At 40.1% G+C, this 66,528-nt stretch overlaps 5 protein-coding genes across 15 annotated transcripts in view; 2 read left to right on the top strand and 3 right to left on the bottom strand.

Moving 5' to 3' along the window:
- Nucleotides 1-3,712, top strand: part of Rap1gap2 (RAP1 GTPase activating protein 2) — a 222,343-nt gene extending 218,631 nt beyond the window's left edge. For all 11 annotated transcript variants that reach the window (XM_048792832.1, XM_048792815.1, XM_048792854.1 and 8 more), the window contains one exon: nt 1-3,712. This exon is cut by the window's left edge and continues 759 nt beyond it. The gene's annotated coding sequence lies outside the window, so the exon portion shown is untranslated.
- Nucleotides 3,713-26,622: 22,910 nt separating this feature from the next.
- Nucleotides 26,623-27,561, bottom strand: LOC107155172 (olfactory receptor 1D2). Its single transcript, XM_015500960.1, has one exon. It carries the CDS (start codon nt 27,559-27,561, stop codon nt 26,623-26,625), a length of 939 nt encoding a protein of 312 aa, XP_015356446.1.
- Nucleotides 27,562-38,266: 10,705 nt separating this feature from the next.
- Nucleotides 38,267-38,812, top strand: Tmsb4x (thymosin beta 4 X-linked). The gene has a single exon (XM_048792797.1). The coding sequence runs from the start codon at nt 38,293-38,295 to the stop codon at nt 38,413-38,415; it is 123 nt and encodes a 40-aa protein (XP_048648754.1). The 5' UTR covers nt 38,267-38,292; the 3' UTR covers nt 38,416-38,812.
- Nucleotides 38,813-40,060: 1,248 nt separating this feature from the next.
- LOC107155129 (28S ribosomal protein S35, mitochondrial-like) lies at nt 40,061-41,302 on the bottom strand (the record flags this gene model as incomplete). Its single annotated transcript, XM_015500923.2, is given in 2 exon segments — nt 40,061-40,942; nt 40,945-41,302. Coding segments are annotated over 2 exon segments (945 nt in total), but the record flags the coding sequence as incomplete, so codon positions are not given.
- A 2,216-nt stretch (nt 41,303-43,518) lies between these two features.
- LOC107155170 (olfactory receptor 1A1) lies at nt 43,519-45,023 on the bottom strand. Its single transcript, XM_015500959.2, has one exon. The coding sequence runs from the start codon at nt 45,021-45,023 to the stop codon at nt 44,094-44,096; it is 930 nt and encodes a 309-aa protein (XP_015356445.1). The 3' UTR covers nt 43,519-44,093.
- Between the last annotated feature and the right edge of the window lie 21,505 nt (nt 45,024-66,528).

Below are 66,528 nucleotides of genomic sequence, written 5' to 3'. Positions count from 1 at the left end.
CCCCCCCCCCACCTATCCCACCAAAAAAACCCTCCATTGGTCCCTGATCTCTGGAACTCCAAACATATACCTGCTTTTGTGCAAAACATTTCTGATCTAGTCCCAGGGAAAGGTCCAGGGATGCTGTCATCCGTGTTGCTAGGGGCTTGGGCTTGTGGAAGCACAGAGACTGAGCTGGGTATGTCTGAGACCTGGGCTGCACACTTCCTTGATTGTAGCTGAAACTTTTTCCCCACTAATTTTATGCAGATTCCTGACTATCCTTGATGTGGGAGAAGCACCAGAAAATCTTGCCCCTTTGAGCAGACATTTTGTTTCCCTAGGAACAGCTGGGAAGCCAGGAATGAGAAGGAGTTCTGAGAGAGGGAACAGGCCAATGCTGGGCATTTGAGGAAAACTACAGGGCCTGAGGGCTCAGCCAGCCTCCACTGGGTCCCAGTCTCCACTGGTTGTGGAAGACATAGTTATTTCAGTCCCCCTATGAGTGAGAGGGGAAGAGGTGAGCTGGGGGGTATGACGTGGCAGATTCTGGTCAGGCCAATGTGTGGGGGTTGAACTTAAGTGTGGGAAAGGAATGCAGTGTCCCTCAGACCCTGCATGTCCTTGGCATCTGTGGAGTGTCTAGTGCAGCCTTGGGAGCTGCTTCCATTTACTGTGCCCTCTGGGCATGTCTGGGGCTCCATCCCCCAAGCCTCTTACCCTTTCCAATCAGAGCCACTTTCTCTGGGATGAGCCAGCTGTCCTGAGGGAAAGCCCCCTGGCCTCTCACCTATCTTAGTCTGCAGGGTGTTTTTGCTGCTGGGTTTAGGGTGAGGCACCCTCCAAGTCAAATACAGTCTGAACAGCAGACCCTGGGTGGTGCTGCAGCTTGAAGCGCACAGGGCCTCTGGCATAGGTGGTACAGTGCTACTGGGGTGTTGCTGGCTGGGCTCCCCATTTTAATGAGCAGATGACAAGATTTATAATCAAGTGCTTTATCTATACAAGGATCTGGACCCAATCCCAAGTCAAAGCATAGAAATGCAACACATTTTTTTGGACTGATATTTCCTCCTTACTTTTGCCATTAGCATAAAATTTTGATCTTTCATTTCCCACTCTCGTGTTGGATCCTGTCTGCAGACTGGGAGTGACTGCACCCCTTACCCTGTGTGGGACATGTGCTTACATAAAGTACTAGTCTGGTAAGATTTATTCTAGTTAGAAGGTCAACAAAAGATCTTTTTAGCTGAAAGTCAGTGTAGCGGCACCCACTGCTGGAACGAGGCCTGCAGGTCTGGCGGCTTTCTGTTGGCTGGGTTTCTGAAGGAGTTTGAAAGGTCGAACTGCATTTCTTTGAAAATGATTACAGGCTTCTGGCTCACCTCTCTGGGTAGCTAGTATTTACAGTTGGTTGTGCCATGTTATATTGCATTCTGGGGGTCCTTTGAGGTTTCCAGATTGTCCCCATGCTGTCCTGTATGGGAATGTCATACCTCCCTGTCTCTACTGCTCTAACTGCTCCTTCTGCAGCTACTATGTGCCTGTTGGGCTTTGCCCCTGGCTCTGGGCCGGTGGGCAGGATGGCTGGGTGTGTTCAGAAAAACAGACACAGGTTTGCTCCTGAAGAAGTACAGACATGGGAGGTGGTCTTCACCCTCGGCTTGCTGTTGGGGTACTCTGGGTAGGATCTGAGCTGCCACCTTCCTCTAGATCATGCCTCTCCATCTTTAGAAAGTCCATTTATTGGCTTCCAGAGTGTGCATTATCTACCTACCTGAGGTCCTAGTGGAGACAAGGAAGAAGTGGATGGGAATGTGGCCCAGTCTCCCCTCACTCTCCTGGACCATGGGCAGCAGCTCAGGTTCTTGGAAGGCTGTCCCCCACCTTACCCCACATTCTGATCCAAAATGACTGTCCTTTTATTGCTACACTCAGTCTTGGGGCTCAGAGACTTGCTGAAGCCCCCTAAGCCCTTATGACTGAATTTGTGTAGATGGTGCTTATGTTGGTATTTGGGGCATTTCCACTATGACCTTCATGAGAGGTTCTTCCGGTCACATCTCTGTCTCTGGGGACCACCTGACTCACAGAAGAAACTACGCTTTGCAGGTGCTGTTGGGCACCCAGATGTCTCTAGCTCCACTGATGCTTGAAAACAGCTGCAGAAAAACTTGAGATAGAAGGTCTTAGGTGGAGTTTCTGCCTATGCTAATGAATGTCAAATGATGTTTCTTAGAAAATATGTGGTTCAGTTTTTTGGGGCATAGTCTTGAAGCCCAAGCCTTCTGCCTTCTTTTACCATCTCATTCAACCATGTCATGACCCACATGTGAAACCTTAGCCCCAGTGAACCCATAGCCAGCTAGTGGCAAAGCTGAGACTAGAACTCACAGCCCAGGGTTCTGTCCTCTGCACCAGCTGTGTGACTGATAGAGAAAGTGACTGGACCTTCCAGGTTTGGGGGAAGCCATGTTGGGAGGTGCAGCACCTGGTGGGTCCTTGGTCTCTGCTATTTTCTGTCAGGAGGGCTCTTCTCTTGGATTGGTCAGTGAGGACCCCGGGATTTGATTTGAGCAAAGAGAATGGAGAGGAAAAGGGATTCCAGGGAACTGCTCCTCAGTGACCTCTGGTCTTCAGCTCCAGTCTATAAGGTGGCGGAGGCCAGGGCACAGATGCAGTTCACCACCCCCAGCTTCCTTGCTGCAAATTAAGACAGAAGGTGGTAAAAGAAAACTCTCTCATTTTTCTCTGATTCTTAAAGGAAAGTGATTAATAGGAACCTAGGTTCAATTGATCAGCCGGGACATGGCCTATTTCACTTTCCTTACCTTGACCCTAGAAGGTGCCAACTCAAACACTACCTTTTTCATTTGTTTCTTAGTCTATAGATTCAGCTGTGTTGTGGGGAATGGTGGGGGATTCAAGTAGATCTTACAGTTCCAGGGGCTGGAAGGGACCAGGCCAGTCATCCATGTTCAGGACCCTCTGGCTCCTCCCCCACTCCAGCTATTACTTATCAAAGTCAAGGGCAGGACAATGAAGTTTGCCAAGGCTGCCCCTGCAGCTTGGTGGGGGCCTGTGGGGGCATTCCTCTACCCAGTTCCAGTATCTGTTTTACCATCAGCCCCTCGTCCACCCCTATTCCCACCCCTCTCCTTTCAGCTGGGCCATGTACCCCTTTGTGAGGAAGAAGATACCCCCACTTAGGGCCACAGGCAGCGGAGTCCTGCCTACTGAGAGGCTGTTGGGACAGAGGCTCTGTCCTGTGCCTTATCAGCCCTGGGGAGAGGATGTTTGGCTGGAAGACTGGAATTTAATTGCCATCATCTTTGATTTTGTGATATTTCTGCTTGGAGGGGTGAAACCCCCCTTCCCACTCTTTAGCATGTGTGCCAACTCTCCCCTGTCATGGGTGTTACCCTTCGACACTCCAGCTCAGGGAGTGCTGATGTCCTCATGTGAAGAGATTCCTGTGTGATAGAACCTAAGAAATGTAGCTTGGAAGTGACCCCTGTGACGATGACGTTTCTTTCTTTCCTCTTAGTGAGGAGGTGATTTGTAGACCCTGACTGCCTATGTAATGTAAATAGTGTACATTTAATTTATTGCTATGGTAGCATATTGTATTTGTTAATGTATAAAACAAATTCTAAAAGGTTGACAAATGTATATTTTGTTGCTTAAATGTGTCTTTGCAGAAATTGACAATAAATAACATATTTTGTGTCCATCAGTGTTCCAACTTCTTTTGCGGGTGGCCCCAGGCCTGGGTATCACCTTTCAGTTCACTGGAGGTTGCATATTAGCTGGCCTATGGATCTGTTAACTTTGGCTTGAAAAGCATTGAAATTTTTTAAAAAATGTTTCAAAACTAATCACAACTTTCAAAAATATACCTAGAAATTTCACATAAAAATCTCAATTTTCGGGCTGGGGATGTGGCTCAAGCGGTAGCGCGCTCGCCTGGCGTGCATGCGGCCCGGGTTCGATCCTCAGCACCACATACAAACAATGATGTTGTGTCTGCCGAAAACTAAAAAAAAAAAAATAAATAAATAAATAAACATTAAAAATTAAAAAAAAAAAGAAAAAAAAAATCTCAATTTTCTGTTTCTCTTAAAAAATCAGATGCTGAATCTACTTCTCAGGTGTGAATTCATCAGAGCTCACTGGAGTCTGTCTTTTTTTGGGTGGGACCTGATTACACCACAGTTTTCACCATTCTTTATTGTCCACCTCTGGACCATTTTACTCTTTCCCATTATTTGTTTGCATCTATAGGTATGAGTTTAGACCCTGATATTCACTGATTTATCTCTATCCTGCAATTTTCTTCCTTTTCCCCACTTTCTCAAATTACTGATTCACTTATTTAAGGATTCTTTCATAACTAAAAAACCTCTGTTCCTGTTCTTCTTTGACCCTCAAATGGTCACACCCCTCTTTTTAAAAAAATGTTTTTAGTTCTGAGTGAACACAGTACGTTTATTTTACTTTTATGTGTGCTGAGGATCAAACCCAGTGCCTCACACATGCCAGGCGAGCACTCTATCACTGAGTCACAGCCCCAGCCCTGGCCATACTCTTTTATGCACTCTGCTTTACACTGTTTGGGTCTAGATATAGAAGTAATACCTGTAAATAATTTTTTTTCTTAAGAAGATTGAAGACAAGGAACAAATCTTTGAATATCTGACAGGGATTCATTTTGTGATCCTGGGCAAATTACTTCCCATGATTTGCATTTTCTTTTATGTATATTCAGAAATCTAACCCATGTGTAAAGCATAAAGATAAAGATGAGTTCATAATTGGAGAAGAGCTTTGAAAAAAATGGCAAGTATTATTTAATCACCAGAAGTTCAATAATAATGATGATAACCATGGTACCAGATGACATTTATTGCTAGCTGACCATGTGGTAATTGTTTTACATATGTAGTCAGTTTTGTTATGACATTCTAGTTCCTAAAAATAACACTGCGTGAAATCATGCAACCACAGGACTAATGGGAAAAGTGGGGGTAGGTGCATAATACTCAAAAACTTTATCAGTGACACATAAACATAAAAGGTTATGTTTATACCATACTTAATAAAAATGGTAATAATTTTGTACATGTTAATGGTTAGGAAATACATAAATATTATAATACATAAGGCATTTGAGCTTGAAAAAGGCCTGAAGTTTGCTTGTGGAGGTGGGTGTTAGAAGGGTTGTCACTTATGAATTATTATGAAGACGTAGAGGGGATTTTTTTCTGAAATTGGATGGGTGATGATAACACCAGATATGGATGGGTGTGGCTGTAGCACACACGGTATGTAGAGGTAGGTGATAGATGTTTGAGGTGCATGTATGTTTTGTGTGTGCCTGTAAAGTTCAGTTTAACTGGGTCCAGTTTTCTACTTTCACATTATTTCTCATGGATGAATTGTGAAATCAAAAGTACAATTTGCATTACACTCAAGTCATTCCCTATTATATCAATTGTGTTGGTGTATTTATTTATTTATTGTGGTACTGGAGATTAAACCCAAGTGCACTTTACCACTGAACCATGTCTCCAGCCCTTTGTATTTTGAGTCAGGGACTTACTAAGTTGACCAGGCTGGCCTTGAACTTGAGATCCTCCTGCCTCAGCCTCCTGAATAGTTGGGATTACAGGTGTGCATCATCACAGTCAGGGAAACCCCTTCTTAAAACAAGTGTCATAACACAACTGACTCTATTCTCATTTAGTTATCCAAACAACCCATGAACATGTGTTATTATTTCCATTTAACGTAAGGGTTCAGAAGCAATTCAGTTTGAAACCCAAATCTAGTAGGCTGATGTCAACATGAAGGTAAGTTCTAGACTGTTGGGGGTTCTGAATGCAAACAAATGCTCCAGATAGAGTGCATACCAGTTTTCTCTGGTTTCCCTGCCCAGTTGGCAGTCCCTGTCCTGGAACCCATGTCTGTACCCTTCTGGGCTGGGGCCATCCCACTCATGTTAAGCAGCACATCCTCTGAGCCTGTGGTGTAAGGCTTCTTATTTCTCAGCATTTTAGATTCCTGCTGTTCTGTCACCATTGCTGCAAGTGAAGCCTCATCTTTCACACAAACACCCCAGGTCTGTCTGTACCTCATGGTTTGGCTGCTTCCTGGGTTCAGCCTTTCTTTCCAGAAGCTGAGATGTCACTTATGGCTGAAGGCTTGTAGAGATTGAACACTTCTTGTCTGTGTGAAAAAGTGAGGTAGGGGCATGGATGCCATTCAGCTGGGCCAACGACTGTCCCTCCAAACTTTCAGACCCTGCTAGTGCTCTGAAAGCTCACCTGTTAGTCCAGGTATCTGTCTTTAGATGTTCTCTCACCAGGTGGGCACTCCTCCAGGTTGAGGGCTCAGTCTTAGGACTCTAAAAAATCTGTTCATTGACCTCAGGGTCCAACAGCTTACAGCAGTCATTGGTGTGTGTTGGGGGATTATTCTGCCTCCTGCACAGGGGAAGGCTTTGCTGAGGAGTATGGTCAGGCTGTGCTCAGGTTTCCCCCAAGTCTTATTTTTTGAGTGCCTATTGTGTCCTAAGATGCTACTGACCAGCTGTGAGCTGATCAGCCTTTCTCTGCCCTCTGGGCTTCTGAGTCCAATAATGACATCACAGTCTATTTCTGTAATGTTGCACTATCAGTTATTAAAACAATCCAATTTCATTCACGCCCAGTCTTGTTTGTTTTAAACATCACATTCAATTCAGAGCTGTCCCCACCAATCTTTGGGGTAGGCTGGCCTGGTAGGACCAGTCTTTTGCTTTGGGACTCCCTTGTTGACTGAAGTTTACTCAGGCTCCTGAGTCTCTTTTTGGCTCAGTCTTACCCTTAAGCCCAGTTTTAGCTAAGAGTCCTGCTAAACCAGTTTGAGAATTCCCTAGCCTAGATATCCAAACCAGGTACTCACCCTTCACTCTTGATACCTAACCAAGTTCCTCTTGGTAATTTTATACTTTAGAAAGTCACCCTGAAAATTGGTTATAAATCCACACTTGTCCCTGTTATGTTCAAGGTTGGGTTCAATCTCTCACCTCTATCTCAAAGGTTTGGAATAAAGTCTTCCTTGCCTGTTTAACTCTGGTGCAATTTTTCTTTGTTAAGTGGTTGGTCTGCCCTCCCATCAACATCCCCTGACTCTTCCACACTTCCACACTAGAGAGGAGGAGGGCAAAAGAGACCTCTCGTTTTGGGACTGTCCCTGGAAAGACACAGGGTAGTCTGCGGTACTCTGAGAAGCAGACACCAAGACCGGAGTGACACATTTCTCAAGACCCTTGAGAAAGTGAGGAAGGAGCTGGAGAAGGTGGAAAGCTGTCTCCTGGGAGGCAGGTCTGACCTTGAGTGAAGGAGAAATAAAGGAATGGAAGGTTGGACTGAAGTGTCTGAGTTCTAAGATGAATTCAGCAAGGTCACTGGGGAGTCCTCTAGCCAGAGTTCTTCACCTGAGGATTCCTGAATGATTCTAGGAGGAGACTAAAATTACTACCCCTGCCACGCTCAGCCATTGGGTGGGAGCAGCAGGAAGCCTGGCTTTGGTGGAGTTCCAGTCCAAACCCAAGACCCCAGAACTGGCAGGCTGATGCTATAAGTCCTGGCTGAGTCTGAAGCCCTGAGAACCAGGAGTGCTGTTTGAGGGCAAGAGAAGATGGGTTGTCTCTGCAGCTTGAGCAGAGACAGCAAACTGCCCTCCTCAAGACACTTTATGTTCTTTTCAGACCCTCAACAGATTGCTGATGCCCACTTGTATTGGTGAAGGTGATTATTACTCAGTTTACTGATTCAAATGCCGCCTCTCCTGGAGCACCCTCATAGACACACTCAGAAATAATGCTTTCCCAGCTCTTTGGACACTCCTTAACCATCACACAAGTCAGACGCAGCTCCTCTTCATAGAGCCAGTCCTCCCTTTGTGTTGCCTGGGGAATGAGGGGGGAGTGTTGGTTTCATTGCTGGTCCTGATCCAGTGGTGCCTCTCTGCACATCTGCTGGGGCTCTGTGGCTGGTTCCAGAGACTCTGATGGTTCTCTGAATTTAGAATGTGAATTTGATGGGTCATTGTTATGGTTCTACATCTCACCTCAATAATTTAATGGTTCACCTTGACATGCCCTGTTTATGGGAACCACAGTTAAGTTCCAGAGAGAAAATCCAAGACAGTGATAGAACCTAAGAGCAATGATCAGAGAAGGGGACTTTCAGTCTCCATTTCTCCAGGTAGAGATGATGCCTCCTGGGAGTCAGGGTCTGGAGAAATTTGTAGAAGTTGTCTTTAATTTTAGACCAGACCCATGGCTGAGTCATTCTCAGAACTGATACTGTACTTTGCATGAACATCATGTAGGGAAGCCTTCTTCTCTAGAAGTTCAGCTTCAGGGTACATAAAAATCACCCAGAAATTTTGTTAAAAATGCAGATTTCAGGGACTGCTCTAGAGTTTACAATTCAACTGATCTGGATGGGGCTCAAGAATCTGTATTTTAAACAAGCACATGGGGGATTCTGCTGCAGTCTTTCACTGAAACCCAGGTCGCAGTCTCTATATAAGTATCTTCTATGACCATAGCATCAGGTCCAGTGAGAGAGGGGTGGGGCTCAGTGAGGGTGCTAGAGGTAGAGAGATGCCCATCCCCTCACCAAAGGGGATCACCATTATCACAACCATGGGAAAATATCTGTCCCAGAAAGACACAGGATCTTATAGGAAAATGAAAGGGAATCAGTAGAGGGGAGAGAATAGAGAAGTATACATAAAACATGAAGCTTGAAAGGAATAGTTTGAGATGAAAATGGATGATATGGGCATGAATAACAGGGGCATCCTATAATAAGGATGACATCCAGAGAAAAGATGAGCATCTCTCAGGAAACAGAAGGAATCTGGTGAGAAGGAAAACCAGACACTGAAAGAATCAAAAATTAAATTAAAATTAAAATATAGCTAGAGCATATTTCTTCAAACCAAAGCAAATTATATGAGACTGCAGAAATCTACCACCAACCTAGGAAAAAAAAAAGCTGTTGGAAGGAGCTGATGCTCACACCCATGGGTGAAGTGTTCCTTATCGCTAATGATGTTAAAGGCAGAATCAACTAGTAACTCCAGTAGAAAGACTAAAGACCGAGTTGAAAAATTGGCTCCCTCCAGTGGAATAATAACACCAAACCGCCCATTTGAAAAAAACTAATAAAAACAAACTGCTCTATAATCACCTCCACACGAACACATACAAATGAGTGATTAAACAGACACAAGTGAGCTCATCTTAGGAAAGGCACAGGTGCTTTATAAGAAAGATGGTCTAGAAAATTTGCTCCAATGATTGAACTGAGGGAATTTTTACTGAGTCCCCCTGCAAGACATTGCATTAGGAAAAAAAAAATTAAGACTATCAAAGGAGTCTTTATGACTTTGTTCTAGAATACTGATTACTAGGTTTTATGAGAACTTATTGCTAATAAGGAATCTGAAGAAACATTCCAGGGAAAATGGACAGTGGGGGTCCAGGTGAAATCCACCTATGCCACTTGAAGTGTAACAGTGTAATATGATGGAAAATATTTTTAACTTTTTCAACTGTAGTATTTTACACTAAGGAAAAAGAGTTTATAAAACCTGGAAAGGTCAAAACTCTTGCAGATACAAACAGCAATAACCTATTACAAGGACTCAGCAATGAAACGATTATTATCTAAGATTTTTAACTCAAGAACTTTGTTATTGCCAGCCAGTACTGAGTGGGATGGTTTTGTTGCAGGGCTTGAAACCAGATCAAACTAGTTTAAGCCAAAAACGGGGTATTTATTAAAAAGATACAAGGGTGTCTTTTAGAGTCAAAGAACACGCAAAGAACAGCAAAAGCTCTCTTGTCCGTTACTCTGTGTGTCTTTTTTGTTTATTTTTGGTAGTACTAGGTAGTACTAGGGATTGAACCCAGGGCCTTGCACATACTAGGTAAGTGCTCTACCAAAAATACCACATCTCAGCCTTCCTTTCTTATCTCTTGCCTCTGCTTTCAATGTTTCTCTGTGCATATCTCTTTCTTTTCTTTCTGTTGGGTTGCTGATCTTTTCTTTATAGAGTCGTGATGGCTTTTTGTTTAGCTTTATTCTCTTCCCTAAATTTTCCCATCACTGCCTAGAATGTGAAAATCTAGGCTCTTTAAATGTGTTCCCTTAGCCAGGCAGCAGGATGTTAAGCTTTGTCAGTAGATGGTGCAAGAGAAGCCCTGCAGGAGGGAAAGACTTGCTTCTCTGGTTCTTTTGTGCTTGCTTGGCAAGCTCTTTGTGTTCCCTTGGCAGGCTCCTGCAGTGCATGCTGCACCTCAAGGTCTGGCTCCTGCCTCTTGGGCACCTTCAGCACCAGGTTCTGACAGCACACTCAGCTCCTCCAGCATACAGTGCCTGCTGCTCTCAGAAGCTGGCAGCACCAAAGGGCCAGTGGTTTCTCCTGCCAACAGCCCTTTCTTGACCCCAACCTCTCAGTACCCAGGTGGCCTTACAGTGGAGTGCCTCCAGTGAGACATCTACCTGTGAACAGAGGATGGGTTTCCCGTAAGTTCCACTGATGTGGTGCCATAATGACTTTCCCATCCAGTGGACTGAGGCCCATCAGGGATGGATCTTAGTCCTGGGTCGGGCACAGCTCTTCCGTGGTACTCTATCACAGCCCTATGGTTAGTGGCTACTTCTTATTTCAGTCATTCCTCTATTCTTGAGCATTCTCTTCACTTATTAGTAGCCAATCCCTTGTGTTATGGTTTGGGTGTGAGTTGTTCCCTAAAAGCTCAAGTGTGAGACAATATAAGAAGGTTTAGAGAATAAATGGTTGGATTATTAGAGCCTTAGCCCAATCAGTGAATTAATCCCCTGATGGGGTTAACTGAGTGGTAACTGAAGGTGGGCAGAGTGTGGCTGGAGGAGGTGGGCATTGGGGACATGCCTTTGGGATACGTATTTTGAATCTGGCGAGTGGAGTCTCTTTCTGCTTCTTGATCATCATGTGAGCAACTTCCCTCTATCACACTTTCCCCCTTTGATGACCTCCCTCACCTTGAGCCCTGAGGAATGGAGTTGCCTATAGACTGAGACCTCTGAAACCCTGAGCCCTCAAATAAACTGTTCCTCCCCTAAAATTGTTTTCCCCCTACTACAGAATACTGCTCCTTAAACATAAAAGCAGCATATGGGAAACTGATTTATGCTCATAACCTAAGTTTAATGAACATGGGCCATTAATGGTGCTAAAGTAATACTGATAGTATAGCCTTCTACTGATTACTGTTTTTCCAAATGACTTTCTTTGTCTATTCAGTACTGGAGATTGAGCCCAGGGACACTCTACCACTGAACTATATTCCCAGCCCCTCACCCTTTTATTTACATTTTAAAAAATTTGGAGACAAGGTCTTGCTAAGTTGCTCAGGCTAGCCTTGAACTTGTGATTCTCCTGCCTCACATGGAGTCACTGGGATTACAGGCATGCAACACTGTGCCCAGCTGCCCCGTTATCTTCAATAGTTGCATGGATGTATGAGAGGTTATTTAACCAGTTTCATCCAGTCTTTTGTAATGGCAAACAGTACTACAAAGAACTTTCCCCTCCATAATGTCTTTGTTCACATAGGCAAGTATATCCATAAGGTAAATGCCTAGAAGGGGTATTACTATGACAGAGGACACGTGTCCTTTGAATATTTTCAGGTTTTTGCTAACTTGTCCTTCAAACTATATAATTTTATATAAACTTAAGAACAGCTTTTCTAATTCCCTAAAGCCTTTTTTTTTAAAATAGAATTTTTAGGAGGGTCACATTAAAGTTTTAATTTAAGGAGACTGGACATTTTTACGATATTGAAGCTTCCTGTCCACACATAAGATATAATTTTGTATTTTTTGAAGTTAAAAAAATACTCCAGTCTCCTATAGATGAAAATGGTTTCTTAGTAGATTTATTCCTAGGCTTGTTTGTTTTTTCCTGATGTTATACATGAGATCCTTTTTACCCTGGTTGTTATTTGCTACCTGGTTCTTTGTATACAAAAATGTATTAATTTTAGTATGTTGATTTTGCACTTACCCAAATCATTCTATTCCCTTACTGCTACTAATAATTTTCATTTGACTCTATGCTTCAAATAATACAATCATATCATCTTCATATATTTAAAAAAATTACGGGCCTTCCTCCACTGAATGGGATCTTTTCCTCCAAAATCTTTTAAGTCATTGATGCTAGCACATACAAGAGCTATAGCCTTCTTTCCTTTTCTTTATGTATACTCTCATACATTTCACATATAAATATTTTTTCCCCAGATAACTTACTGAATTCTCTAGGTTTTAATGCTTCTTGATTTCTAAGTATAAATAATTTCACTTGCAATGGTATTTTGTCCCTCCGCCCTTCCACCGAATTCCCCCATTTTAACAGCTTCCACCCCCTTTAAGGTCTTGTATCCTGCCCATGCTTTCCAAAATATTAATTTTACCCGTGAGCACAGAGGTAAGTTATTGGTTCTTATCTTGACTTGAATAGGAATGATTCTCGCCTATCACACAGTGCAAGATTCGCCATGGTTTGGAGTCTTTACTAAATTATTTTAATTCTGAAAAGTTAATTTTGGTTTTTAAAATCAGTCATCCATGTTGCACTTTATCAAATGACTGATCGTCTAAAGACTGATAGACCAAAGTATTGTTCTCGAACGTACTCCTAGAATTAAGCTCCTATTATTTTATTTAGAATCTTTTAATCCAATGTTTTTACAGAGGCGAGCTCCGAGCAGGGCGGGAGCCTTTCACGCGAAAGAATGACTTAATTTTAAGGAAGGGTGGCAGTTCAGGGCTTTCTCTCCCCAGTGGGCGGGAGGAGAGGGTTGACAGGGTCCTGATTCCCTCTGAAACTGGGGAGCGCTACCGAGGTTAGAACAGCGGGATTTTAGTTTTGCTTCTAAGACGCTCTTGATTCGGATCCATCGCCACTGGGTGGCGCGCGCCACCTGCGGAAGCGCAGGACCAGGGCCAGCGGCGGAGCTGAAGGGTAATTAGAGCGCAGACCTTTTCCAGCTTTTCATTAGCTGGTTCTTCAGCAGGCCCGCCCTTCCCATCTCCTCGTTGGCTATCGGTCCAGGGTGGGTGTACGTCTTTGGCCCGCCCCCCGCCCACCAACGTGCATAGGGTCCGGCAGTAGACCCAGGTCTGCCTTCACCAGCCGCTGGGTTTCTCCGCAGCTGTTTAGTCGGCTTTTGTGGTCCAGGTCCGCTGGGACATAGCTGAAACTGGGCCGGGCAGGAGTCAGCACACTCTTCTGTGGATCACATAGGAAAAAGGGTCGCGAAAGGATCCTTCTTGGGTGCTGTGCAGTGGACCAGGCTTGAGGCTGGGGTAGAGTTCTGCATGGGGCCAGGGAAAACCACTGTGGGCAGCCCCTACATTTCTGTCCCAGACTGGGCGGGCTGGAGTCAGCCCCAGCCAGGACCTTCTAGGGCCTCTTAAGTGCTCACTGTTGGAGACCCAACCCCACGTAATATCAAACATGGATGAACTGGAGAACATCAAGCCTAGCCAAATAAGCAATTCAGAAAGACAGGATCTTCTCTCATGTGGAAGATAGAAAAGTGCAGCAGCGGGGGCGGGGATTGGATCTCCTGATAATAGAAGGGACAACTTAGAGTACAGGATGAGGACTAGGGGAAGGGTAAGGAAAGCTACCAGGAAATGAAATAGACCAAACTCTGCTATTCGTACTACTATTATGTATCGTTATGTTAAACAATAGAATGTTTTTAAAAAATCAAGCACATTAAATGGCAGCTACACTCCAGAGTAAACATTATTGTTTGATGACTCGCTAGAAGACCTGAGTTGGTATTGACAAACTGCCTTACTAGTTTTTGTACACACGGAAATTCTCAGTGACATGCGGCCTGTCTGTGGAAACACGAAGATGACCTTTAGGGACGGTTCTCCCTTCAAGAACAAACTTTTCATTCATTGTAGGGAGTGTGATCTGCAGATCGCCCAGGGTTGGCTTTAGCTTCAGAAAGTCTCCTTTCCCAAGGTCATAGCTTTTCCAGGGTAGCCCATATCTGCTGACTGCGCAGGCTCTCTCTCATCCAGTGAGGAGGTCTACAGAACAGGTAGAGGAGAATGTGGCTGCAGAGTCGCTAATCAAGACCCCTGGAGACCAAGCAGGAAGCAGGTCTGATTTTATTGTGCAGTTTCTCTCTCTCTTTCCATATATATATATATATAAATACATTTTAGTTGTTTAAAGGATCTCTATTTATATATGGTGCTGAGAATCAAACCCAGTGTCTCACACATGCAAGGCAAGCGCTCTGCCACTGAGCTCCAGCTCTAACCATGTATATATATTTAGGCAGTAGCTAAGCCCATTACAGGCAGCCACCAATGCAATTTCTGGCCAACTGTTCCTGCAGCAACCAATTGAGGAGAGGCCATGGAGCAAGCGCAGAGACTGCAACACATGGCCTCACGCCCAGGGGTATGCTTATAGGGTAAGCAGTTTGCCGCTCATGCTTGGGGCGGGGGGAATAGTTTGCCACTCCCATGCCCTTAAAATATGCCATCTATGCAGTACTCCATGCACTTGTCCCCACATCTCCCATCTCTGACTATGCTGCAAGGACTTCAGCCAGCATTGCTGTTTTTTGTTTGGTGGCCTTTACATGGTTACATAAAGTGTCTCATAACACAAGAAAAAATTATCACTATTATAAACAGCAGGGCCAGGATAATAGCATTATGAGGATTAGTTAATTTGGTTTCAGGTTTTTCCAGTGTTCAGTTAATCCCTGGAAGAAAGAAGAGGTTACCAAGATAAACACCTTAGTCTCATTGATTTTGACACTTGCCTTAGTAAGGTTATGCATAGTCATAACATAGTAAGAAGCATCCCAAGTGCCCTTAATACACTGAGAAAAATTGGAGAAGTGTAAGGTTACATTTTCAGATAACAGCATATTGGGTGACACAAATACTATGAAATTCAGGCTCACAAAGTGAGCCTTTGCAACATAAACAGAATATCTAGTTGTTCCTGGTGGAGGTCTAATTCTTGCTGAATGACTAAAATAGAGGCTCAGGACAGTTTATTTAAATCATTTTGACTAGCAAAGCCTTCTGCCATGGCAACTTGTTCAGAGTCTGAGCAGTCTGGATACTCTGAGTGAGTGAGCAGCGGCAGTGGCTGTGATGGTGATGGTGGCTACGAGGGCAATAACTCTAGCGATGATGAAGCTAATTGCATGCTTTGTCCAGTGTAGGATCTCATTCGGAAGATTCTTCATCTCCATGTCCCATGGACTCCTCTACTCTCTGGACAGGTTCATTGGAAGCCAGATTTCCGGGGGCACTCTGAGGATAAATATATGTTTAGCTTTTATAGCAGGGGTTAAACAATTTGTGAGCCAGCAGGATATATTGACTGCACAAGGTATCTCTGTATGAGTGATATTTATGCCATCAGTATCATTGATGATTAGCATGGCAAAGGGTGGCATAACACAAGCTTGTGCATAGTAGGAATGGGTATAATTTGGCACAAAGGCAAATCCCTGGTCAGGGTCTGGACTCAATATAGACCCATTCATCCAGCTGGCTGCTGCCCATTTGATGGGTCTAGCAGCTAGCAATATTGGTGTGATATCCATCATGCCATACTGATTTCCTGCATAATGGTTGGTAACAGCTTGTCCCGTGTAGCAGGTACTGCAGTAGCCTATGTGGTTTTGGGGCACATCAGTTACATTCCAGGGAGCTGTATCTGCCCAGGGGCATAAATATTGTTCTTCCCTGGAGAAATTCCTCTTATCAAGGAGATAAGATATGGCAGTGACACATTGATTCATGGGATGCTATCATTATCTGAGGGGGGCTTTCCAAAATGCATTGTTGGGCATGTAGGCAGCAAGGATTTTTTGCATTTGCCATGGAGGAATCTATGGCTATAGGTAGCATTAACTATAACTCTAAGGTCAGTGAGAGATAGCCCAACATATGACTTATTTATAGTTATCTACAATAGTTTCATTGGCAAGAGCAAACAGAGGGGACTGCCTGGATTATAGGTCTCATTATCTACTATACAGAAACAAATGGGCAGAGTAGGTATGGAAATGTTGGTATTCCAGAGTATCCTTCTGGATGGAGAATTCAGGATCAACAAGGCTAGAATTATTGGGAAAGAGCTTAGGTAAAGCCCCTTCTCAGTTAGCAACAGCCAGAAGGGGTGGTCTAATGACCAAAGTTCAGTTTACCTGATGGGAGGCTTCACTGTTAGCAGTGAGTGCCACACACAATAGGACCATCATCATAGGCCCAGGGATGGGATTGCCACAAGGCGAAGGGGCCAATATGGTGGCTTGTTCAACAAGACCTTTAAGTTCACCCCAGGTTACTTTACGTGACCATTTTGGCCACCAAAGATATTAGTATTGTTGAGTCCTTTGTGGGTTTTTTCCTCCAGAGTCAGTTCCTTCATCTTCTTGCTTGGTGGCTCTGGGGGTCCAGGGCTTGACTTTCTGGCAGGCACCTAGATGGGGTGAGGCTCTTGTTAATATATACAAATCCTCAACCCATGGTTGGCCTTGTTAATACATGCAAACCCTGGGCCCATGGAGTGGCCCCAGACCATCCCTTGCATTTTTTTTAAAGAGAGAGAGAGAGAATTTTAATCTTTTTATTTTTTAGTTTTCGGCGGGCACAACATCTTTGTTCGTATGTGGTGCTGAGGATCGAACCCGGGCCGCACGCATGCCAGGCGAGCACGCTACCACTGGAGCCACATCCCCAGCCCATCCCATGAATTTTTATGAAATCCTTCCATGAGACCATATGTAGTTGCGAGGGCCCTGTGGCGGGGGGCATATTTATGGGCTGCTGTGTCTGTAGAAAATTTTGAAAGTGAAGAAAATTTAAAGCAAATAAGTTTTTGTTCAAGGCATCATGAGAGGACTTGGTGTAATGGTTGGTAACAGCAACCATTTGTTTTGTAGCATGGCCTTTAATTACTTGTGTGTTCTTTCTATGATGCCTTGAGTCTAAGGGTTGTAGGGGGTCCCAGTTAAGTGCTATATATGCCAATCATAGCAAACCACTTGAAATGTCTTGCTAGTACAGGCTGGCCCATTGTCAGTTTTAATAGACATGAGAACATCCATAATTCCAAAACATTTTAATAACTGGGAAATGATCTTTTTTTGTGGTTTCTCTGGTGGAGGCTGTAGCCATTACACAGCCTGAATAGATATCAGTAACTACATGAATATATTTTAAATTTCCAAAAGGAGCAAAATGAGTGACATCCATTTACCACAAAGCATTAGATTTTAACTCTTGGGGTTCACTCCAGCAGGTTGTAAAGGGTCAACAGGAAGAAAGGGTGCACATTTTTTGCAGTCTTTGACTAGCTGTCTGCAAGCCTCTTTAGTCCTGCTTTTATACAATTGCCATAATTGAGGCCACCAGAGAGGCTTGAGCTGCTAGTGTCCCTATATCCTGGATGGCCAAAATCCAGTCATCCAGTGTGCCATTGCATACTGGTGCCACTGCTGCTTTATGTTCCTTATTTAGTCCATCCCAGATCAACTCCTTGGCTAAAGGCCACCCTAGCTCCTTCATGAGACATCTTCCCTTTTATCACCTTGTTTACTCTGTCAGTAAATTGTGGCAAGTCCTCAGTGGCTTTCTGCCTTAAGCCCTGTATAGAAACTGTCTCTCCCAAGCTAGCAACTTCCTCCAGGCTCTTGGAGCACAGAGCCACACCTGATTGAAATAATCTGGTGGGTCTGTAGCTTGTACCGCAGGGGAACTGTAGATTCCTGCAAGCATTCAGTGGGAAGTTAACATTTGTGGTGTGATTATTGTTGAGAGCCGCAGCCGAAGCGGCCCCAGCAAACTTCCAGCTGATTGGCTCCTCTGTGGTGATGCTCATTGGGCTGTTTCCCCACCCTTTCAGACCACAGAGCTGCTCATTGGGGGACTCTTTTGGCTCTGCCCACATGACCCAGACAATCTGCCTCAAGAGCAGGGACCTAAGAGTTCCCGTTGAGTTGCTGGCCGGAAGAGCCGGTGGTGGCAGTTGGGCTCTCGGGAAATTCCTGGAGAGCTTGCAGTGGTGCAGTGTGCTTTCTAAAAATAAAGTTCTTTCCTGCTTGACAAGTGGCTTGTGAATTGTGCCCAGCCAGACTGCGGCAATTATGATCCCCCTGCTGTTCACATTCATCATAGAAGAATGCCTTCTACTCCAAAAATGTTACGGGCTCAAGAGCTGCTTTGGCTAGGTCTTTCCAGTCTTGAGGGTAATTAAGTTCAAGACTGAGTGATTCTAGCATTTTCTCTGCAAATGGCCCCTGGGGCCCATCCTCTTTTACTGCCTTCTTTAACTCCTTCAGGGTACCCAATTAATGTGGATACCAAGTGGCAGGGTGCTGTGGTGTGGGGGCCGTGTTGACTGGGAAGGCTTGTATTCCTTTATCCCACTTTTCATCTCTTATCCTATGTAGATCTTTTTTTTTTTTAATATTTTTTAGTGTTGACGGGCCTTTATTTTATTCATTTATTTATATGCGGTGCTGAGAATTGAACTCAATGCTTCATACATCTGAGCCACAACTCCATACCCCTATCTAGATCTTTAAAAGGATCTCTGGCCTCCTGGAATGGGTTTCTGGGAGACCATGGCTTGGGCCTGTCTGGTGGCCTGGTCATTTCTAAGCTGTCTTAATCCCTTGCTGTCTTTGGCATTGCCTCATAAAGAGGTAGTTGCCATTGACTCGGGGAAGGATATAATCTTTGCCTGTCAGTAGAAGGTGCACCTGCACCATTTGTGGTCACCTCTTCCTGCACCATGAAGGCTAGCAGTACCGTTTCCTGCCTCTTTCCCTCCTGCTCCTATTGTGGTTGCTTGCTTTGAAGTAGATTCTCACACCCACTTTCCTGTGCCTGCTGTGGTTGCTTGCTTTGAGATAGATGGTCACCCCTGCTTTTTTCCCCTTGCCTGTCTTTCACAGCCTCATCTTCCCTCAGGGCCATTATTATATGGCAAGGGTGTGTTGCAGGGTCCCCTAAACTTTGCTAAATGGCCGTCACAATAGGAAAAAAAATGTAGTGGTAAAGTATACCCCTGTCTCATTTCAGCCATTATCTTGTCCCAAATGGTAGGATCAGAAACATCAGCAGCATTGACCCATGGGTTAGTGTTTGTTTATATCCCAGAACTTCTGGGCTTCTCTCTTATTCAGGGTTAAACCTCTAGTATATAAGAGAGTGCGCAGCACTTGCAGCTACGACTCTTTGGTGGAACTTGGTAGGTTCCCCATTTCCCCTTTCTCACCACTCTGTGAAGAGCCACACCCTGTCTTTTGGACTTACCTCAGGTCCCTGTTCGGGCACCAGCTGCATGGCCTCTCTCTAGTCCAGCAAGGAGGTCCATGGAGCAGGGTAGAGGAGAGTGTGTCTGCAGAGTCGCTTATCAAGACCTCCAGAGACCAAGCAGGAAGAAGGTCTGATTTTATTGTGCAGTTACCATGTATATATACTCAGGTGGTAGCTAAGCAGATTACAGGCAGCCACCAATACAATTTCTGGCCAACTGTCCCTGTAGCAACCAATCGAGGAGCAGGCTATGGAGCAAGCGTAGGGATGGCAACACATGGCCTCATGCCCAGGGCTATGCCTACAGGGTAAGCAGCCTGCTGTTCATGTGCTAGCATGGGGGAGTGGTTTGCCACTCAGATGCCCTTAATGTATGCAGTACTCCATGCACTTGTCCCCATAGCTGACTGAGCAAGGCAGGTGTGTAAAAAGGCAGGTGTGTAAAAAGGCAGGTGTGTAAAGGTCATTTTGGCCTATATGGTCAGTATTCACTCCAAATCTCCCTGTTGGGTTGATGCTATGATTTGAATGTATTCCCTCCAAAATTCATGTGTTGAAACTCAATGGCCAATGTGGTAGTATTAAGAGGTGATTAGGCTTTGAGGATTCCTCCTTTGAATGGTGTCAAGGCCCTTATCAGTGAGGCGTCAGGTTAACTTTCAGCTTTCTTGCCCTTCCACCTTTTTCCATGTGAGGGTACAGCATTTCCCCCTTCTGAAAGATGCAGCAACAAGGCAATCCAGTCCTCACTAGACAGCTCTTTATCTTGGACTTCCCAGTATCCAAAATGGTGAGAAATACAATTCTATTTTAATAAATTACACAGTCTCAGGCATTCTGTTATAGCTGCACAAAATGGACTAAGAAAATTAGCCAAGGCTCTTATATGCTTGCCTGCAATTGCACTTGATGGAATGTTCTATGTCTGGTAAGTGCATTTAGTTTAAAGTGTAACTCAAGTTCAGTGCTTATATTAATATTCTGTCTAGATGATCTGTTCATTGTTGAAAGTGAGGCATTGAGGCCCCATAATGTGATAGCATTGAGATATATCCTTGAAGATCACTTAATCATGTTGGGTGCACAGACATTTACAATTGTCTTCTTGGTGAATTAATCCTTTTATCATTGTGTAATGATAATTACATTATTAATTGTATTAATTATGTAATTGTCTGTCTTTATAGTTTTTGACCTAAATCCTATTTTGACTAACATATCCCTGTTCTCTTTCAGTTCCCATGTGCCTGGAATATCTTTTATTATTTTTTTAAATCCCTTTGCTGTAAAGCGAGTTTCTTGTAGACCGCGTATTGTTGGATCTCTACACACCCCTTATCTATTTAGCCATTCTATATCTTTTGATGTCAAAATTTTACATTTGTTTTTGTAATTTGTATCTATTAATAAATAATTATAGTTGTGATTTTGTCTTTTTCTCTTTTGGTTGGGAGTCCTAGGCCCTGTGCATACTACTAGGCAGGCAAGTGCTCTACCACTGAGCTTTGTTCCCAGTCAGGGATTTTGTCTTTTAACTCTCCTGATAGGGATTAAATTGTTTTACACACACCACTTTTACAGTATTACAGTATTAGGGAGTTTTTTTCCCATAATTTTAAGCAGTCCTTTATCATTGGACATAAAAACTTCTAATTTCTTCTTACTATAAATAATTTTGATGAGCTACATCTGTAATTATTTTATTTTTATTTTTTCAGTTGTCGAGATTTATGGGGTACAGTGTGATAATTTTATATATACCTTAATTCTATAGTTTGTAATGATCAGATAAGGGTAGTTAATATTTATATCTCCTTAAAAATTAAAAATTTTGATTAACATGTAATAATTTAGATATTTATGGGATATAGTGTGATATTTTAATATATGTATGCAATATGTATTGATCAAATCATGGCAATTAATGTTCCATCTCTTATTACTCTGTTGGAGGCTTTGATCTCTTCAGTATTTTTTTAAAATGGTGTCATTTAAAAAAATATCTTTATTTTGTTTGTTTGTTTGTTTACTTATTTATTTATTGATATGTGGTGTTGAGGATTGAACTTAGTGTCTCACACATGCTAGGCAAGTGCTCTACCACTGAGTCACAACCCCAGCCCTCACTTTCATGTTCTTGTTATTAATTAGCAGCTTTTGTTTCAGCCTAAGGAATTCCCTTTGGCAGTTGCTATAAAGCAGGTCTAGTGGTGATGAACTCCCTTAGCTTTTGTATGTCTGGGGAAGTTTTTATTTCTTCTTCATTTCTGAGGGACCACTTTGATGGGTAAAATGTTCTTGGTTAGCAGGCTTTTTTTCTTTGGCACATTCTCCCTGGCCTGCAGGGTTTCTGCTGAGAAATCTGTTGGAAGTTGTATTGATGGTTCCCTTGAGTGTGATATGTTTTGTGTCTCTTGTTGCTTTCAGTATTCTTTCTGTGACTTTGATTTTTGACAATTTGAGAGTATGTCTTGGTGAACTCCTCTTTGGTTGGAATTTGATTGGAGGCCTCAGGGTTTCCTTGTCTCTGGACATTGGCATCTCTCTCCAGATATGAGAGGTTTTCAACCATTATTTTTTATTTTATTAGTTATTATTTTAGTTACACAACTTTGTGGAATACACTGTGATAATTTGATACATGTATAGACTGTGTGATGATCAAATCAGGGCAGTTAAGGTTTTCATGACTAAATAGAAGAGAGGAGCCCAAAGGCTCCAAACACAAAGTAATGATAAGGAATAAAAATGATAATCACCCTGATTTGATTAGTACCTTGTATGGGCTCTCTTGTCCAGTGAGGAGGTCCACGGAACAGGGTAGAGGAGAGTGTGACTGTGGAGTCAGGAAATCAAGACTTCCGAAGACCAAGCAGGAAGCAGGCCTGATTTTATTGCGTAGTTACCATGTATATATACTCAAGCAGTAGCTGAGCAGATTACAGGCAGCCACCAATACGATGCCTGGTCAACTGTTTTGGTGGTGACTAATCAAGGAGCAGACTGTGGAGCAAGTGCTGGGACTGCAACATGTGACCTCGCACCCAGGGCTGTGCCTATGGGGTAAGTGGTTTGCCGCTAATGCACCTAGCACGAGGGGAATGGTTTGCCACTCAGGTGCCCTTAACGTATGCCACGTATACAGTACTCCATGCACCTTTCCCCACAGTACCTATTATGTACATGTATCAAAATACTACACTGAACCCCATTATTTCTAAATACACATTCTGGCTCTTCTTTTTTTCTCCTTCTGGGACTCTTGAAGGTCTCTTTGATGGTGTACCATAAACCTTGGAAGCTTTCTTTCTTTCTTTTTTTTTTTTCCCATTCTTTTTCTTTTGACCCTTCAACTGAATAATTTCAAGTGTTCTGTCCTGGAGCTCACTGATTCTTTCTTTTACTCAGTAGCCTGCTGTTGAAACCTTCTACTGAATTTTTCAGTTCATTATATTCTTCATATCTAGTGTTTCTACTGGGGTTTTAAATGGTTTCTCTTTCTCTGTTTCTCATTTTGCTTATGTATTGTTTTAAAAATTTTATTTAATATTCTATCAATATGTTTTTGTAATTCACTAACTTCTATTAGGGAATTATTCTGAATTCCTTGTCAGTTATTTTATAGGTCTCTATTTCTTTAGGGCTCACTATTGAATCTTTATTAATTTCTTTTGGAGTTGTCATGACTCCCTGATTTTTCATAATCCTGTGTCCTTATGTTGGTGTCTGTATTTAAGGAGATAGCTACCAGTCCCATCCTTTGCAGGCATTCTTTGGTAGGGATAGCCCTTCACTTTTATGCCTAGCCTATGATTCTAATGGATTGGCTGGTAATGAGCCAGGGCAGGCAGAGCTTGCTGTCAGGTGTTCTCACTTGATGGGCTAAAGACTTTCCTGTGAGATTGAGCTGCTGACTGGGCTCTACTTTCCAATTCCACCACTGGGCTCTGCAATAGGCAAAGTTGCTAGCTGAACACTGCAGTCACCTCTGATTGGGCTGGAACACAGGATGTATTCCCTGACCAGGTGTATTATCTGAGTTCTGCAGCCAGGCTGAGTTGCAGATTTGGTTCCAAGTTTAGGCCAAGTTACTGCTCAGGATGGTTGGGACCAGCTGCTAGTCTCAGAAGAAATGGACAGCTGAAGATTGTCTTCCTGCCTGAGTGGAAGCTTAGGGGTGGGCTTTGAGGCTGAGCTGAGCTACTTTTTAAATTTCTGGGTTGTGTAAGTCTATTTCCTACACTTTGCTAAAAGAAAGGCTTTGTGGCAGGCATCTCCTTCCCTGGGTGGGGTTTTCTGGTGAACTTTGAGGCTAAGTTGAACTATTGTATGAATGCGCAAATGGCACACATCTACCCACTATAATTGGTTAAAAGTTGTTGTGGCAAATACCTAGCTCCCTGGGCAAGGTCTTGGGATAAGCTTTAAGGCTGAGCTGAGCTACTCTTTGAATGCTCAGTTGGCACAAGTCCTGTTTCTGCACCTTGCTGAATTACTTTGTGGAGGGTATTTTTCTTCTGGGGTGGGGCCTGTGGGCCTTGGAGTGGGGTCTGAGGCAGGGTGTAGAGGTTGAACATCTAGAGACTGAAACCAGATTGAACTTTTCACCATGGCTGGCCCTGGGAGCAGCCTGCTTGGCTTTGTGGGTGGGTTATGCCACTGGCACCTCTAATTGGGCACCTCCATTGGCCACAGCATAGAGCTACCACCAAGTTCCAAGCATTGAATATGAGTAATGCCTCCTATCATTGTTTCTGTCTGACTCCAGGCAATCAAATTATACCTTTACCTGTAGTGTTTTCCATGAAGTGAGACCATATGAGCCTCCTGAGAGAGATCATGGAGTGCTAGGGAAGCTGATTTCTGTCTTTAGTTCTCTTTTCCCACTGTAGAAATGGTGGGCCAAGGGGAATCCTCTCTTTTTGGCCCTGTGCCATCTTGAGGGAGGACAAGGGTGATGTGGTTAAAGTAAGACTAGACTTAACTCTTCTAATGCAGTTTTTATTAGGTTCTGTGGTCCATGCAGATGTCTCAGGCTTATTTCCAAGATTTGGGTGTTCTTATCTGGAGGTAGCTGCTAATTGAACTTTATGTGTTTGTGGTAGTGGGAGAATAAAATGGAGACCTCCTAGTCCACAATCTTGTTGATGTCACATTATTTAAAAAAATAAGATTTCTGCTCCTTTCTCTTCTCCTTCCAACACTTCCATAATGTATTATGTGACATCACCACTTGATGGTGTCCCACAAATCCCATAAGGTTTTCTTCATTCTTATTTTCTTTTTGTTCCTCCAACAGGATGATTTAAAATGACCTGTTTTTGAGTAGCTGATTCTTTCTTATGATCTGATCTTGAAACAGCTGCTGCTGCTTCCTCTTCTTCCTCCTCCTCTTCTTCATTTTTCTCTTCCTCCTCCTTTTATTCCTCTTCCTCCTTTCCCTCCTCCTCCTTTCCCTCCTCCTCCTTCTTTTGTGGTACTGGGGATTGAATCAAGTACCTTGTGCATGCTAGGCAAGTTACCTCTGAGCTACATCCCCAGCACTTTTTATTTTATTTGAAACTAGGTCTTGCTAAGTTGCCCAGGCTGACCTCAAACTTACCATCCTCTTACATCAGCATCCTGAGTAGCTACAGGTGTGTGCCACCATACTCAGCCTGTACTTGAAGCTCTTTATTGATTTATTTTACTTCATTTATTGTACTGTTCAGCTCCAGAATTACTGTTAAGTTCTTTTTATGGTTTATGTTTGTTGAACTTCACATTTTATTCATGTGAAATTGGTTTCCTGGTTTTGTGTAGTTATTTATAGGTATTCTCTTGTAGATCATTGAACCTCTTTTGGATGATTATTTTAATTCTTTATCAGGTAGTTCATAGTTCTCCATTTCCTTAGGGATGGTTATTGGAGCTTCATTTTGTTCTTTGGTGGTGATATGTTTCCTTGATTTTTCGTGACCTCTGGAGCCCCACATTATTAAGTGCACATTTGAAGAAGCATTCACCTCTTCCATTCCTTTACAGATTGGCTTTGATGGGGAAAGTTCTTTGCCATTCAGCCCAGTCAGAGATTCCAGGTAGGCCAGGCAGGGTCTACACATGGGCATGGAGGTGGGCCAACTGCTGAGGACCATGGGGAAATCCACTACTAGGGTCAGGGGGCCATCTGTTGAAATCTGTGCACTGAATGGTGGAAGCTCCTGCCCAAGGTTCTGGCTATGTCAGTTCCACCAGTGAGACATGACAGGGTGTCCTCTTGGATAGCACCCTGAAAAGCAGGGGAAGTTCAACATATGCTTTGTCTTCTCATGGGAGAACTTGTGGGCTGAGAGTATCTCATTGTACTGAACTGTCCTGGCTTGGGAAGGGGTGAAGAAGGTAAAATGAAACTGTTTTTTTCACAGTTTCCAATACATCTTTTATTGCTTTTGTGCTCTACTGCAAGCTCAGTTGGATTAAGAGCTCTTATGAAGGTATTTTTATATTTGGACGGTTGATAAATCAGTCTTTGTGCTGGGGGATGAAGGATACAACCTTCTATCCTACTATCTTGATGACATCACTCTCTCACCTGTTTTTTTTGTTTTTTGTTACCCAGAGGTGCTTTACCACTGAGCTCTGTCCCTAGCTCTTTTTATTCTGGGACAGGATCTTGCTAAATTGCTATGACTATCCTCAAACTTGTGATCCTGCTGTCTCAGACTCCAAACATACTTGTTGAATCCCCCTTACCTTCAAGCTTTGTATATTTTTATGCTTTCAGCATCTCTCTTAAATAAATATATCTATATTTTACTTTTTAATCAATGTGGTGAACAGTGCATTTTAACTGATATATTAGGTTCATTTACATTTACTAAAATATTATCTACTGCTCTAGTAGACTGTGAACTCCACATTCATGTTTGTAACCTAGTTTGAGGGACCAGTAGAATGAATTGATGAATTATTGAATGAATATCAAATCAACTGAACTCTACCTGCTAAAGTTTAGGTCAAGTACTGGCTCTGCTGATTCATCTCTAAAGGATTTCTCTCTCTTTCAGACCATCAAAGCCCAGTGACCAACCTTCTTTATCAGTTACTGTTCACTTCCTATATATTAGTTGTATGCTATATGAGAGAAACCTCTTAGTTACATTTGGGTATATCCAGATATAAATATATCTCCATGTCTCAACCTCGGTGTCCTTTTTCCAAATTACACTCAAGTGGACCGCTGAAAGGGTTTCTTTAGGAGTCTTCCCAGAGCCCCATGCATGTCCTTGTTCCTCAGGCTGTAGATGAAAGGGTTCATCATGGGGGTCACGACAGCATACATCACTGTGGCTACTGAATCCTTCATGGAGTAGGTATGCAGGGGCTGCAGATACACCATACAAAGTGTCCCATAGAAGAGGGAGACCACAGCCAAATGGGAGGCACAGGTGGAGAAGGTTTTGTACTTGTTAGAGGCTGAGGGTATTCTGAGGATGGCTCTGATGATCCAGACATATGACATGACCATGAACCCTAGCGGGGTGAGGAAGATGAGGCAGCCTGTGGCGATCAGCACTGTGTGGTTGATCTGGGTGTCGGAACATGCGAGTCTCAGCAGGACATACATCTCACAGAAGATATAATGGATCTTGCGGGATCCACAGAAGGTCACTCTGGTCATGAGGAGAGTGTGAATGAGGCCATAGAGGATAGATAGGCTCCAACATACAGTGAGCAGCAGGAGACAAAGCTTAGGGCTCATGGCTGTGACATAGTGGAGGGGGTGGCAGATGGCCACATAGCGGTCATATGCCATGACAGCCAGGATGAGGTTGTCCAGGGCCACCAGGGAGACCAGGAAGTAGAGCTGTGCCAGACACCCTGTGTAGGAGATGGCTTTGTTCTGGGACTGAAGGTTCACCAGCATCTTGGGGATTGTGTTGGTGACAAAGAAGAGGTCAGTGAGGGAGAGGTTGGCCAGGAAGAAGTACATGGGAGTGTGCAGGCGGGAGTCAGAGCCAATGGCCAGGATGATGAACACATTCCCCACCACAGTGACCAGGTACATGGACAGAAATGTCCAGAACAGGATCCGCTGCTGTTCAGGAATCTCTGAGAGCCCTATGAGTAGGAATTCAGAGTCCCCACTTTGGTTTCCTCCATCCATTCCCCACTTCTCTGCAACAGGAGCACCAAAAAATGCTTACCAAATGCTCTCTATTGGATAAGGACATGAAGTAAAAAAAATCAACTGTTTCCCTTATATTAAAAATATTATAGATCCAAGCATGGTGGCTCATGCTTTGAATCCCAGTAGCTCGGGAGGCTGAGGTAGTTGTAGTAAGAGTTTAAAGCCAGCCTCAGCAAAGGTGAGGTGCTAAGCAACTCAGTGAGACCCTGTCTCTAAATAAAATAATAGGGCTGGGGATGTGGCTAGTTGTTGAGTGCCCATGAGTTCAATCCCCGGTACAAAAAGCAAAACAAAACAAAACATTATATATATATAAATCTTAGAGCTGGTTGTGTTGAAGTGCACCTGTAGTCTCAGCTACATGACAGGCTGAGGCAGAAGGATCACTTGAGTCCAGGAGTTTGAGGGTAACTGGATGACATATCAGACTATTTCACAAAAGTTTTGAAATATTTTTATAATTTTTACAAAATATAAACAATAAAGTAATAATGGCACAAAAACACAACTTGAAAAGTCTTTGTGCAATGTAATCATTCCAGCAACTTCTAATTTAACATGCTCAAGGAATTTTATCTATATCTCACATTAAATTTTGTCTTCTTAGCAATATTCTTGAGGTGTTTAATGATTAGTATGTTATTACATTGTTAGGTTTTTAAATGATATGATATTGTATAGGTTTTTTTTTATATCTTTATTTATTTATCTTTATGTGTTGCTGAAGATGGAGCCCAGAGCCTCATACATGCTAGGCGAGCGTTCTACCACTGAGCTACAACTCTAGCCCAATATTGTGTAGGTTTTTAAATGATGTTGAATACAAGCCTATACATTTATAAGAAATAGTTTAATTCAAAAATAGAAATCAGGAAATAAAAATATTTGAAAGGAGTAAGGAAAGTTATCATTATTTTGTTAATATGATGATATATCTATGAAAAATAAGACAACCAACTAAAAGACTACTAGTTAAAATGGAATTTCAGGATACTTGCAATCAAGTTTGATCTCTGCCACTTACCAGCAGAGCCACATCCCCAGCCCTTTCAATTTTTAAATTTTAAGATAGGGTCTTGCAAAGTTGCTTAGAGTGTTACTAAATTTTGAGGCTGGCTTTGAACTTGTGATCTTCCTGCTTAGCCTCCCAGGTCTCTGGGATTACAGGCGTGCACCACAACCTCAGTGCTATTGTTTTATTTTATTTTTTTTAACTGTGTCAGCTCATTATTTTTTTTGTGTTTTTGTTAATGAATTATAGTTAAACATAATATTTGGGGTTTGTTTTGACATAATCATACATGCATGAAATATAATTTGCTCCATTTCAGTTCCCAGTACTTCCTCTTTCCCTACCCTCCTGCCTCCTTTTGTCCCCCACATTTATAAATGAAGTTGGCTTCTTTTATTCTGTGTCATTCTTTTTTCCTTTTGGTATAATTTGACTTGCATTATTTTCATATTAAACTAGAATTAATTTATTGTCAATTTGTAATGTTTGGAATTTGTTGAAATTTCTGCATTAGTGTAAGATATAAATTTAAAAAGAAGTTTCCCTGGAATTTGTTTTTCAAAGAATAGCTTTCTTATGGCATTGAAATCTATTGATTAGGCAAAAAATTCTAGTGTGAATAACTCAAGCAATATAGAAAATTGTAAATTGGGAATAAGAAAGTCATCCTAAATTCTTCCTAGTCAACCACTTCTAACATTTTAATGGGCATACTTTCAATTTTTTTCATCTTTAGTCACTCAACAATGTGCAAGGGCATCTTTCTCCAAGTCAACATTAAAATTTATTGCCAACTTCAAGTAATCTTGTTTTTCAATGTGCATAACTTTTTATTTATTCTTAAGATTTAAAAATGTACCATTTATATTCTTTGATGTTTCATTGCATTTTCTGATATAGTGTCTTTTCTAAAAATTATGTCTGTTTTTCTCACAGTTTTCTTTCATTCTTTCCTTGTATCTCAGAGTTCATACTGTAACTATTGTGCCTATATAATTAACATTTCATTTTGGTGACTACTCCACCTACTCTTCAGAAATGATAGAAAATTCCAATCTGTTTCTCTGTAAGCAAAAAGATAGATTAAAATAGTCACTTGAATAGATTTAATAGTCTATAGAGGTATTATCCCAAGTAATCAGGTGAGCTGTCCCTTTATGCAAAGGACTTACTTAAAATTTAAAAAGTTTAAATGCATAATATTAATGATATGCATAATATCAAATGCATCTATCAAAAGAGACTGTTCTACTATCAAGAATCTTGCTTTTGGGTAAACAATAAGACCATTAAATTTGAAAATCTAATGGAATATGCAATTTACTTCTGGCTTGACTGTGAAGATCTCCAGTGACCCACTCTTGAGTAAAATTGTAAAAAATGAATGATTTCAAACCTCTGGAAATGATACTAAGGGCATAACACAAATAAACATCAATTTAAGTAAACAGAGGTGGGTTAGTCTGTGGCATTAGCACCAGGACCGCTCATCTCCCAACCCAGATCCTAGATTGCTGCAACCCAGAACATGCAGCTCCCTCTCCCCTTTTCTGCAGCAGGAGGGATTTTTTTTTTCCCCAAGAGAAGCACGACTTTGATATTTCTTATTCTGTCCTCTGTAACCTGTTGCTGGGGTTAAATCTCAGTCCTATGTAGTCAAGAAAAGGGAGACTTCTGTTTAGCCCTCACTGTGGGAAGGGGGCTGTAGCTTGGTGTAAGTGCTGTGGATACAGAGGTCTAATCATTCTGGATCAGGCTCATGAGCAGGAGAGGGAAGCTGAGAGGGCCTCAGGGTGCTGCCCTGCTTCTCTCAAGTGTTCAGTCCCAAGGAGGAGTCGCCAGAAGATTGCTTGTTTCACCACACCCACCTCAAGAACTGTATCTCAGAGATTTTGCCTTGGTTTAGAATCAGCCCTACAACAGGCATTTCTTAATATTTTCCTCCATGGAACTGACTTTGCAAGAGAGAGTGGTGGAAGTTGTGATGAAAGGCAGTTGGGAGAAGATTCATGGATTTAGTGATGCAGCAAGCTAGTGAGCCAGCAGCTCTGCTGCAGCCAGGACAAGTACCAATCACTGACCCAAGACAAATGATTCCTTCCAAGAAGTCAGATTTGATTGAGTTAGTCTGTTTTTGCAATTTATGCTTTTGAATGAAATAGACATCATTACCCTAAGTACATGTATGAAGACACGAATGGTGTGACTCTACTTTGTATACAACCAGAGAAATGAAAAATTGTGCTGTATATGTGTAATATGAATTGAAATGCATTCTGCTATCATGTATAACAAATTAGAATATAAAAAAAGAAGAAATAGCCAAGTCTGGCAATGAGTGGTGTTAAACAGCTGAATGTGGGCGGGGAAAGCTAGCCAGAGAGCCCTTTCAATACCTCTGTCAGTTCATGGTGACTGTGGGTACTACATAAGTAAATAACAATAAACCCCAGGAGGAGAGCTATAAGAAGTCATGTAAAATGTTCCAATTAAAAAATAAAATGAGGCATGAAAAGAAACAGGAATGTATGATCAACAGGCCATGACAGATATCAGGCCTATGAAAACAACATGATGTCAGGTTGAACAGAAACAGACCCCAAAGTAGCCATTAAATATGGTCACAAAGTTAAAGGAAAGCATGATTAAACATATTTAATAACAATGTCATGTCAAAGAGAGAATATGAATAAAAAGAAAGTATAAAAAAGAATGAATGGAAATGTTGGAGTTTTGATATATATAATAATTGGCATTAAAATTTCGAATGAGGTTCAATACTAGTTTCAAATTAGCAAAAGAAAGACTAGCAATCCTGAAGATAGGTTGATACAAATGATACAAACCTTAAAACAGAAAAAAAATAATGAAGAAAAACTGAAAAAAAATGTGGGACACCATTTAAGTATACAAACATCTTATGGAAGTATAAGGAGAGAAAGGATAAAAAAATATTCAAAGAAGAATGGCTGAAAACTTCCCCAATTTATGGAAAACCACTAACCTACATATATAGGAAGCTCAAAAACTTCAAATAGTATACCCATAAAGATACCCACTGTAGGCCATAACACTGGAAGAAGATTTTGAGTCAGAGGTTTGAATTCAAATCCCAGTTGAACACATGCAAGCATTTTTGAACACATACAAGTATTTTTTGAGCAAACTGTTACCCTTTAGTTAGCCAGATAATGGGTTAAGTGCTATAGATGTTTTTATATGCTATACTATAGTATATAAATATATACAGAGGTACTATATACAGAGGTTTTATTTAGTCTGCAAGGGAACCATTTGTTTCTCTTATCCCATTTTAGAGATGAGGTGACTGAGATTCAGAAGGTTAGTGAGTAACTAATAGAGTTGGTATTTGACTGCGTCTCCTTCAACCCCCAAATTCCATACCCTAACCGCTCTGCCACACATTAAGAGTAATAATGCTTGCCTTAGCCAGGATTGTGAAGAAATGATGTATGTGGAAACACTCTTTGAACATTAAAGATTTATTGTAAATTAGAGGGGCTATTGGGGATGACTGAGGGAGTCCTATTGACCAATTCCTCTAATTTATGATATTTTCCCAGCCCTTTCCAATATCTAATCTCCATCCTGGGCTTGCTTCTGACCCTGTTTCAGACAGGAGCAGCCTCAGCCCACCCTGGGACTGCAGGGAAGGGCCTAGCATGTTGAGCTGGCAATTCTTTTGTGTCAGGCCCTACACAGGAGAGAGGAGAGCCCAGGAACTCATCATTCTGAGCTTCCTGTACAAAGGAGTGTGGGCTGTCCAGGTCAGGAATGAGGGTGTGAAAGAGAGAAAGGCAGTGAGGCTGTTATATGGAGGATCTAAGTGCTAAGAAAGCAAAGCTTGCTGGGGAGGAAGTAAATTTCCCATCAGAGAGGACACACAGACAGGCAGCAGGAGCCTGTGGGCTGAGAGATTGTTTCAGTGCAAGGAGGTGATGATTAGGGGTCTCTTTATATATGAAGAATTGGAATCAAATAATGCAGTAATGATGTGGTGACCCTTTGGCATTTGAGTGGAACTTCTAGAGACTTGTATCCTGAATCTTTTATTTGTTACTCATATACTTCTCCTTTTGTTCTATAGAACTTTACATCATGTTTCTTGCAGTGGGCAACTGCAGCTTTGAGCTAAGGATCTGCCCAACAACGCAGTGTGATTTGATGGCGGAGAGGAGTGGTGACTAGGAGTTCCATGCTGTGTGTTTGCCTTGTGTTAGCCCACCACATGGAGGAAGGAGAAAACCTGGAAACTTGTGACCAGCAAAAAGGAGGCTGCTTGTCACTTAGAAAGAATAAAGAATTGTAGCTGGGTGTGCTGGTGCATGCTTATAATCCTGGCTATTCTGGGACAGGAGGATTGCAAATTTGAGGCCAGCTTTAGCAACTTTGTGAGATCCTCTCTCAAAAATAAAAAGGACTGGGGGCTGGGGCTGTAGCTCAATGGTAGCATGCTTGCCTAGCGTGCATGAGGCACTGGGATTTGATCCTCAGCACTACATAAATGTAAACAAATAAAATAAAGGTATAAAAAATACAATAACATAAAAAATAAAAAGAACTGTTATCAAGAGCACCTGAGTTCAATCCCCAGTATTGGAAAAATCAACAATGACAAAACAAAACAACAACAACAAAAAAACAAAACAAAAGAATTGCAACAGAAGGGACTGGAGTATAGCTCATCAAATGCAATGTCCTGGGTTCAATTTCAGGAACACAAACAACCAAAACCAAAACCCAAATTAAATGACAACAAAAAGAATTTGCAAATGGAAGGAGGAACTTTCATTCCCCCGAGATGACTGAAGTCTTGGGTAGCCTGGGCCACCATGTCTATTTCTGCCATGGAGAATATTCTTCCACCTCCTAAGACTCTAGCAGAAACTACTTCCTTCCAGTCTGGCTCCTGAAATTCAAGCTCTCTGGGACACTTGCATGACAAGAGGGACAGTTGGGGCCAGATGACAAGATTGGGAAAGCCAGAAGACCTTCAGAGGAATTGAAGCCTCTGTTTTCTAGTGCTTGATGTAAGAGTCTCCACACTTTACTGAGTGTCAGGATCACCTGTGGTGCTTCAGGGGAGAATGCTGATCTCCTGTCCTTTTTCCTTAAAGTCCTGGTCCTATTTTGAGAACCAAGACTCTTTAACCAAGCACCTGGTGGTTCTATTCTTAGGAAACTCTGCTCTGAGTCTGGAAGAGTGAGTAGGTTCTGGACCTTGGTGTGCTCAGATGGTCCTTGGAGGCACAAACCCTTCTAATATGTGGCTCAGCTGTGTGTGGAGGGATTGCAGGGGCAATATGGAAAAGGACTCCAGACTCGCAGTAGCCTCTGGCACCTCCTCCATTCTGTCCGTTCTACTAGAGCACAACCTCCCGGAGCTCCCTCATCTCACTGAATAGCCGTTCTTGCAGGTGGTGGGAATCACAGGCAGCAGGGCATGTGGCAGTAATTTGAAAACCATATAGCACTTAAAAGATTTGAAGGCTTGTTATATTACTTTAAACACCAAGAGGTTAGATTACATAGTATGTAAAAAACAAAATAGAGGTGAGAGGGAGAGAAAGGGGGATGGAGAGAAGAGGAGAGAATAGAATAGAAAAGAGAAGGCAAGCCTGAGACCTTACCTACTGACCTTACCCATTGCTCTGTGCGGTTCTTGGAGTTCTCTGGTTCAGCTGTCACCACTTTTCTCCTATACAGGATAAAAAGGGCATAAGGGACTCTAATGCATAATTTTCTGAATAGGGCTTAATGACTTGTGTTTTGGCTAAAGATGAGGAGCAGGAACTTGTTCCCTGGATCTCAGTCCCTATAAAAAGGGAGACAGAATTTAAGGCTCTTTATGCCCTCATTGGTCTGGGGGATCTAAAACTGAGGCTTGGATCCCAGTTTCATGTAGAACGGGGCTGAACAGGGCCCATTTATCAGTTTTGGAGAGGCCTTGGGGAGGCAATCCCAAGACAGCTTCTTGAGATGAACACAGATAATTGCTCCAATGTTGATATTTAGAGGCAAAGATCTTGGGAAATGAGTCTAGTTTACAAGAAGTAAACAAATCATTACTGTGCAGCAGTCCTAAAAGTTGCCCTACGAATAAAGATAAGTGAAAAATAAAGAAGAATCGACACATTCTGAAACCCAGCTTTGAGCCATTAGAGATCTGGAAAATCTCAAACACTAATTTTGGCTCAAGATGGTTTCAAGTTGTTTCAAATACTAAAGTAAAAGCAACTGGAAAAAAAAATCATGTTTGGAGGAAAACAATGTCCCTTAGATCTCAAATTATTTTTCTCAATATTTTTTTAAGGATAATATCCAACACATAAACGAGGATAAGTAGATATATGAGGAAATAAGATTTCAAAAGCAAGGACCAACACATGGGAAGCATGTAGGGACCCCGGATGTGAAAGGAAAAATAGAGGCGAGAGGGAGAGAAAGTGGGATGGAGACAAGTGGAGACAGCTGACCCAGAAAACTCCAAATTCTAATTATCAGACACAGGCTTAACAACAATACTTATGCTTATATTTAGGTAATAAAATGAAGCTAGAAAGTGAAGGAGGAATTTTTAAAAATGGAAGAGTCCTGGGTACTTAGAAGAAAGGCACACTGCTAGCACTCCAGAAGTTAACCTGTATTTCCTTTTAGTCACTGTTCCTGCAAGGGTAACTTCATGTCCCTTCACAGCACCCCTTTTAGACCCTCACCAACACCTCACCTTTTATTTCTTTGATAATGGTCATTCCAACAAGTGTGAGGTGATGTTTCATTGTGGTATAATATCTGTTCTTATTAACTTAATAATTTAAATTAATATCAATTTAATTGGCTACATCCTCTATTCTTTAACAATTGTTATATTGTATATGTCTATGTTATATTTTGATATAGTACATATCACATTTTGTATCCATTACATTTTTATTTTGAAGGTTATATATTTGAAACAACCTCCCCCAAACTAACACATCAAACTCATGATTTCTTGAGTACTACTTTTAGCTAAATAAAAAAGAGTGAGCCAATATGAAGTCAATTTAAATACCTGTCACCTTTTTTAATAGTCACTGTCTCATGGCCAGATTTGCTTGTTTTATCCCCAATTTCCTCCTCATCCCTTATTCCTTTAGATTTACTTTGAACCAAACTCTATATATCATTTCACTGGTAAATTTCTATGTGTATCTATAAAAACAGAAACTCTTAAGGAAAGAGTTATATATTTATATATTTCTTAAGAAAATAACTAATATGCCATTATCTCACCTAAAAATTTAACACTAATTTATTTGTATCACCAAATATCTAGTATGGTTCATATTCACAACTGCCTTATACAGGTAAAAATAATTCATTATTTAAAAATTAGAAAATAAAGAACAAATCAAACCCAAATTAAGAGAAGGAAAGAAATAAAAGTCAGAACTGAAGTAAACAAAATGAAGAATTTAAAAAATATATACAAAAGATCAATTAAACATTTTTTTTTTTAAAGATGAACTGACAAAGCTTTAGCCAGGCTAAACAAGAGAGGAAAAAGAGAGAGAGAAAACTTAAATAAATAAAGTAAGAGATGAATAAGGAGACATTATAACTGATACCATAAAAATAAAAAGATCATTAGAAACTGTTATGAATGATTATATGAGAACAAATTGGAAAACTTAGAAGAAATGGATAAAATTCTGCACAGCACAGGAAAATAACAGGGTGAAGAGGCAGATTGCCTACAAAATGGGAGAAAATCTGTGCCAGCTTTTCATCTAACAGAGGATTGAAATCCCAAATAATAAAGAACTTGGAAAATGTAATACCAAGGGACAAATAATCCAATCAGAAAATGGGCAGATGAGCTGAACAGGCACTTCTCAAAAGAACAAGTATACAGATGGCAAATAGACACATGAAAAAACACTCAGCATCTTTAGTCATCAGGAAAATGAACATCAAAACTACACTGAGATTTCATTTCACCTGTCATAATGACTATTTTTATATTAAGTAAAAAACCAAACCAAACCAAACAAGAAATGCTAGTGATGATTCAGGGAAAACAGAACATTTACACACTGGGAGTGGGAATGTAGATGAGTATGGCCAGTCTGGATAACAGTATGGAGATGCTTCTAAAAGCAAAAAATAAATAAAATAAAATAGAACTTTACTACGTGACCCAGCTCTACCACTCCTGAGTACATACCAGAAGGAATCAGTCGGCATGCAGTAGGATCCCAGCATATCCATGATTATCATGGCACTATACACAATAGCTAAGCCATGGTGTCTGCAATGTGAAAGTAGAAAGGCATACAACAGATGAATGAATAAAGAAAATGTGGTACATATACACAATGGAATATTAGCCATAAAGAAGAAGAATGAAATTATGGCATTTGCCAGTAAATGGACAAAACTGGAGACTATCATGCTAAGTGAAATAAGCCAATCCCCCCCAAAATCAAAGGCTGAATGTTGTCTCTGATATGTGGATGCTAACACTAGGTGGTGAGTGGGGAATAGAAGTTCATTGGATTAGACAAAAGGGAATGAAGGGAAGGGAGGGATGATGGGAATAGGAAAGACTGTAGAATGAATAGGACCTAAGTTTCCTATGTTCTTATAAGAATACATGACTAGTGTAACTTTACATCATGTTTAATTACCACAAAATGGGATCCTAATTAGAATAAGTTATACTTCATGTATGTATATAATATGTCAAAATATACTCTACTGAACATGTATATCTAAAAAGAACAAATAAAAAATTAAAAAAAGAAAGTTTGTAAGGGGACTGGATATGATCAGAGGATGTTATGTACATGTTAATATATGTATAAAAACATACAATGAAACCCATTATTTTGAACAATTAAATGTGCTAATAGTTATGGTAATAAAAAGAAAACTACAGATATTGATGTGGCTGTGTCCCTGTAGTATGCTGTTTTTAAGACCTTTGAGTATAGACCAAGGAGAGGGATAGCTGGGTCAAATGGTGGTTCCATTCCCAGTTTTCCAGGGAATTTCCATACTGCTTTCCATATTGGCTACACCAATTTGCAGTCCCACCAGCAGTGTATGAGTGTACCTTTTCCCCCACATCCTTGCCAACACTTATTGTTGTTTGTATTCATTCCACTGTCATATATACATTTAAAAATTAATTTAAAAAAACTACAAACTGATATCCTTGATAAATTTGGTAAAATTCAACATATTTTCATGATTTAAACCCTCAACAAATTAGGTATAGAAGTGACGTATCTCATCACAATAAAGGCTGTGTAGAATATTGTGCTAAATGTGGAGAAGCTGAACGTGTATCTTCTAAGGTCTGGAGCAGACCCAGGATGTCCTCTTTCACTACTCCTGGTGAACACAGTACTGAAACTCTTGACCAGGGTTAAGCAAGAGAAAGAAGTAAAGACTACCCAAACTGGAAAAGAAGTTAAATTGTTCCTGTTGGCAGATGACATGATTTTATACGTAGAAAAACCTGAAGATTCCACCAAAAAACTGTTGAAACCAATAAATAAATTTAATAAATCTGTAGATATTTATCATTTCTTTATCTTAAAACTTCAAAATCCCCACTTGGCCATGGTCACTGAGCAGATCAGACTTCTCTTGTTCACGCTTCTTGCTCCGCTTCCTCTGAGACCATGTCTGATATGGCTGAGATCGAGAAATTCGATAAGTCCAAACTGAAGAAGACAGAAACACGGGAGAAAAATCCTCTGCCTTCAAAAGAAACGATTGAACAGGAGAAGCAAGCAGGCAAATAGTAATGAGGAGTGCACCACCAATATGCACGGTATATTCCACAAGCATTGCCTCCTTATTTTACTTCTTTTAGCTGTTTAACTTTGTAAGATGCAAAGAGGTTGGATCAAGTGTAAATGACTGTGCTGCCCATTTTCACATCAAAAAATCAAGAACTACTGACAATTAAGGCCAGGCCTGCCTCTCCCATCTGCTGGAAGAGAAAGAAAAGAACTTGCATGTCAGTGAAGGAAGATGTTGGGTGGGAGGATGGTGAATCTAGAGTAAGATCCAAGCTGTTCCAAGGTGTCCTGCAGCCTGTAAAATGCAGTTTAATCAGAGTGCCTTTTTTTTTGTTCAAATGATCTTAATTACTGGAATGCACAATTTTTTAATACGCAGATAAAAAGTTTTAAAACCGAAAAAATTCAAAATCCTTTCTTCTAGCTTTTGAAATGTACAGTAATAACTGTGATCTATATCACCCTCATGTGCAATAGCTCACCCAGAGTTCTTGCTCCATCTAACTGCAGCATAGGACCCATTAACCACCTTCTCCCCATCCCACATGTATTTCCATAACTTATCAACTCCACTCTGACCTATGCTTTGTTAGTTTTTTGCTCCAAGGCTTCAAGTGTTCTTTCTACTATTTTAATTCAAAACCTCCACAACAGTCACAGGAATTCTTAAAAACACACTCCAGATGGAACTAATTAGACTTAAATTACTCTTGTTCATTATTGTCATTAAAGGCATCCTTTTCCTATTAGTGGCTCAACCTCAAAACCCTGAACATCTGCTGCTATCACAATTGTTTCCATTCCACATTATCTCTGTATTTAGGGTTTATATCTTCATTCCACACATGTGTGAGATCATGTGGTATTTGTCTTTTTGTGCCTGACTTATTACACTTATCATAATGTCCTTAGGCCCATCCATACTGTTGAAAATGACAAGATTTAATTCTCTGCATGACCAAATGGTATGGTTGATTTGACATCCTGCATCTTTCTTAGTAAAAGACATTGAATAATTCATTTAATATTTCAAAAATATGACTCTTATCTGTAAAGGAATGTTATTTAGTCTATGCTATAGAAATATGTTGAAATCTTCCAGATTCTCTTAGAGATGTCTGATTAAACTCCCGACCTCATTACGTCTCTCTCTTCCCTTACTTTTTTGTCTCTACCTAATCCTTGATGAGAGATAAGCATCATTGTTTCATGTAGAGCTTTTATCTATATATCATCTTTCTATCTATGATAATTTTATAAACACTCTGGAACTTACTACCAAGCCTGAAAATTAGGACTGTGGTCATATCCTACATCGAACCACCTAGTACCCCTAGTTTCATTCCCCTGACTATCCCCTCTCGAACTTCCTCTCATCTGAGCCCTGTGGTCATTTGTTTTTAATGCATTTTTATGGCATATATGTTTATTCTTGAAAATGTATTTTTGGTTGTTTTCATTGTTTACAGCCTTTTTTTTTTTTTAGATTAGAAAATACTTTAATTGAGGATCTGTTTCAACCCAGAATTGGCGATAATGTAGGGGCTGGTTCTGAGCCTAGCTTTTCAAATAACCAAAATCATCTTTCAAAAGCAATCAATAATGCCAATCTGAGGGGAAAGAAATGTGGCAGGTGACAAAATAATACTTAATATGAATATTAACACCTTTAATATTATATATGTAAGTATACGAATATTAAAGATGTTATACAGAAATAAAATCAAATTTAGAACCAGAGAAATCACAGAGATCTTCTGATTAGTCTAATAAACCCAGTGTATAAGCTTAGAAAACGTGGAAATAATCATTGCCATCATACATTAGAATGAAAGGAACAATTTTAACTCTGATGTAAAACAATGGTTTTTAAACATTTTCACTTTTATATCAAATTAGATATTGATTACATATATCATAAGGGTTTTCTATGTTGTAATTCATGCCAAATTTAATATTCTTTTCACTGATTCTTTGTACTGAGAAAGGCTAATTTCATTTTCCCCCTCATTCTTAAGAGTAACAACATATTTTTGGTAATCTTCAACTTCTTTAGTACCAAGAAGTTCTTCTTTATTTACTTCTGTGTTCTCAGCAGCTTTAATTTGAAGAAGTGTTTCCAGGATATTTTTTTCTGAGGCACTATTTTTCCATATATATTCTTCCATGTCTGCTTCAGTCTTATTTTTTTCCCATTCTTCAGTTTTCCAAGATTCATGGTATAAAACTGTTAGTAGATACATTGCATAATCATAATTCTGTCTTTTTAAAGGGCACCTATCTGTTTTGATGGTAAGTACATCTGTGGTCTTGCAGTATCGTTCTCCTACAAGTTTAATAAGTTTCTTCTTTGCATGATCATCTAAATTCAAACTGGAAAGTTTCACCCTTAAGGTTACTACTCGAGCTTTAGGGTTTCGAATCGATGGTCCTGATGAAACATAATCAGCTGTGTCAATTTCAATCGGAAAATGCTTCTCACATTTCTCATCACTGTCTAGTGCAGCTGGCCATTCAGTACAGAAACTTTAAGAGCTTCACAGTGTTTTTTAATTGCTACAGGAGTCAAATGCAGAAAATTGGGAATCTTTAAAAGTTCCAGATTTCCCTCCTTTGCCATAGGCACTCCTTTGTTTACTGGATAACCCATTCGAATAGGTAGAGGTACTGTGGAGGGTTTAAATGGTGCTGCAACAGGGTAAACACTAGGCCAGTCCTGGTCAACAGCCATTTTTTCTGTCCTAGGAGGCAGTGCCTTTCTTCTCAGCTGCCTTTCACTTTTGGATGTTCTTTCTATTGTACACAGGCCAGGTCTCCGAGCGTGAGTGGCCGGGGACACGGCGGTGGAGAGGGCACTCAGAGTCCTAACCCCCGGCTGAAGGCCGAGTCACAGCCGGACCACGGGGGCTGCCATGCTGCGAGAACGGCTGTTTACAGCCTTATAAAAAGGATATCAGTAATAATCTTTGGGAATTTGAATTTTGAAAATTTAATGTTTTGTTGCTAAGATTCAAACAAATTGTAGTGTGTCTCTGTGGGCTACTCAGGGGGAAAAAAAGAGATTTCTCTGTTGGTGAGGGTGATTAACCCCAATGAGCAAGGACATCACGTTGTTGCTATATGATGGAGGACAAAGAGGACTGTCTGGAGTTGTGTGTGGGATGCCTCTTAATATTTCCATGACCAACAAATAAAACAAGTAGCAACTCCATAAGATCCCCTTGCCCCCAAAAGTGCTTTTGAGGGTTTATATTTCCCCCAAATAGAAGTCACCTCTGCAGGTAAAGACTGAGGGGCGGCTGAGTGGTCCTCAGAGATTAGAGTGTCAGAGATGTGGTCATCCCTAGGTTCTGATACCACCACAACCTTTCCCCTTTTATTACACTGGTTCTGAAGGAAGTCACTTCCTGCACTCAATAATCACTGGGCAACCTCGGCATTCTTTTCCCTTTTGTTAGTCTTTCAGAATGCACCTTTGTATCAGATTCTTTGTATTCAGTGTTTTTGGTTTAAATATAACAGATGTGATTTCTGTTTCCTTAACCATCCTAAGGAAACTTCATTAACATAAAAGCTATCAAGGCTTTTCCAAACTTAGTCAATCCTAGGGTTTACATAGAGTAACTTAAATTACTATGTTAATATTTCAGAACAGCATGCTTGACAGAATCAAAGGAAGATGGCTCAGACAATGAATTGAAAGACAGGGGCAGTAGTTTTTATTTGCAATGGAATCTATTCATGTACATATAGATTCTTATGATTATTGTAGGAAATAAAGAAAGGAAGGTCAACTTCCCTTATCTAACTTAATGCAGAGGAATAATGTGAGTTTGATTTCAATAGTTAAGTGTTTGAACTTCTCCCAAGAATATATATTTTCTCAGCTCTTCTTATGTAGTGTTCTCTTTGGCACTTAATATTTCTCTATAGAAAATATTTGAAATATTTTATTACATTTGATCTTATTGAGTTATACCCATTGCAGAAATATTAACCTTGTATACATTATTTAAATATATTATGGAAGGATTCACTTATTCATTTAACACAATTTTATTAAGTAGTTACTATATGTCAACTGTCCTAAGTGCTGAAGTAGAGCAGGGAACAAGACAGATCCCAAACCTTCACATTCAGGCTGGGAGAGATAGAGAACAGATAAATTTATGTGACATTTTCATTGCCTAACCTTGAAAATGCCCTAATAAAATACCTTTATTTACTGCATCCTATGATCATTCATTCATACAAGTTTATATTAAGTTGTAATCAAATCCTTTTCAGTTCAAAAGAAGATAATTTTGATAGTTCTCATCCTTGGTGTTTTAGGGTCCCAGAACATGTTAAAATGTGAGTACCATCATCTTCAAACATTCATGGACAAATTCTTGGCAACATGAATTATATATAGAAGACAATAATTATATTTTACCTGGTAGTTAAAAAAACTGGATAATAAGACAACCTGTATATTATTCTAAGATATACTCAAGCCATCTTTTAAGAACATTTTATTTGGAAAAATAAGATTGTTGAGGAATCATTTATATGTCATTAATGTTTTGAGAAAATCTTCTGATTTTCTCATAAGTAGGACAAAACTTGGATTGTGGGGTCCCTTAGTGGGTATTCAGTGACGTGCTGGGTTAACTCTGTTTTGGGAATGTTACCTACACAATCAGAATTAATGGCCAGAATCATGGCCTCGCCTTCCCTGCACCACTCAGGAGAAACTCAGTCACGTCATTATCAACACTGGTCTTTTTTCTTCGTTTATTATATGGCACCTAAGATTTTGATCATTGTAGTTTTATTTTGTATTAGAATGAATTATACCTGCATTTATTTTATTTATTAGAGCAGAATCATTATTACTTCAAACCATTAAAAACCTACATTACCATCATTTTAGTAAAATTTTAGGGAGAACTCTATGATCTTAAAAGAGTCTATTTTAATCAATATGAAGGAAGCACAAAAATATATTCCCAAATTCCTGAAAGATTTTTAAGGATGGATAAATCATGTCCACTCTGATTATCTATAATCATTATCAGATTGCATATCAGAGACATTTTTGTCATTCACCCATTCCACCTCTGCCAGTGTTTACTGGATGTACCTTATATGACCAGGATTGTGAAGACAGTCTTGTGTTGATCTATTTCACAGCTTCTGCCCTCAGACTTGCAAGCCTAGCAGGCAGGATTAAGCATAATAGTTAAATAAAAATGCTGAGTTGTAGTCTTCAAAGCATGAGCTACTATGACTACTCTCTGTGACACCAGCAGGGCAGATATTATTGTTTTAATATGTAGATGTAGAAGCCTAGGCTCAAACTTTTTTCAACTTTACCGTGCTAGTCAATTTTGTAGGGGGGATGTGAACCCAATAGCTTGTGTTGCTGATCAGCCAACAGAAATAGCAATGTGGTCAAAGTGATAATTTCCATAAATTGTTTCACTAAATGGTTATAAGACTTTGGAGACTAGGAATTTATGGCTGTAAAGTTTAGAGGAAGCTTCTTGTAAGAGATAACATTGGAGGTGGAATTCCAAGTTCCTCCCAGTGGTGAGCACTTTGACCTTGAAATGTGGAATTGTTCTATTGACCGAACAAAGAGTGATCCCAGACCCCATAAGTTAATAGGTATGCAATGTATGACCTCACATTGGTTATGAAGAGCTTCTACTGTGAAAGAGTTTTTTCAGAGCAGCCTTCATGTCTTGGTTTCTCAGACTGTAGATGAAAGGATTTAACATCGGGGTCACTGCCATATACATCACAGTTATCACAGCATCCTTTAGGCTGTAACTCATCAGAGGCCGGAAATACATGCCCATGACTGTCCCATAGTACAAGGAAACAACTGTGAGGTGAGACCCACAGGTGGAGAAGGCTTTGTGTACACCCTTCGTGGATGGAATGCACAGGACCGTGGAAAAGACACGAACATAGGAGACAACGATGCACAGTAATGGCACAGAGAAAACAGCAACCCCTAGGTACATCATCTTCACGTTCAAGTGTATGTCAGAACAGGACAGCTTGAGCAAGGGGGAAATGTCACAGTAGAAGTTGGCCACTTCCTTGCTGCCACAGAAGGACAGACCAGCTGTGAGCAGAGTGTGAGGAAGGGCATTGGCATTTCCAATCACCCAGGATGCAACCACCAGCAGGATACAGGACCTTGGACTCATGATGGTTGTATAATGAAGAGGGCGGCTGATGGCCATGGCTCGGTCATATGCCATTGCTGCCAGCATGTAGCTGTCTGTGTTACCCAAGGCTATCATGAAATACATCTGTGTCAGGCATCCCCCAAAGGAGATGGCTTTGCTGTCCAGGAGATGATTGGCCAGCATCTTAGGGATGGTTACAGAGGAGAAGAAGATGTCGACAAGGGAGAGGTTGGCCAGGAGGAAATACATGGGGTTGTGGAGGCGAATGTCAGAGAGAATGGCGAGGATGATGAGCAAGTTTCCCACGACTGTGATGGGGTAAATGAACAGGAAGAGGATGAAGAAGAAATCCTCCTGTTCCTGCTGACCTGTGACTCCCAAGAGGATGAACTCCATGGTAGAAGACTGGTTTCTTTCCCTCATGGTTCCTTCAACATGAAAGGTGAGAAGAGTCCAGAATTATTAGTGCTATTACTGTGCATTATGATCTTCTGTAGGCAGCACTTCTGACTCTAGTGATCTGCTTTCTCAATGCCTGCCTTCATAAAATCCAGAGATATTCAAACTTTGAAGAAACATATCTGTTGGTCTCTGGGACTAATTGACATTTACCAGGACACTCATGTCTGAGAAATGAGCAACGTGCGAATCAGAAATGCTCATCCTCCCTTGTTAACGCACCATAAACTCTCAAGACTCAATCATTTCATAATTAAATCTCATATTCTACAGCCTATAGTCCATGTTAGACCTTATGGAAAAATCGCAAATATGTGCCAAATACAGTTTATTCATTCATTCATTCAGTGGATAAGGCATAGTCCCTGCTCTCAAGGACCTGATAATTTAAAGCCAGAATCACACACTGATTTGATTATATATGATAAGGAACAGATAGCCTTTGGAGTTTTTGACTAAGTTCTCCAGGGCAAAGAGATGGTAGATGGACTGACCTTAAGATGTGGAATTATTCTATTGACTAAACAAAGAGTGATCCCAGACCCCATAAGGTAATGGGTCTGTATGGGGCATTGGGATATTGTAAATCTCAAGGATCTCTGGATTTAGGTTCTACCAAAATAAACCCAGTGAATTTTCTCCCCTGGTATCCCATTTTGAAAGTAGACTTTTGCCACTTCTTTTAAGAGATTGTATATCTGACAAGCCCTCAAGTATGAGCTTATATAAGGAATGCATAATCACCATGTATTTCTTTTTATTCTTCTCTTTTGGTTTTTAGTTTTTTTCTTGTGGTGACTTATGAAACTGTACAGTAGCTACAACTACTGCTCAATAAACTCTCAGGCCTATTTTGGCAGGCCTGATATTTCCATATCCAGCTATACTTCCACCTTATTTGTCCAAACCCCACACACTGCACATTCAGACTAAGAATGAGATTGAAAGACATGGGGGATAAGAAAACATCCATTTTATATTTTTGACTCCTCCATATTAATAATTTTGGAGTATTGTTTATTGCATACAATAATAAGCTTTCCCTTAATAGTTCTTTAGTAAAATCCTGGTTTATTTTTTGCATTCCCCACATATGAGATGTTCAAATCACAACCAGACAATTTATCTGTTATCTATACATATGATGTGTTGTTTTTTCACTTAAAATAGTGATTACATACCTCAGTCTTTTTCCTTAATGTTTCGGTGCTTCAGCTCAGGCTATCTTAGTCTTCTAACTGAAATATCATTAGTTCTTCCTTCACTGCTCCATCACAGGTTCCTCTTTGACACATATTGCAGTCTAAGGCATAATATCTATGACAGACTACTAGCTGCTTGTCTAAATCCATGCTCTTCATCTTGGACACAAGTAGACTACATTTCCCAGGCTCCCTTGGGTTGAGATTTGTTCATGTGACCTACTTCTGGCCAATCAGCTTATGTGTTCCAGTACTGGGCTTCCTCTACTATCTCTTGTGCCAAATATATGCAAATGTGGAGGATGCTGAATGTGATGATAGAGTCACAGGGGAGGGAGGAGACTCTATCCTAGTTCTCCTCCTCCTCCAGGAGAGACACCCACCATCAAGAATACACACATGGAATGTTACTTTGCCATTTTTGTGATCAATTATTGTGGTAGTCTGAATTTTCATAAGTAATTCACCATTTTTTTTCCTAATAGAATTGTACTAAAAAATCCCTAAATATATAATTAATTCTTTCACCAATTCTCAGTGTTTCCTACAGTAATATGTGAGTTACATATTAGGCATGGGGGAATGGAGGTCTACTTACCTCTGTCATATCTAATCAGGATGTGCTTTCTCATCTCTACCTCTAAAGAAGTTTGGGTTTGTCTTTTATGTTGTCTTTTGTCCTCTTCATCTAGAATCCCTATGCCTCAGATTTCAAAGGATTCTGTAAACCTGGAGGCTCAGAGACTATGTCCATCTCATATGGTATAGAATGTAAGATTTGAGGTTGGGCTCTTGGCAAAATGGCTGACTAAGCTGATGTTGACAGCTTCCATTATTAAAAAACACATAGAAAGTATAGATCAATATAAACATAAAACCCCCATCAAACACATAGCCAAACTTAAAAGGAAAAGATGGGAAGACTGCAGTATGAAAAAGAAAAAGAAACCTCAGAGCAAGAATTATATGCCATAAGTGAGGCTGTGTTAGTCCCCTGTGGTTTGTAATCGAAAATTAGGAAAAAAAAAAAAAAAAAAAAAAAAAGAGAAGAAAATTAGGTAGGTTCTCAGAGGTAGGGTATGAGGTTTTTGTGCCTTTTTGGTACAGATGATGTGGACATAGATCCACATACTGATTAATAGTTCTGAATAAAGTGGTTGAAGTGCTGGCCTAATTTGTGGAAAAAGCAGCAGAAAGATTTTTTGCCAAATAGAAATTTTATAAAAAAGAACAAAAGTTCAAAATATACGTTATGCATTTTTATCAGGAGCAGAGGGTACCAGCCAGGCCAGGGAAGATATCAGTCTGGAAAGAAGTCTGAGTTTTATATTGTAGAGGATTTTGATCCAATGCAAGAATTTTATGTTTTATTCATTAGGTACTAAGAATATTAATAGAGAGGCTGTGGGGTCCACTAACCCTTTCTGGTTGGTTCAGTGTAAATGTATGTATTTGAGCATGTACATTAAATGACCTATGAATGTGGAAACATTTTGACTGACGGTCCAGTAGGGATAAGAAAAAAAGAGTTCAAGAATGTAAGAAAGAGTGGTACCAAAATAGGAGAAATGGGTGGTATAATCAGTGCAGGAACTAAAGCAACAGGGAACCAGAAGAGAGAGGTTTCTGAGCACAGGGACTTCAAGATGGCATGCCAAAGTGTTCAAATTTAGAGTGTGGTCACAGGGAGAGAAGATTTCTGTGGAAACTATGGAGAAGAAAGTGAAAGACCCTTAGCCCACCAGGCAGAGGAGCGGGAGGTGCATTCACACGAATGCTAGAGGCAGAGTCAGAGCCTTGAGTTCACTGGAGGGAAGTCAGATTCTCAAACACTGCTGGCCACCAATATCCACTTCGTGGGACATATTTGTGCTCTGAGAAGTCAGTGACATGAGTGGGATGGTGCTGAGGGCAATTTTTCAGGGACAGACAAGGCCAAGTGCTTCCCCTTGGGACAACAAAGATGGCTGAGGAGGTATCCTTCGTGTGCTTTAGATTCTTATCAGTGATTTGACAAGGAGACACCACCACCTTGTGAAAGGCTTATTCCTGGGCACAAGTGAGTATAGGAGTAGACGGCATCTCCTCTCTTAAGACCACGCACAGTGTGAGAGTGTATGCACACAGCACATGCCACACACAGACTGTGACCCCTGGAGATAGACAGGACCTAAGAATGAGATAGCCTGTCTTAACTACTTCTTCATGATCCTGTGTTCATGAACAGGAGCCCCAGGAGAAGTGAAGTGAGTGGGTATTGCATCTTTGGAACTTTAGGATCTGGAGTAAAAAAGATTTGTGCCCTGGTTAAACTGCTACCTCTCAGTGTAACTTTTGGCCATTTATTTCACCTGATAAAATGGCATCACAATTCAACTTACCTGGTGAGGGTCAAGGGAGGGAATGGACGTGGTGCAGATGGTGGTGCTGTACTGCTTGATGTTGCTGTCATAAACCCTCAGTCCAACGTCCACAGCCCTTACCTGGGGAGTCAGCTCAGATGTTGTCAAGAAGTGTCCTGGCCCTGCGACCTTCACGGCTTTTCCACAAGTCGGAAGTTTGCATGCAGCTGGTCTAGCGTCTGCTAGCCTTCATTCTTGGGGTCAGGAATGCTAGAGGGCGGCATCCTGGTCCTCAGTGGGTGAAGTGGAGATGGTTTGGAAAGAGGACCAGGATGGTTTGGAAAGAGGAGGCCCAAATTTCTGACCCATGGGGCAGAAGGGGCAGAAAGAGCTGTTCTGGATGGAGCCTGAGGTTGAAGAGTCTAGTTTCCCCTTCCAGGAATCTGGGTAGGTCTTAGCATATAGAAGGTTGGGAATCAGTAACCAGGTTATGAAGTCTCCTGAAACATGACTCTCTTGGGTCTTTATTCAGGTCAAAATCAGAGTAATTGTTGGGACTCATTGACTCTCCTCCAGTGGGGCCCTGGGGGCCCACAGTGGCTCCCAACAGTAATGTTCCCCAGAAGGAAGGATGGAGGAAAAGATTTCTTGGAGACTGTGTCTCCAGGGTCTGAGCTGTGGGCTGACCTATTCCACCCTCTTTGTGTTCTCCTTTCCTCTGCTGTTCAGCTTAAACTTGGAAGCTCCCCTTGGGAGCTGCTAGGACTATGGTACAACTGAACTCCTAGAATTTTTCCATCCCATGCTCAAGTCTTTCTCCTGTTAAGTGTGGCAAAGAAAAATAATTCTATTTCTTCTTTTCCATAGGATTTGACTTGGGCAAGCTGTAATTTTAAAAATCTAGATCTCCAAATTTCAGGATTCTTGAGATGGAAAGGGCCTAAATGTTTCTGGTCTGCTTTTTTGCATAAGTCACCTTTAGAATAGCCTTGAGTAATGATCATTGATCTCTGATTTTAGGACCCACTGTTTCAGCAGGGTCACCACCTTCTGCATAGGGCAATAATGAAGATTGTTGGCTGCTTTACCACTTATTGACTCTGCCACTTATTGCCTCTAACTGACCCTGAACTGTTTTTTAAGGTATCTTACTCCTCAACATGATAATAATAATGATAATAATGCTCATGATATCCTCATAAAGTAATAAGGATTGAATGAATTAGTATTTGAAAAATTCTTAAAACTATTGTTTTAAGAATAGTGCATACTTTGTAAATGCTAACTGTTATTTTACTACTCTTATACTAGCTCTGCTAGTATCTTATACCTGTTCACCCCCCTGTTTACTACTAGTCATGTAACAACTCTCTGTGTCTTCTATCAGGCTCTGCACATGGTAGGTGTTGAAGCATTTGTTGAATTGCATTGTGCTCTAGGTATGTCTCAGGTGATACCATCCTTTTGGCTGTGTTATCAGTTGTTCTGTGTCCAGGTCAGGCTCTTGTGTCTAGGACATGGAATCACAGATATGAATACATGATATCCCATGATAAATATTTTTAATAATTAATTTTTTTAAAATTAAAAGTTTTGAAGTGGTCTGTTGAGAGCCACAGCCGAAGGGGCCCCAGCAAACTTCCAGCTGCCGGCTGATGATTGGCTCACAGTGGCCCCAGCAACATCTAGCTGATTGGCTCCTCGGCCCCAGCAACATCTAGCTGATTGGCTCCTCTGCGGTGATGCTCATTGGGCTGTTTCCCTGCCCTTTCAGACCACGGAGCTGCTCATTGGGGGACTTTTTTGGCTCCACCCACGTGACCCAGCCAATTGGCCTCAAGAGCAGGAGGATTGTGGGAGGTGGAGAGAAGCTTGTGTGGGAGAGAGAGGCTTGTGGAAAGCCGGTGGTGGCAGTTGAGGCTCTGAGGGTTTATCCTGAGAGGCTGTTTTGTTTGGCGTGTGTGGTTCTAAAAATAAAGTTAGTTTCTTTTGACAAGTGGCTCCTGATTGTGCCCAGCCAGACTGCGGCAGTGGTCTATAAAAACATAAAAATCATATGTGTAAGTGGAGTCCCATGATATGTTTGAAATGGACATACATTGCATAATATTTAGATCAAATTAAACATATTTAATTTGTCAAACACTGATTATTTCTTTTTTTTCCTCTCCAGACTATTTTTTAAAATTTTCACTTAGCATGGTGTTTTCTTTTCCTTTTTTAAAAATTGATTTTATTTTTTTAAATACACAACAGCAGAATGTATTATAATTCTTATTACACATATATACCACAATTTCTCATATCTCTGTTTGTAAAGTAGGTTGACACCCAATTCGTGTTTTCATTCATGTACTTTGGATAATGATGTCCATCACATTCCACCATCCTTGCTAATCCCCTGCCTCCTCCCTTTCCCTCCCTCCCCTCTTCCCTATCTAGAATTCATCTATTCCTCCCATGTTACCCCTCCCTACCCCAGTATGAGTCAGCTTCCTTATATCGGAGAAAACGTTCTGCATTTGTTTTGGGGGGATTGGCTAAATTCACTTAGCATTATCTTCTCCAATGCCATCTGTTTACCCGCAAATGCCATGATTTTATTCTTTTTTATTGCTGAGTAAAATTCCATTGTGTATATATGCCACATTTTTTTATCCATTCATCCACTGAAGAGCATCTAGGTTGGCTCCACAGTTTAGCTATTGTGAATTGTGCTGCTATAAACCTTGATGTGGCTGTGTCCCTGTAGTATGCTGTTTTTAAGTCCTTTGGGTATAGTCCGAGTAGAGGGATAGCTGGGTCAAATGGTGGTTCCATTCCCAGATTTCCAAGGAATCTCCATACTGCTTTCCATATTGGCCACAACAATTTGCAGTCCCACCAGCAATATATGAGTGTACCCTTTTCCCCACATCCTTGCCAACACTTAAGCTGCCATTCTTACTGAAGTGAGATGTTATCTTAGAGTAGGTTTGATTTGCATTTCTCTGATTGCTAGAGATGATGAACATTTTTTTATATATTTGTTGATTGGTTGTATATCCTCTTCTGAGAAGTGTCTGTTCAGGTCCTTGGCCCATTTGTTGATTGGGTTATGTTTTTTCGGTGCTTAGCTTTTTGAGTTCTTTATATACCCTAGAGGTTAGTGCTCTATCTGATGTGTGAGGGGTAAAGATTTGCTCCCAGGATGTAGGCTCTCTGTTCACCTCATAGATTGTTTCTTTTGCTGAGAAAAAACTTTTTAGTATGATTCCATCCCATTCATTGATTCTTGGTTTTAATTCTTGTGCTATAGGAGTCTTATTAAGGAAGTTGGGGCCTAATCCCACATTATGAAGATTAGGGCCTACTTTTTCTTCTATTAGACGCAGAGTCTCTGGTTTAATTCCCTAGGTTCTTAATCCATTTTAAGTTAAGTTTTGTGCACGGTGAGAGATATGGGTTTAATTTCATTTTGTTGCATATGGATTTTCAGTTTTCCCAGCACCATTTGTTGAAAATGCTATCTTTTCTCTAGTGCATGTTTTTGGCACCTTTGCCTAATATAAGATAATTGTAATTTTGTGGGTTAGTTTCTGTGTCCTCTATTCTGTACCATTGGTCTACCAGTCTGTTTTGATGCCAATACCATGTTGTTTTTGTTACTATTGCTCTGTAGTTTAGTTTAAGATCAGTCTATTGATGTGATGAATCACATTTATTGATTTTCGTATGTTGAACCAAACTTGCATCCCTGGGATGAATCCCACTAGATCATGGTGCACAATCTTTTTGATATGTTTTTGTATTCAATTTGCCAGAATTTTATTGAGAATTCTTTGCCTGGTTTTGGGATCAGGGTGATATTGGCCTCATAGAATAAGTTTGGAAGTGCTGCCTCTTTTTCTATTTCCTGAAATAAATTGAAGAGTATTGGTATTAGTTCTTCTTTAAAGGTCTTGTAGAACTCTGCTGTGTATCCATCTGGTCCTGGGCTTTTCTTAGTTGGTAAGCTTTTGATGGCTTCTTCTATTTCCTCACTTGATATTGGTCTGTTTAAATTGTGTATTTCTTCCTGACTCAGTCTGGGCAAATCGTATGACTTAAGAAATCTGTTGACACCTTCAATGTCTTCTATTTTATTGTAGTATAAGATTTCAAAATAATTTCTAATTTTCTTCTGTATTTCTGTAGTGCCTATTGTGATATTACCTTTTTCATCACCTATGCTGGTAATTTGAGTTCTTTCTCCTTCTCTTCATTAGTGTGGCTAAGGGTCTGTCAATTTTATTTATTTTTTCAAAGAACCAACTTTTTGTTTTGTCAATTTTTTTCAATTATTTCTTTTGTTTCAGTTTCATTGATTTCAGCTCCAATTTTAATTATTTCTTGCCTTCTGCTTTTGCTGCTGTTTTTTTTTTTCCCTAGGACATTGAGATGGAGTGTTAGGTCATTTATTTGTTGACTTTTTCTTCTTTTAAATAATGAACTCCATGCAATGCATTTTCCTCTTAGTACTGCTTTTATAGTGTCCCAGAGATTTTGATATGTTGTGTTATGTTCTCATTTACCTTTAGGATTTTTTAAATCTCCTCCTTGATGTCTTCTTTGACCCACTGTTCATTCAATAGCATATTGTTTAGTCTCCAGGTGATGGAGAAATTTTTATTTTTTATTTTGTCATTGGTTTCCAATTTTATTCCATTATGATCTAATAAAATGCATGGCCATATCTATACTTTTTTGTATTTGCTAAGAGTTATTTTGTGGCATAGTATATGGTCTATTTTAGAGAAGGTTCCATGTGCTGCTGAGGATAAAGTGTATCTGCTTGATGCAGGTTGAAATTTTCTATATATGTCAGTTAAGTTTAAGTTATTGATTGTGTTATTGAGTTCTATAGTTTCTTTATTCAACTTTTGTTTGAAAGATCTATCCTGTGGTGAGAGAGGTGTGTTAAAGTTACCCAAGATTATTGTGTTATGGTCAATTTGACTCTTGAACTTGAGAAGAGTTTGTCTGATGAACATAACTGCATCATTGTTTGGGGCATACATATTTATGATTGTTGTGTCTTGTTTGTGTATAGTGCCCTTGAACAGTATGTAATGTCCACCTTTATCCCTTCTGATTAACCTTGGCTTGAAGTCTACTTTATTTGATATGAGTATGGAAACCCCTGCTTGCTTCTGCAATCCCTGTGAGTGGTATGATTTTTCCCAATCTTTCACCTTCGGTCTGTATTTGTCTTTTCCTATCAGATGAGTCTCCTGTAGGCAGCATATTGTTGGGTCTTTTTAAAAAATCCAAGCTGCTTATGCCTACGTCTTTTGACATTAACATTTAGGGTTACTATTGAGACATGGTTTGTATTTCCAGCCATATTTGTTTATTTTTGTTATTTTACTTGAATTAGTTTTCTCCTTTGATTAGTTTTTCCTTTAGTGTAGTACCTCTCTCTGCTGATTTTCATTGCTGTTTTTCATTTCTTCTTCATGAAATATTTTGTCAAGGATGTTTTGTAGTACTGGTTTTCTTGCTATAAAGTCTTTTAAGTTATTTTTTTATTTTATTTCATCTTCAAATCTAAAGCTTAATTTTGCTGGATACAAGATTCTTGGTTGGCACCCATTATCTTTCAGAGCTTGATATATCTTGTTCCAGGATCTTTTTGCTTTCATGGTCTGTGTTGAAAAATCTGCCATTATCCTAATTTGTTTTCCCTTTTATGTAATCTGATTCCTTTCTCTTGTGGCTTTTAAAGTTCTTTCCTTATTCTGTATGTTGGGCATTTTCATTATAATGTTCCTTGGTGTGGATCTGTTGTGATTTTGTACATTCAGCGTTCTCTAGGCTTCTCGAATTTGGATTTCTAATTCATTCTTCATATTTGGAAAGTTTTCTGATGTTATTTCATCGAGTAGATAGTTCATTCCTTTTGTTTGGACCTCTATGCCTTCCTCTATCCCAATAACTCTTAAATTTGGACTTTTATGCTATCCCATATTTCTTGAATGTTCTGCTCATGATTTCTTATCATTTTGCTGTGTAGTCTATGTTCTTTTCAAGATGATTCATTTGATCTTCATTGTCTGATTTTCTATCTTCTAAGTGGTCTACTCTGTTTGTGATGTTTTCATTTGAGTTTTTAATTTGGTTTATTATTTCTTTCATTTCAAGGATTTCTGTTTGTTTTTTTGTATAACCTTTATTTCCCTGTTGAGGTGATCTTTTGCTTCTTGGATTTGTTTATGTAGCTCATTGTCAAAGTGATTTTTTCACTGCTTGTATTTGTTCTCTTATGTTTTCTTTGAGTTCCCAAAACATTTTAACCATGTATATCCTGAAATCTTTATCTATAATTTTCTCTGTTGTAGCTCCCAATTCTTCTAATAATGTGTTGTCTTGATTTGTTTGTGGTACTTTCTTCCCTTGTCTTTTCATGTTGCTCATGTGTCTTCATTTCCAGCTCTGTGGGACTGGTGGGTTATTGTTTTTTCACTGTAGATTTCTAGTGCTAATGTAGGGGTTCCAGGATCTTTCCTTTATGGGGAAGGACAATGTTAACAGATCCCAATATCAACAATACATCACCTGAGAAAAAATTGTTGTTATTAAGACATTTTCAATTTAGTCTCAATGTACAGAGGTTGGATTCAATTATTATTTATAATATAATCAGTAGTTTCATAAAAAGGCTTACAGTTTCTGGCAGTGGACAATGAACTGTGAGTCAGGCATAGGATAATATGTTGAGGGGAGCAGAAGTGAGGGTATATAGTTAATATATCTTAGGAAATATGAGGGAGAAATCTAGTGAAGAGGGTTAGTAGCAGGAGAATAGATAAGAGATAATTCTGGGTAGACAATTATGTGGGAAGAGAGTGGAGTATATAAAAAACATATATTTTTAGAAAAATTCAGGATTTTAAAATAGTATAATTTGGAGGGTGAAGGAAGAAGAAAGATTAAAAAAGGGAAAGAAAGGAAGAAAAAATAAAGAAAAAAGAAAGAAAACAAGAAAAAACAAGAAAAAAAGGGCTTATGCAATTCCTCTATATTATATTATTCAGGTGACTCAGTCCTCAAAGTCCTATTTCATGCAAAGTTCTTGGTTTTACATATGTTGGGGATGTGAGGGCCTAAGGATAGAAAGGTAGAAGAGAAATAAGAAGAGAATTAAAAATACTCTTAGAGATCTGTTTCTTTCTTTTCTCATCCAGTAGGTGGAGTTATCTCATCCAGTAGGTGTCTCTGCCCTCAGAATGGTGTAAGTAACCAGGCTGTGAAGACTGGGCCTGGTGTGGAGCATCTGGAAGTGGGGAGTGCCACCCACCAGTCCCAGCAGGGAAATAGTGCCTCACAGGTCTTTTTTGTGACGACTTGTCTGACTTGAGCCCCCAGTATCATCTCCCTCCCTTGCCTAGAGATTTCCCAAATCCTGTTTTCTCTGTTATGCTTCAGACTTGAGTCCCCTCCCCTCTCTTATTTATCAGGTCCCAACTGCAGGACCTTTCACCCCAGGCTCACACCAGGTGGGCCATGCCCTGTTCTCACTGCACTCCTGTCTGACTGAGAGCTGTTTTTGTGTTTGGTGGCCACTGGGCTGAGTATTGCTGCTGGGGAGGGGGAGATAATTGGAATAATCAGGTACCTGCTCAAATGGCTATCCGATCTGATAGCCACGGCCACCACAAAATGGCGAGGAAGGTTTTCCAAGATGGAGTCGATCTGCTTCCAGCCCCGGGGTATCTGGTGAAGCGAGGGGAGCTGGGCGATAGCGTGTGCTGTGGGTAGGTAGCAGCAGAGTGACCCCCGTGGGAGCAGTGTGCAGTCTGGAGTTCTGCAGAGATGCTGGTAGGTGGTTCTGCTAAGCTGCTTGTGAGCTGTGCATGAGCTAGAACTGCGGGGCTTTGGGTCTGGAGTCTTACTCGAGCCCAGAGGCTCTGATTTTTGTGCGGGTGGTTGCAGCGCTGGTGATTTCTGCAAAAATCCAGTGGTCCCTGGAGATCCAATCTGAGAACAGCCCCCACCTAATATGACAAGAATGTTGAGCCCAAATAGTGGCGGTCTGCTTTCAGCGCGGGGCTGTCTGGTGAGGTGGGGGGAGCTGGGCGATAGTGTTGTGCTGTGGGTAGGTAGCAGCTGAGTGACCTGCATGGGAGTGGAGTGAAGTCTTGGTGGTCTGCAGATGTATCGATTGGTGATTCTGCTAAGGCACTGGCCGAGTCTTGCATGAACTGGAACTTTGGGCTTTGGTTTCTGCTTGAACACTGAGGCCCGGAACACTTCTTGGGGTCACAGAGCTGGTGATTTCTGCAGAGAGAAGCTGTATAGGGGTCCCCTAACCCTCTCAGAGATGCAGTACTCTGACCAGGTGAGATCGGGATCACAGAGCAACACAGAATGCTGCCTCCCTCTGGTCCACCATCTTGAAACTGTCCTGATTATTTCTATATGACAACAACTTTCAAAATTCCTTCTTCTAGCTTTCTGTCATGTACAGTATATAATTGATTTTATAGTCATCATACTGTGCAGTTGCACCCCAGAGATTCTTGCTTCTATAAACTATAACTTAGTTCCTATTGATGAGCCTTTCTTCATTCCCCAAGGCTCTGGTAACCACCATTGTACTCTCACCTTCTATGAGGTCAACTTTTAGTGCAATCATGCAGTACTCATCTTTCTGTCCCTGAGTTAGCTCACTTAACATAATGATCTCAAGTTCCTTCCAGGTTGTCACTAATAACAGAATTTTATTTGATTTTTTATAACTGAATTGCTGTGACCAGTATGGCCAATCTAGCAAGTTCTGGCAATTTGTGAAGGGGGATTAAAAAATAAAGACTTATAGATGTAGATTGTGAGGATATAGCTGGGGTCAGATGGAGCACTACTCTCTGATGGAGAAGCAGATCTGAAGAATTACACCAGCAATCTTTATTTATATATGTCTCATTATCAGATTAAAGACTATGCAAGCATTATTCTTTGTATTCACGAAAGTTACAGAGCTAGCAACATTATGCAGCTTATTTCAACAGTTTACATTCTACAGTTGCAATGTGCAATGTTTGGAGATTTGTGTTGCTCTCAAGCAAGTCCATTGTTTAAAGTTACTGTTAGGCAGGCATGTTCAGGAGCATTGGAACTTGGTGAAACATTGTGGTTGTCCAGCAAGAAAGTTCTCTGTTCCCAGGAGCTGTGTGCCTGAGATCAAGATTGAGGCTAATTAGACTCTGGCACAAATCCTACTCATGGAGGGCATTACCACAGCAGTGAGGCATCCTGCACCTTTGCACAGAAAATTTCCCAGGCACCAAGCATGCCAAAGCCATGAGGTCATCAAAGACCCCAATCTCAGACACTGCTCTCTCATTCTTTGTCACTGGTCTCTACACTGAATAGTATTTTATTGTATATATGTACCATATTTCCTTTATCCATTCATCAGTTGATGGATCCATAGGTTTTTCTATTTCTTGACTGTTGGGAATAGTCCTGCAATGAACATGGAGTGCAGACATCTCTTTGACATATTGATTTCATTGTTTGGGGATATTTACCCAGTAATGGGATCATTGGATCTCATGGTAGTTCTATTTTTAAATTTTTGAGGCAGAATATACATCTGCTTTCCAACTTGGCTGCACTAACTACATTCCCCACAACAGTGTGTAAGTGTTCCCCTGTCTTCACATCCTTGACAGAACTTGATTTATAGTCTTTTTGATATTAGCCATTTTTACGGGGTAAAGTGATATCTCATGGCAGTTTAGATTTGCATTTCACTGATGATTGGGGATGTTGAATATTTTTTCATGTACCTGTTGGCCATTTGCATGTTTTCTTTTTAGAAATATTTATTTAGGCTTATTGGCCATTTTAAAGTTGGTTGCTTTTTACCTATTGAGATTTTGGAATTTGCTATGTATTCTGAATATCAGTATATATATAATATTTTCTTCTATTCTGTAGGTCATTGATGCACTCTGTTGAGCCTTTCCATTGTCATGCAGAAGCCTTTTAGTTTGATGCAATCCCATACATTTATTTTTATTTTCATTTCCTGTGTTTTTGACATATTGTCCAAAATGAACAAGGACTCACACCATCGTCCTGAAAAATATCTCCTATGTTTTCTCCAGTAAGTTTCATCCACTGGTTGGCTAGTTTTCAGTGTTACTTTTAAGACTTTGGTTCCTCATGAGTTGATCCTTGTAACTGGTGAGAGCCAGGGTTCTAGATTCATTATTCTGTATGTGGATATTCAATTTTCCCAGCCCCATTTATTGAAAAGACTTTCCTTTCTCCAATGAGTGTCATTTTACCTTTGTTGAAAGCAGATAGCTGTAGATGTATGAATTTACTTCTAAATTCTCTGTTCTGTTCCATTTTGGGTCTATGTGTCTGTGTCTGTTTTTATGTAAACACCATGGTATTGTGAATACTACAGGTTTGTAGTATGTTTTGAAGTCAGGTAGTATAATGATTGTTGCTTTGTTTTTTCCTTCAAAATGGCCTTGGCTATTTGGGATTTTTAAAATACCTTCCATATAAACTTTAGAACTGGATTTTCTAACTCTGTGAAGAATGTCATTTGTATTTTGATAGGCATTGCATTTAGTCTGTAAATCGCTTTGGGTGGTGTGTAAATTTTAACAATTTTGACTTCTACTCATTGAACACAAGATGTATTTCTACTTTTGGGTATCCTCTTTAATTTCTTTCATCAATCATTTCATAATTTCCATTGAAAAGATTTTTTACCTGGGCTTGGGCTGTACCTCAGTGGCAGAGCACTTGCCTAGCATCTGTGAGGCACTGGGTTTGATCCTTAGCACCACATAAAAATAAATAAATAAATATTAAAAAGAGAGATTATTCTAATTTAAAAAGATATTTTGCTTCTTTGGTTAAATTTATACCTAGGTACTTTACTTTTTATATAGCTATTGTAAATGGATTTGAATTCTTGGATTCTATTTTAGATTATTTACTATTGACATATAGCAATGCTACTGATTTGTGTCCTACATCTTTGCTGAATTCACGTATTAGTTTTAATAGTTTTTTGGTGGCATTTGGGGGATATATATACACACACACACACACACACACACATACATGTTATCTTCAAACAGTGACAATTCAATTTCTTCTTTTCCAGTCGGATTGCCCTTTCTTTTTCTTTCCTAACTGTTCAGGTTAGGATTTCTAGCACTATATTGAATAAACATGGTGAAAGTGGATCTTCGTATTGTTTTTTCCAGGCCTTAAAGGAAAGCTTTCAAATGTTTTCTCATTCAATATAATGTTAGCTTCTGGGTTATTATAAGTGGCCTTTGTACAGTATGTTCCATGTATACCTAAACTGTTCAGCATTTTTATCATGAAGAGATGTAGAATTTATCAGATGCCTTTTCTGCATCAATTAAGATGTCATGTGGTTTTTGTCCCTCAATCTCTTGATATGGTATATCATGTTTATTGATTCATGTATACTGAAACATCCTTATACATCAGAATGAATCCCACTTGATCATGGTGAATAATTGCCGCAGCCCGGCTGGCTGGGCAAACTAACCGGGGGGTGACGAACAACTTGTGTACATTGATACAGCAGGAGTGGGAGCCGTTTATTGTAGGACAGGAGGGGTATATATACATTACACACAGCGTATCTTAATTAACATAAACTAGATACAGCAGTCAACCAAAAAGGAATCTCCACACTTAATGGCTCGCTGGTGTTACTTCACAAACCACTCCCTCTGCAATATGCCAGGCGCCATCTTGACTTGTTTACAGACTCTAACAAATAATCTTTTTAATGTGCTGATAGATTTGGCTTCCTAGTTTTTGTTAAGGATTTTTACATCTATGTTCATCAAGGATATTGGTCTATAGTTTTCTTTTTTGTTGTGTACTTATCTGGTTTTGTATAAGAGTAATGCTGGCCTCATAATGTACTTTTGGAAGAATTCTCTCCTATTTTATTATTTTGAAGTAAGTCATAAATAATTGGAATTATTTTTTTCTGTAGTGTTTGGCAAAATTCAACACCGAAGCTATCTAAACCTGGGCTTTTCTTTGATGGGAGGCTTTTTAAAATTAAAAAAAATATATATTACTGACCCAATCACTGGAGCCTCCAGAAGTGTGGTGGGCAAGTAAAAGTAGGATGAATGCTTGCATGTCTGCCCGTATTTCACAAATGTTCCCTTTGCTACCTTAATCTTTGGGTCAGACTCCTGCTCAACTCTGCACATAGACATATTGATGATTTAAGGTGTGTTTGGCTAAAACAGGTAACTCTTACCCTTCAAAATTGAAGTCATAGAGATAGAATTGGCCAAGATATTTTCAGGATTTGTAGGGACATCATAGTGAATGGGTTGTCAACTACCAGCTTGTATAACACCCTAGTCTAGACCACTAGAGTGACACCTAAAAGTCTCCAATCATTGGCCCAAACCTAAAGCAGGGCTCAGTCATTGTCCTAACTCACTCAGTCTTGTCTCTCTGACTTGTCCTTTTGTTGAGCCACTCTCCTGCAGTCATCTCAGATTCTAGAAACAATAGGTTGGATCCATAAACTTCTTGTGACAAGAATCAAAACTATACCCCCGGCAGCATCAACCAGGCACTGTGTGGCCCATCTTCAGGTAATGATTGACCAGAGCACAGTATGACAGGACTTCTTGACAGTCATACTGTTGTACCTTCTACTCTATACTTTTGTTCCTTCTCTGCATAATCCTGAAGCTCTCATCAGTACCCCAAAGACAGAACTGAGGATGTGGATCACCCCCCACCCACCATCCCATTTCTTTCCAATGTGGCCACACTGAGAATAAAATCCCTTTCTTGTGTTTACCACCACTTGTCTCCTGTTTGGTCCATTGGAGAAAGTGCTGAATACGCACTGTTGGGACTCCCAGAGTCTTGTCCACCTGGCCTAGCTCTCTGGCAACAATATCTGGAAGAAAACTTAACTTAAAAGCCATTTATGGAAGGGAGTGGAAAAAAAAATAAAAACTCCCTTTTTTTGTGTTCTTAAGGCATCAAGACAAAAGGTACAATTTAAAGAAATGAAATTTAGATGAAAATAAAATTGATCTGCAGATAGTTGACAGAAATTAATAATAAGAAGAAACAGCAGTTTCACAATGGCAGAATAGAGAAGGTCATTTTCCTGGCTGCTCCCGGGTGTGAAACCAAGAAAGCAAATAGGCAAGCTTTTCAGTAAGTGGGTGTACAAAAGAAACGGTGGGGGATACTTTATTTGAATTTAATATTGGACATCCAATGCAGATCAGTGAACTCAGGAGGTTGGATATAATAACATAAGGAAGAAATCCTCAGTGCCACAATCACTGCCACAGTGGGAAGCACCAGCTAGAGTGGTCCCTCAGTGAACAAAATGGAAGGACAGGGGAATTGAAGGAACCCACATTTTTGGGAGGACTGAGGCATGTCTGCGTACAGAGAGTTTAGTGACCAAAGACACTGCCCAGTTAAACCAAAAGGCATGCTACACAGTATCCTTGTGCGGGAAAGAAGCCACCTTCTTTCCAGGCTGCAATCAGAGGACAAGAAAGAAACCATTTAACAGCCACAGCATGGGGGCCAGCAGCTTAGGGAGCTGATTCCTGGCAAACCCAAGAGTGGCTTGAAATATAGGCCTGGCATACCCAGGAGAAAATCAAACATGAAGAGAGGTTTGCACAGGGGACAAATGGTTGGGGAAACCCACCTGGCTCTCCCACTTCCCCCTCCAATCTGACTGCTTGCATGACTAACTGGGAGAGACACATCTGGCCAGGAATTCGAAAGTGTGTGGACGGGAGACATTGAGTTTGGAGAGTGAACTCAAGACCAGCAAATATCAGGTCCACAGGTGACATAGTGGTCTAAGAATTGGTTTCCCCACTACATGAGTGGAACCCAGAGGAGATCCCTGGAATGCAGTCTTCTAGTGTGCAGGAACAATTGCTGGGCCCTGGAGTTGTGCTGATTTAAAGTCACCAGATCAATTAACATTCAGTGAAAAAACCAAAGCCATCTAAGCCTAAACCTTCCTCCAGGAATTTGGCCTACAGGATTACCTCTCTCTCCTCAGTGACCCTACCTAACACTGCTGAGAAGGGAAGCTTCAAATCTTTTGCATGCCAATGGACAAAATTCTTTAACTTTCATTGAGATTTTTCTTTTTTCTTTTCTTTAATGTGACCTTAATGGTTCTTGGACATTTTTGCATATTTATATTTGTTTTTTCTCATTTCCAGTATCTTTGAAACCGATTATTCTTCATGATTTAGTATTTTGAGGACTAGGATGTTTGATTAATATATTTTAGGTTTGTTTTGTATTCTTTTAATGTTATTTTTAAGTTTTAAAAATTTTACTTTATATATTTTTTCTCTCACTTATATTTTCCCTTTGATTCTCTTTCTCTATTTTTGTCTGCTAACAGCTAATCTCTATTGCCCACTCTTTCTATCTTCCTTTAATTTTTTACTTCTATATTCTCTCCTCCTCAAAATGAAGGAATCAATAAACCAAATTAAAAATTTAATGGAATGTGTCACCAATAGACTGGACAGAGTTTAAGATAATGAAAACAAAATATATAATCTTGAAAACAAAGTTGACTATAAAGAAAAGATATTAAGAGACCATGAACAGAACTTCCAAGAACTATGGGATAACATAAAAGACCAAATTTAAGATTTATTGGGATAGATGAAGGCTAAGAGATACAAACCAAAGGAATGCACAATCTGTTCAATAAAATAATATCAGAAAAATTCCCAAACCTAAATAATGAAATGGAAAATCAAATTCAGGAGGCTTATAGGACCCCAAATTGGCAAAATTACAACAGACCTACACATTATTATGAAAATGCCAAATATATAGAATAAAGAGATTTTTTATAGGCTGAAAAAGAAAAATGGCCAGTCACATTTAGAGGACAACCAATCTGGATCCAGTTAGTTTCTCAACCCAGACCCCCCCTCCCCCCAAAAAAAAAGCAGGTCTAGGAATAATATATAACAGTTCTGAAAGGAAATGAATGCCAGCCAGGAATATTATACCCAGGAAAATTAAACTTCAGAAATGATGATGAAATAAAAGCTTTGAATAATAAATAAAAGTTAAAAGAATTCACAACTAGAAAGCCTGTTCTACAAAACATATTCAATAAAATATTTCATGAAATGAAAAGAAAAATAAAAGTAAAACCAGCAAAGGAAGGAACTAACTAGAAGAATAGTCAATAAAAGGAGAAACTAATTCAAAGTAAAAACCAGAAATAAATAAAAAAGACAGGGAATAAAAATCATTTCTCAATAATAACATTGAATGTAAGTGGCCTAAACTCATCAATTAAAAGAAACAGACTGGCAGACTGGATTAAAATAAAGGACCCAATAACATGCTGTCTCTGAGAGACTCATGTCATAGGCAAAAACATCCACAGACTGAAGGTGAAAGGATGGGAAAAAATATATCATTCACATGGATTTCATAAAAAGGGGTTTCTATCCCAAATCAGAGAAAGTGGACTTCAAGCCAATGTTAATCAGAGAGTCAAAGAAGGACATTTCAAACTCCTTAAGGGAGTTATACATCAACAAGGCATAATTATCATAAATATTTATGCCCAAACAATGGAGAATCTATGTACATAAAAAAATCCTTCTCAATTTCAAGAATCAAATAGACCACAACACACTAATACTAGGTGACTTTAATACACCTCTCTCACCACTGGATAGATCCTCCAAATAAAAACTAGAGAAAGAAGCTATAGAATTAAAAAATACAATTGATAATTTAGACTTAACAAACATATCCATAATATTTCATTCATCAATGACTAAATATGCTTTTTACTTTGAAGCACACAGATTCTTCTCTAAAATAGACCATATCTTGGGCCAAAGGCACCTCTTAGCAAATTCAAAAAATAGAGATAATACTCTGCATTTTATCAGATCATAATGGAATGAAATTAGAAATCAATGATAAAATAAAAATAGAAGCTACTCTAACACCAGGAGACTAAATAATATGCTATTGAGTGATCAATGGAAAGCAGAAGAAACAGAGTGAAAAAAATATTTGGAGGTAATTGAGAGTAATAATAAATGTATCAAAATCTCTTGGACACTAGGAAGGCACTATGAACTTTCTAAGAGGAAAGTTCATTGCGTTGAGCTCATTCTTCAAAAGAATAGAAAGTCACCAAATAAATAAGCTAACACTACATCTAAAAGTCCTAGATAAAGATGAATAAATTAACAACAAAAGTGATAGAAGGCAGAATATAATTAAAATCAGAACTGAAATCAATGAAGTTGAAACAAAAAATTCAAAACATTGATGAAACAAAAATGTTGGTTCTTGAAAATAAATAAATATAATTGATAAATCCTTAGCCTAGCTAATGAAGAAAAAGACAGAAAACTCAAATTACTAAAATTAATGATGAACAAAGAAATATTACCACAGACACAACTGAAGTACATTTGATAATCAGAAACTGTTTTGAAAATTTATACTCTAACAAAATAGAAAATCTTGAAGACATGGACATATTTGAAGAGACCTATGACCTTCCCAAATTGAATCAGGAGGATATAAAAAATGTGAACAAATCAATTTTCAGCAATTAAATTAAAGATGTCATTTAAAGCCTAATGACAAAGAAAAGTCCAAGAAAAGATGGATTCTCAGCTGAGTTCTACCAGACCTTCAAAGAAGAACTAACACTAATCCTCCTTAAATTATTCCATAAAATAGAAGAGGAGGGAACCTTTCCGAGCTCATTCTATGAAAACTAATATCAATCTGATACCAAAACCAGAAAAAGACACAGCAAGGAAAGAAGACTTCAGACCAATATCCTTATGAACATAGATGCAAAAATTCTTAATAAACACTGGCAAATCACATACAAAAACATATTAAAAAGAGTGCATCATGATCAAGTGACGTTCATCCCAGGGATGCAAGGTTGGTTCAACATATGGAAGTCTATAAAAATAATTCATCACATCAATGGACTTAAAGACAAGAATCACATGAGTATCTCAACAGATGCAGAAAAAGCATTTGACATAATACAGCATCCATTCATATTTAAAACACTAGAATAGCTAGAGATAGTAGAAAGATACCTTAACACTGTAAAAACTATTCATGTTAAACCCACTGCCAACATCATCCTAAACAGAGAACAATTGAAAGATTCCCTCTAAAAAGTGGAACACGACAAGGATACCCCCTTTCACCACTTCTATTAAACATAGTCTTTGAAACTTCAGCCAGAGCAATTAGAGAGAATGTTGCGTTGTTTTGTTGCGCGTGACTTCTTGCCCGCAAGAAAGACGCAACCCAAGAATCTTCTTTCAACAACTTTATTCAGGCCCCTGATAGTTCTTCTTCCTACTCCGAATCCCCTCGGATGCCCCTCCCAGCCTTAATAAAGCATCTCAAGCCCCAATGCAAAGCAGCCACGTGGAGCTTTCTCATAGAGTGATGAAAAGTCATGCGCCAACTCTCCCAAACAAGGAGTTGTTTGTCACAGACCACAGCGGAGCCAGCGCCATCGTGTAATGGTGACCATAATTTGCATAAACGGCAGAAGCGGCTCACCACAGTTCCCCCTTTCTGTTTTCTTAAAACAATACAGGCGAGAGTAGAGGTCCTATCCCACTGTGCAGAAGTGGCTGCATAGTATGGCTCAGTCTTAAGGAGGGCCCTTCCCCAGATCCGAGACCATATCAGCCGACGCCTTTTTTCGTGGGGCGGGGAGTGGACGCGTCTAACCCGCATGCAATAGGACATGCTCTCCTTGAGGTCCATGTCAAGGATCACTCAAGTGCAGTGCTTTGCCTCGCATCCTGTATCGTGGCGATGGTGGAC

This window comes from Marmota marmota, unplaced genomic scaffold, assembly GCF_001458135.2.
Source record: "Marmota marmota marmota unplaced genomic scaffold, marMar, whole genome shotgun sequence".
Classification (NCBI taxonomy): Eukaryota; Metazoa; Chordata; class Mammalia; order Rodentia; family Sciuridae; genus Marmota; species Marmota marmota.
Note: the sequence above shows the minus strand (reverse complement) of the source record. Positions and strands in the feature narration are given on the sequence as shown.

What these genes read in the sequence shown, in the direction of transcription:
- Tmsb4x (XM_048792797.1), top strand. Translation starts at nt 38,293, where the DNA reads ATGTCTGATATGGCTGAGATCGAGAAATTCGATAAGTCCAAACTGAAG.
- LOC107155172 (XM_015500960.1), bottom strand. Translation starts at nt 27,561, where the DNA reads ATGGATGGAGGAAACCAAAGTGGGGACTCTGAATTCCTACTCATAGGG.
- LOC107155170 (XM_015500959.2), bottom strand. Translation starts at nt 45,023, where the DNA reads ATGAGGGAAAGAAACCAGTCTTCTACCATGGAGTTCATCCTCTTGGGA.